Below are 62,962 nucleotides of genomic sequence, written 5' to 3'. Positions count from 1 at the left end.
TGATTGTACTGTTACTTTCTACTGGGATGTGGGGCAGTTCTACCCCCTGCTCTATAGGGAATGTGATTGTACTGTTACTTTCTACTGGGATGTGGGGCAGTTCTACCCCCTGCTCCCTGCTCTATAGGGAATGTGATTGTACTGTTACTTTCTACTGGGATGTGGGGCAGTTCTACCCCCTGCCCCCTGCTCTATAGGGTATGTGATTGTACTGTTACTTTCTACTGGGATGTGGGGCAGTTCTACCCCCTGCTCCCTGCTCTATAGGGTATGTGATTGTATTGTTACTTTCTACTGGGATGTGGGGCAGTTCTACCCCCTGCTCCCTGCTCTATAGGGTATGTGATTGTACTGTTACTTTCTACTGGGATGTGGGGCAGTTCTACCCCCTGCTCCCTGCTCTATAGGGAATGTGATTGTACTGTTACTTTCTACTGGGATGTGGGGCAGTTCTACCCCCTGCTCCCTGCTCTATAGGGTATGTGATTGTATTGTTACTTTCTACTGGGATGTGGGGCAGTTCTACCCCTGCTCCCTGCTCTATAGGGTATGTGATTGTACTGTTACTTTCTACTGGGATGTGGGGCAGTTCTACCCCCTGCTCCCTGCTCTATAGGGTATGTGATTGTACTGTTACTTTCTACTGGGATGTGGGGCAGTTCTACCCCCTGCTCCCTGCTCTATAGGGTATGTGATTGTACTGTTACTTTCTACTGGGATGTGGGGCAGTTCTACCCCCTGCTCCCTGCTCTATAGGGTATGTGATTGTACTGTTACTTTCTACTGGGATGTGGGGCAGTTCTACCCCCTGCTCCCTGCTCTATAGGGTATGTGATTGTACCGTTACTTTCTACTGGGATGTGGGGCAGTTCTACCCCCTGCTCCCTGCTCTATAGGGTATGTGATTGTACTGCTACTTTCTACTGGGATGTGGGGCAGTTCTACCCCCTGCCCCCTGCTCTATAGGGTATGTGATTGTACTGTTACTTTCTACTGGATGTGGGGCAGTTCTACCCCCTGCTCTATAGGGAATGTGATTGTACTGTTACTTTCTACTGGGATGTGGGGCAGTTCTACCCCCTGCTCTATAGGGTATGTGATTGTACTGTTACTTTCTACTGGGATGTGGGGCAGTTCTACCCCCTGCTCCCTGCTCTATAGGGTATGTGATTGTATTGTTACTTTCTACTGGGATGTGGGGCAGTTCTACCCCCTGCTCCCTGCTCTATAGGGTATGTGATTGTACTGTTACTTTCTACTGGGATGTGGGGCAGTTCTACCCCCTGCTCTATAGGGTATGTGATTGTACTGTTACTTTCTACTGGGATGTGGGGCAGTTCTACCCCCTGCTCCCTGCTCTATAGGGTATGTGATTGTACTGTTACTTTCTACTGGGATGTGGGGCAGTTCTACCCCTGCTCCCTGCTCTATAGGGTATGTGATTGTACTGTTACTTTCTACTGGGATGTGGGGCAGTTCTACCCCCTGCTCTATAGGGTATGTGATTGTACTGTTACTTTCTACTGGGATGTGGGGCAGTTCTACCCCCTGCTCTATAGGGTATGTGATTGTACTGTTACTTTCTACTGGGATGTGGGGCAGTTCTACCCCCTGCTCCCTGCTCTATAGGGTATGTGATTGTACCGTTACTTTCTACTGGGATGTGGGGCAGTTCTACCCCCTGCTCCCTGCTCTATAGGGTATGTGATTGTACTGCTACTTTCTACTGGGATGTGGGGCAGTTCTACCCCCTGCCCCCTGCTCTATAGGGTATGTGATTGTACTGTTACTTTCTACTGGGATGTGGGGCAGTTCTACCCCCTGCTCTATAGGGTATGTGATTGTACTGTTACTTTCTACTGGGATGTGGGGCAGTTCTACCCCCTGCCCCCTGCTCTATAGGGTATGTGATTGTACTGTTACTTTCTACTGGGATGTGGGGCAGTTCTACCCCTGCTCTATAGGGTATGTGATTGTACTGTTACTTTCTACTGGGATGTGGGGCAGTTCTACCCCCTGCTCCCTGCTCTATAGGGTATGTGATTGTACTGCTACTTTCTACTGGGATGTGGGGCAGTTCTACCCCCTGCTCTATAGGGTATGTGATTGTACTGTTACTTTCTACTGGGATGTGGGGCAGTTCTACCCCCTGCTCTATAGGGTATGTGATTGTACTGTTACTTTCTACTGGGATGTGGGGCAGTTCTACCCCCTGCCCCCTGCTCTATAGGGTATGTGATTGTACTGTTACTTTCTACTGGGATGTGGGGCAGTTCTACCCCCTGCTCCCTGCTCTATAGGGTATGTGATTGTACTGTTACTTTCTACTGGGATGTGGGGCAGTTCTACCCCCTGCTCTATAGGGTATGTGATTGTACTGTTACTTTCTACTGGGATGTGGGGCAGTTCTACCCCCTGCTCCCTGCTCTATAGGGTATGTGATTGTACTGTTACTTTCTACTGGGATGTGGGGCAGTTCTACCCCCTGCTCTATAGGGTATGTGATTGTACTGTTACTTTCTACTGGGATGTGGGGCAGTTCTACCCCCTGCCCCCTGCTCTATAGGGTATGTGATTGTACTGTTACTTTCTACTGGGATGTGGGGCAGTTCTACCCCCTGCTCCCTGCTCTATAGGGTATGTGATTGTACTGTTACTTTCTACTGGGATGTGGGGCAGTTCTACCCCCTGCTCCCTGCTCTATAGGGTATGTGATTGTACTGTTACTTTCTACTGGGATGTGGGGCAGTTCTACCCCCTGCTCTATAGGGTATGTGATTGTACTGTTACTTTCTACTGGGATGTGGGGCAGTTCTACCCCCTGCTCCCTGCTCTATAGGGTATGTGATTGTACTGTTACTTTCTACTGGGATGTGGGGCAGTTCTACCCCCTGCTCCCTGCTCTATAGGGTATGTGATTGTACTGTTACTTTCTACTGGGATGTGGGGCAGTTCTACCCCCTGCTCTATAGGGAATGTGATTGTACTGTTACTTTCTACTGGGATGTGGGGCAGTTCTACCCCCTGCTCTATAGGGTATGTGACTGTACTGTTACTTTCTACTGGGATGTGGGGCAGTTCTACCCCTGCTCTATAGGGAATGTGATTGTACTGTTACTTTCTACTGGGATGTGGGGCAGTTCTACCCCCCGCTCCCTTCTCTATAGGGTATGTGATTGTACTGTTACTTTCTACTGGGATGTGGGGCAGTTCTACCCCCCGCTCCCTTCTCTATAGGGTATGTGATTGTACTGTTACTTTCTACTGGGATGTGGGGCAGTTCTACCCCCTGCTCCCTGCTCTATAGGGTATGTGATTGTACTGTTACTTTCTACTGGGATGTGGGGGCAGTTCTACCCCCTGCTCTATAGGGTATGTGATTGTACTGTTACTTTCTACTGGGATGTGGGGCAGTTCTACCCCCTGCTCTATAGGGTATGTGATTGTACTGTTACTTTCTACTGGGATGTGGGGCAGTTCTACCCCCTGCTCTATAGGGAATGTGATTGTACTGTTACTTTCTACTGGATGTGGGGCAGTTCTACCCCCTGCTCCCTGCTCTATAGGGTATGTGATTGTACTGTTACTTTCTACTGGGATGTGGGGCAGTTCTACCCCCTGCTCTATAGGGTATGTGACTGTACTGTTACTTTCTACTGGGATGTGGGGCAGTTCTACCCCCTGCTCCCTGCTCTATAGGGTATGTGATTGTACTGTTACTTTCTACTGGGATGTGGGGCAGTTCTACCCCCTGCTCTATAGGGTATGTGATTGTACTGTTACTTTCTACTGGGATGTGGGGCAGTTCTACCCCCTGCTCCCTGCTCTATAGGGTATGTGATTGTACTGTTACTTTCTACTGGGATGTGGGGCAGTTCTACCCCCTGCTCTATAGGGTATGTGATTGTACTGTTACTTTCTACTGGGATGTGGGGCAGTTCTACCCCCTGCTCCCTGCTCTATAGGGTATGTCTGTGGGTCTGTGGGTCATATCTGTGAGAAATCAGTATGGCCCTTCGTCTCTCCAGTCACACAGGGAGGGCCCGCCTGTGTGTGTTTGTTTTGCTACATGTGGTTTCTTCACAGATCAGATTCTAATCCAGAGGTGAGGAGATCACACCCTGGGACGGGCCGAGCCGCCTGAAGTAACATTCAGCTTGGCGTGTTTTGTTCCCTGGGTTGAATCTGCCTCCCACACACGCTATAAATAATCTGCAATCGAGAGGAGAATCTGGAGGCCGCACCCTTGTTGTGATGGACTCTTCCAGCGGTGAGCAAACGAGGCTGCTTCTTATGCAATAAACATGCTGCTGGCTGTGGCTCTGGGTCGTTCCACTGCGTGGGTAGGGGAATTCTGCCCCCTGCGTTCCTACAAGCAGTACTGCGCAAAGGGTCACAGTACGGTCAGTTAATACACAATTCCCTTTATAATGAAGGATAATTGTGTAATTATTTTCCTCTTGCATTGACCCTACAGCTTTTGTGAATGCATTTATAGGGGCAAAGGGTACTAACTGCCCCCCTCAGGACTGCTTTCAGTAATCATGGGACTCCATACTCATAAGTTAACAGAGCCCTCCCCACAGGGGGCCCACTTGTTACCTGTGGCCCCTGCAATGTGGGTCCTGCCAGTAAGTAAAATGGAGCCCTACTGTAAAAAGATGCTCCTTGCATGCCTGGCCACTCCCCTGATCCACCCTGACCACTCCCAAATGTGCCCTGCCTACCCCTGCACAAGTCCTGTCCATTTTGTATCCTTGTCACGGCCCTCCCTCTACACCTAGGCCTGACCGACCCACTGTGCTGTTTTTGCTTCAGCTGTTATTGTTATCAGGAAGTGATCTGATTGGCCAAGGAATGAGAGGACAGACGCATAGGACGCCTGGGAAAAGAGGAGTGCCCAGTAGGAGCCATAATCTGCTACCCAGAAGAACTGAAGCACAACTAAAGGCTATCAAAGCCCCCACTGAATCTAAGAGAGAGAGACACACAGGCTGAGCTCAGCCGAATGCAATTAAACCCATTACCAAGAACTTCAGAGTCACATGACCAGCCAACTTTGAAATGGAAGTGAAATAAACAAGAGAAAGACACACATTCACTTTTATTCCTTTTATTTGGTCACCACGAGTAAGTCTGTTAAATCCAGCTCCCAGGTTGGCATGATGCCTGACATAGGAGGCCGCCACGTTCCTATAGTGATAGCACATCAGGTATAGGAAGCTGTTTGGCTGGTATATAGGATACAGAATAAGAAAAACTTCTACAAACAAGGCTGGCTGTAGGGCAGAGCAGAGAGGGGCACCCGTCCCGGGACCCCAGCCTCAAATGAGGCCCATTGCAGAGAATACACCAGGTATTTTCCACCTGTGGCCTCCATCTACATCGGAAATGTACGAGTTGGAGGTCAAGCTACTTAAATGAGGAATGATGACCAACGTTCTAGCTGGAGGTGTTCGGGGCCTTTCCTAGGCTAAAGCTGGCCATTTACTAATATAATTACATGGTGGGCCACGCTGAGCTCATTCAAAGCTTTGACTTTTTGGCCAACAGCGATGTTGGATCAGCTCATTCTATCCCACCAACTGAAGGTAATAGGAGCCTGTACAGATGAAGAGATGAACACATCGACTGCATCAATCGTTGGCCAGATATTAATCATCATTTGGGCCCCATGCTTGGGCCTGGAGTGGCGGCTAAAGGCAGGTATGGCCAGCTTCACTCCAGTCTATATAGCGGAACACTTAAGGCAAGTAAGTAGTTATAAGGCAAATGGTAGGAATCAAGTCTAGTAGTAAATATTAATGACGGATCCCTGTTGGACAAGCTGAGTACTTGGTTTGGTTTCTCAGGTAGCGGAACCTGATTCCATATAGAGATATATTTGTTATAACTAGTCAATACAGATATTTAGTATACATTATAAATACAATACACAGTACCAATATGAGAGGCTTTTAGTTGTTTTCACTGGGGATTGAGCACCTACTGTAACCCTTTTTATTTCTGAGTCCTCGACTAGAACCAACCTGCAGCCAATCAGTACACTGGAACATTCTCGGGGGCTGGAGGAAGCAGCCAATCAGAGCATGAGAATGTTCAGGATTCATGTTAGCGGCTGAGCAATCAAACAGCAACATCTATAAAAGTGCCCTCTGCAGGGAACTAAGTTCATCCATCAAACTTATTCCTCCCTTCATATACCCATGTCAAAAAGTTACAGTTTTCCCAAATAAATCAAGTAAAATCCTTGTTTCACGTCCCAAGTGATAATAAAATATTGTTAATAAAACAGGACGGGACATTGGTGCTTTTTATGGATCTCTCTTAGAACGTTAAAGAGATACCATAGTTCATAGGTGATGGAACCAGGGGTGCCAGGGACCTCCCCGGAATTTCTCGTTAACGAGCTGGTCTCATTAGACCTAGGAGTTGCCTTCTGAAGGATCCCGGGTACCTCAACCATCTCAAAGCTCAGTAACAAGCTGCACCGTATGTACTAAAAACACACCCCTTCAAGTATAAAAAGAACTTTGGGTGTTCGGCACCCAGTAAGTATTTGTTACAGACATTAAATACAAAAAGTTACAAATCAAGCAGTAGCCTACGGGAGGGGGTGGGGCTAAAAAAAATTCTTCTTTTCTTCAAAATGTGACGTGGTTGTTTTCTTATAGCCCTGGTCTTATAGAGATCCATGTGTAATGATGATGTTCAGTAGCACGGGGGTGATATTTGGTACAAAGATTGCCCCAGGTCTAGATACCCCATAATAACCCATCTGGTGTTTGTAATTCTACCTCCTGATTGCCCCTGTTTGTGATCTGGACATTGCAACAGGGTATCTATTTACAGATAAACAACTGCTGACCCCTAAAGGTTTGGCCAGGTAGGTACCCCTCCCCCTTAAATTGGAACCCCAACTTTCTAGGACCCACTCTAATTCGGTGCCCCAGAATAAGACAATGTATCATACCTAAGTAAGTGCCCTTCCACACTGAGTTCTTTTCAATGGGACAACTCAGTATTGGATCATTCTTTCTACCATGAACACTAACAGCATTGTCCCATGTCTATGTGCACTGCTGATAGTAATAACACTTAGTAACAACACCCCCCCCCCCCCAAACAGTACCAAATATACAGATGGGTATAGTAGGCCTTGAGGAACGTCTCTGTAAATGAGGATTCTATGCTTGGGGTGCCAAAAAACCCTTTATAATGTCAACCACATTTCTTTACAAAATAAAAATTGGACCCTAAATAAAACTCAATGAGCCAAGGGCCAGCCGTTGACCCATGTTTTGTAGAGGTTAAGCCTCTTGGACCTAGAGTTTACAATATATTGGGCTATAAAATGGACTTGGCTGAAACAGGTCACCCTCTTCTAACGCCAACATGTCCTTTAGTTGTACTGATCAGTGCTTCCAATTGATTTGGGCCAAACCATCCTTTATAAAGTCCCACCTTACAGTTCTTTTCTGGCCAACTTGTTCTTGATTCTTCTCCGCGCATACATGGCTGTGCCAGTGCTACATAATATGAGCATGAAGAACGAGAGGCAATTCACCAAGGTGCCGTTGGAACTGTATCTTAGAGAAAATAGCTCATGTCTGGTCTGATAATCTATAAAAAGAGCCTCCAACTGGGAGAGGGTGCAAAGGCCCAAAAACACATGGAAAATCTGGTGGCCGTGCCCTACAAAATCACAGGAACCTGGGAAATATTTTTCGGGGACGGGGCATGAAAAGAAGTAGGAACTGATGAGGAAGAATATTATCTGCAGAGCGTGGACCCAGATAGCCTTGTCTGTGCAGCCTTCCATATGACAGGTAACTATCCGGTGAATAACGGGGCTTATGTCTAACATGTACGCTAGACCAGCTGGAACAACCTGGAATATTTTTCTCATCACTGGATAGGGCCTTTTATAGCAGTATTTAGCATAGCAGCAACCAGCGCAAGACATCCATCCCAAGAAAGCAGCTCCTGGTAAAAAGAAGTACCAGGCCTTGTCATACCAAGCTTGGTTGGAACTGTAGTAGTAGTGGGCCAAAGCACTGCCATATTGGTAAGTGCTTACTCCTACATAGTCCATGAAGTAGAAGGTGTAATGAGCCAGCTCTGACTTGGACTGGAGCAGATGAGCCAGGATGCTGCACGTGAGATAGGTCAGTGAGGACAGCACATATAAATAGAAAGGCAAAGATATAATATCAAGGGAAAGAGAACCGGCCTCCACCAAGGCAACAAAGCGAAGAACCACAGCCAGGGCCACCAACAGATGTGTCCACACGTTGATGGATTCATTGTGCTTCTGGAAGAGACTAAGGAAGTAATATTTCCAGTCTTGGTCCGTCGGTCGATACCCTGTCTGAATGTAGGGTTCCCGGAACAAACGGGGCACATCAGAATCCTTCACGGTCAAGGGCATTTTAGTTGTGCCGCCTTCGAGGAACCTAGGAAGGCGGCGCAGCTGCTGGACACTGATGGATAGCGTGCTGATACATTCAAGGATTGCGGTAGTCATGGTAGTAGGGAGGTCTAAGGAACCCGTGGACACAATCAACTGTTGACCTGGGGGAAAGAAAGAAGATTTATTAGCACATGTAGCACGGTGGATTTTCTATTGATTTTATGATTTACAATATATACATCTGCTTTGACATATGAATCAAATCTTAGGTTTGAGTCAAGTAAAAGCAGCAGATTTTGGGACAGCTATTGTCTAGTGTTCAAGGTACAATGTTTTTGTTCTATGTATATTGCTGGGTAAACAGTAAACACAGGTATTGTTACCCAGCAAATATCCTTGGAATAAACAAACAGACAGCATATAGACAATACACTTTATGTACAACTTATTTGAGCAACAAATAAGGCCTTCTAAGTCTAGTTAATAGGTTTTGTTCATGACAAAAGTTTGTACACAAGTCAGCACTTGTTGTTGGGGGTTTGCTAAGAACTCTACTATAAAAAGGAGCCTCCACCATGTGTCGGGAGCTTCGCCTAGGACTCCTGAATGAGTGCCGGGACATTTGGATCATCGCTTGGTTATCGGGAACCTGAAGGTCTTGCGCCAAAGGTTGTGGGGCTCCCCGATTGTGCTGAATTGTGCAGAACTGGCTTTACTTGTAACTAATCATACTAAGATAAGTAAATCTATTTAATTCTATTATTACTTGTGTGTGTGTAAGTTATTGCTCACTAACAGTCTATCAGAAGGTTTAATCATTGATCCTGCATATTTATTAATATTTGTCATTAATGTCAATTAATACAAATTATTAATATTAATAAAGGTTCACCCCCTTTATTACAGCACATGAGGGAGCTGCATATAATAAAATACAAAGTCAAGGTCCCTCCTGAATAGGACAACAGTAAATAAATGGCTTCTCACAGTAATAACATTTAGGGAGGAATAAGTGGCAATGAGTAATCACCAGGGACCGCAAATAGAGACAAACAGCCGACGATTTCAGCCTTTCCTACTTTTAATCAGTTTAAAGGCTTCAATTGCGGCCCAGCTGCCTCCGTCCCCCGGCTTCTTGCAGAACCAAAAAGGCAATAGCTGTGTATGAGTGACAAATCTAAAATCATGGGATTTATGGTCAGAGGTTCCCACTGCAACAGACTTGTCCTTGTGTCCCCTTATTAATAACTAATACGGTATGCCGGCCAACCCTCCTTCACTTAAACCTCTGCACCCATATGAAGTCTGATATAAAGTGTTAAGGTGGCCACACACGAGCCGATGTAGTCCCCGATCTGACTAAAGGTGGCCATACACGGGACGATTGTAGCTGCCGATATGGGTCCCTTGGACGGATTTGGCAGCTTATTAGCCCGTGTAGGGGCAGGAACGAGGGACATGCCCGACCGATATCTGGCCTAAAATTGTCCAGATATTGATCGGGCAAGTTAAAAGATGTAAGGTGGCCATATACGTGAATTAGCCTACATTTTCCCCGATATTGCCCACCCGTAGGTGGGAATATCGGGAGAAGATCCGCTCGCTTTGCCTACGGGTGGGCGATATCGGGGAAAATGTAGGCTAATTTGATCATATTATATTGGCGGCAATGGGGAAGTCGGTTCGATCCGACTAAATCTTTTAACCTGCCCGATCGATATCTGCCCAATTTCAGGCCAGATATTGTCGGGCATGCGCCTCGTTCCTGCCCCTACACGGGCCGATAAGCTGCCGAATCAGTCCAAGGGACCCATATCAGCAGCTACAATCGGCCTGTGTATGGCCGCCTTTAGTCGCATCGGGGATGTGGTCCCTGAACCGACTGCCTCATTGCTGCCGTTCTAATTCAATCATTTGGCCCCCATAGGTAGGGATATTGGGAGAAGATCCGCTCGCTTGGCGACCTCGCCAAGCGAGCAGATCTTCTCCCGATATCCCCACCTACAGGTGGGCGATATCGGGGAAAATGTAAGCTAATTCACGTGTATGGCCACCTTTACCTATAGTTGGGTTCTGCCTCGGCACATTCACTTTAGATCTGAGAATGTACATAAAATGATGTAACAAGTCTCTTGTATACGGCACTGCTCTGATCTAGGTGTGTTCTAGGTGTGTTCTGCCACTAATTCATTCAGTTGTATTGTGACAATTCAAACATAATTATAGAATTAATTATATGATGAGTTTCTTTAGGTGAGTATGGCTGGCTTTACTAATTGATTAACACTTGTGTAAATCTGCTCACCAAATTGGGACACCCACTCTTAATTAGGCTGATCCGATCTTTAGCCTAGGGGCCAAAACTGAGATCTTACTGCAGACGTATGGGGGCCCGACGGCCTAGGGGCGATGTGATCCCCACCTGATGAGATTTTCACACCTGCCCAGGTATCTAGGCTACTTTCGCACATCTCAAGCAGTACAGTATGGCCAGGTCTGGGCCTAAATATGGCACAGGGGGCCCCAAATGATAAACGTTGGGCACCCCACTAGAGCTTCTGGCTGGCCTCCAGTCCCCCTCAGCCTTACACAGAAGCCACCAAATGGATCTTTAGCAAACGCGGCCGCTCAGTCCAACTCCGTCAGTGGGACAGACGCAAGCTCTGCATATTTATAGAACAAAAGGGTTGCCTGACAGACTGCAAACAAAGGTGTCACTGACTGAGGCAGAAACCGAAAAGATCTGTTATGCAATCGCCACATCTCATTATGGAATGGAATCCCGGGCCATGTTAACTAAATTGTGCTAATCTAGAAATCACTTACATTATCCTTTATAATACATGAGTGATACTCAGAGTTCCCTGTATAACTCAGCCTGCAGCCATGTGCCTTTATATGGGCACAGAACCCCTCAGTGACTGCTAATATCCTTATCATTTACAGTAGGGGGTACATTATCCCTTATAATACATGAGTGATACTCAGAGTTCCCTGTATAACTCAGCCTGCAGCCTTGTGCCTTTATATGGGCACAGAACCCCTCAGTGACTGCTAATATCCTTATCATTTACAGTAGGGGGTACATTATCCCTTATAATACATGAGTGATACTCAGAGTTCCCTGTATAACTCAGCCTGCAGCCTTGTGCCTTTATATGGGCACAGAACCCCTCAGTGACTTCTAATATCCTTATCATTTACAGTAGGGGGTACATTATCCCTTATAATACATGAGTGATACTCAGAGTTCCCTGTATAACTCAGCCTGCAGCCTTGTGCCTTTATATGGGCACAGAACCCCTCAGTGACTGCTAATATCCTTATCATTTACAGTAGGGGGTACATTATCCCTTATAATACATGAGTGATACTCAGAGTTCCCTGTATAACTCAGCCTGCAGCCTTGTGCCTTTATATGGGCACAGAACCCCTCAGTGACTGCTAATATCCTTATCATTTACAGTAGGGGGTACATTATCCCTTATAATACATGAGTGATACTCAGAGTTCCCTGTATAACTCAGCCTGCAGCCTTGTGCCTTTATATGGGCACAGAACCCCTCAGTGACTGCTAATATCCTTATCATTTACAGTAGGGGGTACATTATCCCTTATAATACATGAGTGATACTCAGAGTTCCCTGTATAACTCAGCCTGCAGCCTTGTGCCTTTATATGGGGGGCACAGAACCCCTCAGTGACTGCTAATATCCTTATCATTTACAGTAGGGGGTACATTATCCCTTATAATACATGAGTGATACTCAGAGTTCCCTGTATAACTCAGCCTGCAGCCTTGTGCCATTATATGGGCACAGAACCAGAAGTAGGGACCAGCTCAGGGCTGTTATTAGAATAGTGACTTGTTATTCAGGTTTTACAGCAGCGGAATGATGAGAGACAGTGTTGGTACGTTCCATACAGACCTTGGTGTGTCCCAGGCAGGTAGTTGCACTATATATAAGTTCTATAGATCTCCCTTTTTAAAAACATCAGTTACTTCTCTTCCTCCCCTCACTGAGTAGTTTTACAGCCCTTTGTAGGTACAATAATAAACTCAGCCTTCCCGATCACTATTTACTGTTTTGACCCCATAATATATGGAATGTTTTGGGTTTTGGTTTATTGGTGCTAAAGGGGAACCAAGGCAGTTGCCTATAGCAACCAATAACCAGGCTAATAAGAGAACTAGTTCTTTAGTCCCCGTGTAAATAAATAAGCATGATGGAAAGGACTGATAAAGGCTGTTTTGAGCTTTTTCATTATTATTTGTTATTCTTTAATTCAGGCATTTCCTATTGAAATGTATGTCTGTCATTTAAACTGCCTGGTTCTAAAGGTTAACTCAAAGTGCACCAGGTCTAGTAACCCATAGCAACCATTCAGCAGGTAGCACGGGGGCCTATCAGGGAGCCCATATAGGCGTGCATCATACTTAAAGTTGATGTTACAGGTTTTTTACCTGTTTGGTGCAGTAGAGAATACAAATTCCTGCGTATAGCCTCTGTTTCAGAACCCAATCCTGCCCCCCCCCCCGTAAAGGCAGACTCAGCCTTGCATAAGGAAATAATTTTCCCTGACTGTACTAACAATAAGAAGTCAGATAATGTTACCTGGTGTAGAGATTGTGGCCCCGCTCTGTGGCTCTGTGGCTCTCTGGAGTGAAGTAAGGCAGGTTCCAATCAGTAACTACACCCCTATGAACCGGCTAAACCACTGTCACACACCTCTCCCTATCACTGGGGCTGCGGCAGTCACTAGGCAGGGCCCCGCGCAGCGTCACTAGCAATAATGACACATGATAGTATTTACCTGTCTGCTGAAATATGTCAGGAAAACAACTTCTACAATGATTATTTGTAGCTCCCTTGCTCTGCCATGCCACTCTCTGCCATGCCTCTCCCTGCCATGCCTCTCCCTGCCATGCCTCTCCCTGCCATGCCTCTCCCTGCCATGCCTCTCCCTGCCATGCCTCTCCCTGCCATGCCACTCTCTGCCATGCCACTCTCTGCCATGCCACTCTCTGCCATGCCTCTCCCTGCCATGCCTCTCCCTGCCATGCCACTCCCTGCCATGCCACTCCCTGCCATGCCACTCCCTGCCATGCCACTCTCTGCCATGCCACTCTCTGCCATGCCTCTCCCTGCCATGCCTCTCCCTGCCATGCCTCTCCCTGCCATGCCACTCTCTGCCATGCCACTCTCTGCCATGCCACTCTCTGCCATGCCACTCTCTGCCATGCCTCTCCCTGCCATGCCTCTCCCTGCCATACCACTCCCTGCCATACCACTCCCTGCCATACCACTCTCTGCCATACCACTCTCTGCCATACCACTCTCTGCCATACCTCTCCCTGCCATACTTCTCCCTGCCATACCTCTCCCTGCCATTCTTCTCACTGCCATATCTCTCCCTGCCATGCCTCTCCCTGCCATGCCTCTCACTGCCATACTTCTCCTTGCCATAAATCTCACTGCCATACCTCTCCCTGCCATGCCTCTCCCTGCCATGCCTCTCCCTGCCATGCCTCTCCCTGCCATGCCTCTCCCTGCCATGCCTCTCCCTGCCATGCCTCTCCCTGCCATGCCTCTCCCTGCCATGCCTCTCCCTGCCATACTTCTCCTTGCCATACTTCTCCTTGCCATAAATCTCACTGCCATACTTCTCCTTGCCATACCTCTCACTGTCATACCTCTCACCTGAAAAACTAAAACCCGAATGAACTCTTACCCAGCTAGTCATTAAAGTTCAAGAACAGTGGCTGCAGGTTTCTAGTCCCCGGCCGTGCCTCCCGGGTCTCAGTGGTTTGAGGAGATAGCGTGGGCCCTGCGTGTGTGCCACCCTCTGATAAGAACGCCAGGCGTGTGTTTATTTACTGCAGGGCACAGACATGGGTGTGAGTGTGAGTGTTGTACAGGGAACTGCACAATGCCCATTATACATAAATATTTCTATATTGCTTTCTTTATTACCCCCATAACTTGCTAGGGAAGCCTCATCATCTGTGCCAAATGGGTGGGCCATACCAAAAAGTGGGGAGGGGTGTGCTTTGCCAGGACAGAACAGAAGCATGGTGTGAATCAGGCATTTTCAGTTCTGGAATGTTGGGAGGGATAATCGGGGTGACAAGTAATCCTGTACCCCCACATTGTAAGTAACATCCCCCCAAGGGGCCCTCAATTATTAGCTTGTCAGTGACTTGGGATCCCTGGTCAGTGGGCCAGGCAACAAGTGAAATAGGGCCCCGGCAACAAGTGAAATAGCGTCCCCAATGAAAAAAAATGCCCCATGCACACCCGGCCATGCCTCTGGTCCACCCTGACCTCAGCCCATATAGCCAAAACCCTGACCATGCTATGCCCAAAGCCCTACCCACTTCACAGCCCCCAATTATTATTATTATTATTTATATAGCGCCATCAATTTATGCAGCGCTTTACAGAATAGAGGGGTACAAAAGACAGAACAGTTAACATGTACATATAAACAATTCACAAAAATGGTTTGCAGTTACATTGGATGAGGATCGGAGACACTAGGGGGAGGGCCCTGCTCGCAAGAGCTTACATTCTAAAATGTAGCATGTTTTTGTTTCTTGCGGCTGCCTCTCTTCCACAGGGCCCTGGCCTGTACCCTGTACCCCCTGATGGCAGCCCTGGGGATGATTGCCTTCTAGTATCCTTATAATATGCTGTCAGAGGGTACATTATTACAACTTACATTGGTAAACCTTACCCAATGAGGTGCATTTATACCCCCCTCCCCATTAATCCACCTCATCTTTCCCTGCAGTGTAGCAACATAGGAGCGTGTAGCAACATAAAGCACCATGCCGGGCAGCAGCCCCCCCCCCCCCACCATGTCCCTATATATATATATATATATATATATATATATATATATATAAATAACCTGTAATGTAAGTTACACTAGACTGTTATACAGTTTATGGGTAGGGGTGTGTGTTTTTTCCCTATAGGAGCAGGCAAAGTAAGTGCCATGCTGTATGAGCAGTAATTGCTGGAGTGTGAGCTCTGCGTCTAAAGCCAGAGATATTTCACATCACGTTCTTTTGCTCCCTTATCTTATCTTATCTTTACAACAAATGCTACACCTTACATTGATTAACTCTTGGGTTTCTATAAGCTCAGTCTAAGGGATTTACCATTCCAATATATCAGAGCTCATTCAGTCTAGTGAATTTGCAGACACACGGTGGGTCTAGTAACCCACGGCAACCAATCACATGCTTGTTGAAAGGAAAACTCTCCATGTGTAGAATGGGACGTCAATGGGAAAAATTCCCGGCACATGGATAGTCACGCCCCTAATCCACCCCGGCCACTCACCATTCTCACAGATCCCTCACAAACCCAGCCCCCCAGTGACCCACATATTGCACATTTACACCTCCTGGGCCCCCCTCTCCTAACTGGAGCTATGTTCAATTGGCCTGAAGATAAGACAATTATAGGATACCATATATGTATTTGGAACTGTAGCCCCCAGGATGCCTGACAGGGTCACATATAGAACCACAGGTATCGGTATACAAAACCCATGTATTGTGACCCACATTGTTCACATTAAATTTGCCATATTTGTCTCAGCCACTGACAATCCTATTGGGCTGAGCCTTCTGTGCTACTACAATGTGAGTTTTGTAACATAGGTACCAAGGAATACAATGCATTAAGCACATTTGCTTTTCCTGAGTCTCCTGCAACCAAATATAAGTCAAATAATCTATAAATGATACAAAAATATAAGGTTCAAACCTCTACACTATGCACTAGTCCAGGCCTGAACCCCCCCCCCCCCTTCCATTTGCTAGAGCTCCTAAGGGCAGTATAATGCACTGTACAAAGGTATAGAAATAATAGATTGGCGCACTGTTATTGGTACAGGGGCATCAGAATCTCCCCATATAAAAGGTGAAAGGCAGATAATGAAGGGGTTAAGGCATCACATCCAGCGCCTCCCCAGGGGAAACCCAATATCTTTATTATAGCTGTTGCGCTCCCCAGGGCTCTGTGCATAAACTGTTTACACTGAACTTAAACCTTCTCCTCTGCTTATTTGTCCCAACAACTGCAAGAAGCTTCTTACCTTGTCCATCCTGATGGTCTGGCACTTACCTGAACTCTAAGGGCGAAGACACACGGGGCGATTAGTCGCAGCGACTTTTTAAAAAGTTGCGTTGAATAATCCGTGCAACTAAAATCAGTGCGTAATTTGTCACATCGACACAATGATACTCTACGGGCGAAAAGTCACCATGATTAATTGCTGCAACTGAGTTAATTACAAGTCGTGCTGACTAATCGTGAAGACACACAGAGCTACTAGGAGCAGCTACTTGTTACGGCTACAAAAACAGACAACGCTGATCATTTACTGGTAATTGTCTCTACGTGTGTTTTAGCAGAGGCAATTCTCAGTATTGTCTATGGCAGGGTATTTTCTGGTGTTTAGTAGCCGTGACAAGTAGCTGCTACTAAGTAGCTCAGTGTGTCTTCACCCTTAGGAACTGATCTACTTTGTTCATCCAGCTGCTGGAGGGATATAACAGAGCATTAGAACAGGGCTAGACCAACCTGCAGCCAATCAAAGCATTAGTACAGGGCTAGACCAACCTGCAGCCAATCAGAGCATGAGTACAGGGCTAGACCAACCTGCAGCCAATCAGAGCATGAGTACAGGGCTAGACCAACCTGCAGCCAATCAGAGCATGAGTACAGGGCTAGACCAACCTGCTAGCAATCAGAGCCTTAAAATATACACAGGGCTAAACCAACCTATAGCTGATTACGGCATTAGAAGGCTAGACCAACCTATAGCCAATCAGAGCAATACGATGATTATTAATCAGCCGTTGAACATAAGGAATATCATGTACATGTATTAACGCAATTATATAAGAATCTGTTCCCGCTGAACAATATTATCAGCAGTGGTTTGTGGGCTTTTCTGGATCAAGCCCCATTCTGAGACCCAACATTTGGCTGGGACTCCCATTAACTCACAGCAAGGCTACAGACATATGTTACCATCACTAATTCAGCCATAGCTACAACAATATATATATAGCAGCAAATAAGTGTTCACCCCCAAATCTCAATCTTAAGGAGGCCAGACAGGGGGCAGACTTAAGCTGCTGATTCGGGCCTTCAGCCTGCTTATCTGCCCAAGTATGGGGACCCCTGATGGGCCTATCTGACCAATATCGGGCCTAGAATTGGCCATATTTTGACCATTGATGATCGTTATAGTAGAATAAATAATCAGTGCAAACCCAGGACACAGAACCCCTTCCATCATATAACTGCCCTTAATAAATAGATGAACGCCGTCCATTTCTCCTATGCAGAGTGCGCCCGCTAACGCGCGGAAACATCATGTTCGCTGCCTTTTCTTATCCACTGTTTATATTTATCATATACTCAGAAGCTAAAATACCAAATTTAATAAGTGGTTATGCGGGTGAAATTGCTGAAGTGGAACCTGTAATCACAGGGAGTCAATGGAAAAGTTTGCGAGCGCACCGGGGAACCGGAAAAAAAATAATTATAGGGCTCACTGCAGGGGAATGTAAAAGGGCCTGGCAGTAAGTCTAATGGCAACTTCATTAGCTGAGATCTCTAAACCAGGGAATTGCCAGCCTTTAATTCTCTTAGGCAGATGCTGAATTACAAATACCAGCATTCCTAGCCAACCAATGAGCTGCTTCTCAGGGCACAAATAAGCACTCACCCCAAATCCCCCCCTAACTGGCCTTCAGGCTGGGCCCCCTTAGCCCATAACAAGGTTACAGATATATAGAAACATTGGGGTAACAGTCACCCCGGCTATAGTTCCAGGGGTATCCAGGGCACAAATAAGCACTCACCCCAAATCCCCCCCTAACTGGCCTTCAGGCTGGGCCCCCTTAGCCCATAACAAGGTTACAGATATATAGAAACATTGGGGTAACAGTCACCCCGGCTATAGTTCCAGGGGTACCCAGGGCACAAATAAGCACTCACCCCAAATCCCCCCCTAACTGGCCTTCAGGCTGGGCCCCCTTAGCCCATAACAAGGTTACAGATATATAGAAACATTGGGGTAACAGTCACCCTGCTATAGTTCCAGGGGTACCCAGGGCACAAATAAGCACTCACCCCAAATCCCCCCTAACTGGCCTTCAGGCTGGGCCCCCTTAGCCCATAACAAGGTTACAGATATATAGAAACATTGGGGTATCAGTCACCCTGCTATAGTTCCAGGGGTACCCAGGGCACAAATAAGCACTCACCCCAAATCCCCCCCTAACTGGCCTTCAGGCTGGGCCCCCTTAGCCCATAACAAGGTTACAGATAGATAGATACATTGGGGTAACAGTCACCCCGCTATAGTTCCAGGGGTACCCAGGGCACAAATAAGCACTCACCCCAAATCCCCCCCTAACTGGCCTTCAGGCTGGGCCCCCTTAGCCCATAACAAGGTTACAGATATATAGAAACATTGGGGTAACAGTCACCCTGCTATAGTTCCAGGGGTACCCAGGGCACAAATAAGCACTCACCCCAAATCCCCCCCTAACTGGCCTTCAGGCTGGGCCCCCTTAGCCCATAACAAGGTTACAGATAGATAGATACATTGGGGTAACAGTCACCCCGCTATAGTTCCAGGGGTACCCAGGGCACAAATAAGCACTCACCCCAAATCCCCCCTAACTGGCCTTCAGGCTGGGCCCCTTTAGCCCATAACAAGGTTACAGATATATAGAAACATTGGGGTAACAGTCACCCTGCTATAGTTCCAGGGGTACCCAGGGCACAAATAAGCACTCACCCCAAATCCCCCCCCTAACTGGCCTTCAGGCTGGGCCCCCTTAGCCCATAACAAGGTTACAGATATATAGAAACATTGGGGTAACAGTCACCCCGCTATAGTTCCAGGGGTACCCAGGGCACAAATAAGCACTCACCCCAAATCCCCCCCTAACTGGCCTTCAGGCTGGGCCCCCTTAGCCCATAACAAGGTTACAGATATATAGAAACATTGGGGTAACAGTCACCCTGCTATAGTTCCAGGGGTACCCAGGGCACAAATAAGCACTCACCCCAAATCCCCCCCCTAACTGGCCTTCAGGCTGGGCCCCCTTAGCCCATAACAAGGTTACAGATATATAGAAACATTGGGGTAACAGTCACCCTGCTATAGTTCCAGGGGTACCCAGGGCACAAATAAGCACTCACCCCAAATCCCCCCCTAACTGGCCTTCAGGCTGGGCCCCCTTAGCCCATAACAAGGTTACAGATATATAGAAACATTGGGGTAACAGTCACCCTGCTATAGTTCCAGGGGTACCCAGGGCACAAATAAGCACTCACCCCAAATCCCCCCCTAACTGGCCTTCAGGCTGGGCCCCCTTAGCCCATAACAAGGTTACAGCTGGGTTGGAAATGTGAATATGCACAAGCCCCCCCCCCCCCCCCGCTGATATGGTTTAGGCCCTTTCATCCCATGAAGCCCAGAGAAATAGTGTTTCTTTGTGCGCGGAACAAGCAGTTCTTGTGCTGGTCGGAAACAGAACCGGTGCCGGGGCAACGAGATGATGTCATTTTTACATTTCACAGGGAAACAAAGGGTTTTGTGCAACAACAATAACCGCGGAAACAACGGCGCAAAAGGGTACTGATCCGGGAGCATTGGCGCTGCCCCTGCTCTTTGATATTGTGCTGTGCAATCTCTTTTGCACCTTGCAGAGAATCCCGACAGACAGGCCTCAGGGTTAAAGGGGAACTCCACCCAAAACTGGTTTTTGCCTAATGAAAGAAGAAAATGACATTCTTATCAGCTTTGCAGTAAACATTCATTACACGTTCTTACCTACTCTGGGCTCTGGCTTTTTAATCAATAAAAAAACTGTTCAACAAAAAGCTAAATAACTAAATAAAATTACATAAAAAATAAAAATTAAGACCAACTGCGAAAGACCTGCCACTCCTGTTGTAAGGTTAATGTAAGGCTACAGCATCCCCTTAATCACTTGGGATTCCTTCTCCTCCTCTAACCCCCTCCCTAATGAACTGACTTTGGCTCTTGGCTAACTGGGCATGCTCAGTTCTTCTCAACTCAGGTTACCACAGCCTCCAGTCTAGCAGCCAATAAAGAGATGGCACTGCTGATTTCCATTGAAACTCTGCTCCAGCTGTGCACTCTGCTGGAGAAACATGTTTTTTTCTCCTAACCTTGTGTCCTTATCTCAATGTAACCATTACAGTGCTCAATCCAAGCAGGACCAAAGTAAGTTCTGCCTGTGTAAGCCTGCAAGTTCTGCCTGTGTAAGCCTGCAAGTTCTGCCTGTGTAAGCCTGCAAGTTCTGCCTGTGTAAGCCTGCAAGTTCTGCCTGTGTAAGCCTGCATTCTTCATTTTTCTTTCTTTCTGTAGCTCTCTAGGTTTAAACCTAGGCTGCTATTTGTGGGTCACTGAATAAAGTTTTGCACATTTAAAACCTATTAAACATGGGTCAACTACAGTTAGACCTGCTGAGAGGGTCGGACTGGGGGGTGCAGGGCCCACCTGGGCTCCCGCCCCAGGGGCCCTGCAGGTGCCCCAGCCAGCCGTGTCCCCTACCCCCCCCCCCCAGGGGCCCCGTACCCGACGTCCTCCCCGAGCGCATATAAATTGAACGCGTCAGGGGAGGAACAGTCAGTAGGGGGAGCGCCGGCAAAGGTTGGACTGGGATTTTTCCCAGTGTCCCGGCGGCCCAGTCCGACCCTGCCTGCTGAGTACTCATAGCATTGGTATCCAGTGATTTCTATTGCAGTCCAATTACTAATATGAGATCTAAGATGTCGGAACGCTACAGCTCTGTGCCAAATCACATGATGTTAAATTGCACACTGAGGACTTCCAGTAGAAGACTTTCTATACAAATACCGCTGTTCTGATTTGAGGACAGACTACTGATGATTTAAGCAAAGTCTGCGGTCTGACCAAGCCCATAGAGTATATAAGGAGTTTGGTGGAAACATGAGGCTGATGGTTCAAATTATGTCCTGGACTCATCCTCACTTTTTAAAAAATATATTCCTACCGGCTCTGGAAGGTGCTGCTATGGGCAACAGCATGTTCTACTATGGAAAAAAAAATGTTGCCCACCCCTACCACACATTGGGCTCTGGGGTTGACACGGGCACGATACACTGGAAAGAGCCAGAGCCACAATAAACAAATGGAATAAGATTCTTCTAAGTGACTCAGATCTGAGAGTAAATGTTTAATGGGCAACACCCTTATTTACAATGGTGGCCAAGTCACATGAATGCGAGGCAGAAGGTGACGTTCCAGCTCACATTCTCTATAAAGTGCAGCAAAATGTGGAAGCATTTAATCTTATTGTAGATTGTGCCTGGCTCTTATTTAAAGTTCTGGTTGGAAAGCCGATTTCATGCGATTTCCTTTGTCCGAGGGATAATGAACTATTTCATTCTGCGGGATAATGTTCTCCAACAGAATTGGGATTTGTCTCAACTTTATGATACATTTACATCCTCTGCCCTTCGATAAAGCTGTTTCCTTGCTCACTGGTTAATAGAGTTGCCCCCTGACTAGTACCATGAGATGGCATGGAGGGAGTTTTGGGTCAACCATAGCTGCAGTTTGGATTGAAAGCACCTTATTGGGTGTGCATGGAGCAGCAATGGGTGAACAGATACAATAAATGAAAGCACCTTATAGGGTGAGCATAGAGCTGCGATGGGTGGATCTGATACAGTTAAATGAAAGAACCTTTTTGGGTGTGCATGGAGCAGGAATGGGTGGGTAATTAAATGAAAGCCCCTTATTGGGTGTGCATGGAGCAGCACTAGGTAGGTAATTAAATGAAACCTCTGTATTGGGTGTACATGGAGCAGTGATGGGTGGACCTGATACAATAAATGAAAGCACCTTATTGGGTGAGGACAGAGCAGTGATGGACGGACCTGATTTGATTAAATTAAAGCACCTTATTGGGTGTGCATAGAGCAGTGATGGGTGGGTAATTAGATTATTACATAGTTACATAGTTACATAGGGTTGAAAAAAGACCAGTGTCCATCAAGTTCAACCCATCCAAGTAAACCCAGCACCCACACCTACCAATCTATACACTCACATACATAAACTATAAATACAACCACTAATACTAACTGTAGATATTAGTATCACAATAGCCTTGGATATTCTGCTTGTTCAAGAACTCATCCAGGCCCCTCTTATAGGCATTAACAGAATCTGCCATTACCCCATCACTAGGAAGGGCATTCCCCAACATCACTGCCCTCACCGTGAAAAACCACCTACGCTGCTTCAAATGGAAGCTCCTTTCCTCTAATCTAAAGGGGTGACCTCTGGTGCGTTGATTGTTTTTATGGGAAAAAAGAACATCCCCCAACTGCCTATAATCCCCTCTAATGTACTTGTACAGAGTAATCATGTCCCCTCGCAAGCGCCTCTTTTCCAGAGAAAACAACCCCAACCTCGACAGTCTAACCTCATAGCTTAAATCTTCCATCCCCTTAACCAGTTTAGTTGCACGTCTTTGCACTCTCTCCAGCTCATTAATATCCTTCTTAAGGACTGGAGCCCAAAACTGCACCGCATACTCAAGGTGAGGCCTTACCAGGGACCTATAAAGGGGCAAAATTATGTTCTCATCCCTTGAGTCAATGCCCTTTTTTATACAAGACAGCACTTTATTTGCTTTAGTAGCCACAGAATGACACTGCCTGGCATTAGACAACTTGTTATCAACAAAAACCCCTAGATTATTATTAACATTTATTTATAAAGCGCCAACATATTCCGGCGCTGTACAATAAGTTTGGTGTGCATGGAGCAGCGATGAGTGGGTAATTAAATGAAAAGTCCTTACTGGGTGTGCATGGAGCAGCGATGAGTGGGTAATTGAATGAAAAGACCTTATTGGGTGTGCATAGAGCAGCGATGGGTGGGTAATTAAATGAAAAGACCTTATTGGGTGTGCATGGAGCAGCGATGGGTGGGTAATTAAATGAAAAGACCTTATTGGGTGTGCATGGAGCAGCGATGGGTGGGTAATTAAATGAAAAGACCTTACTGGGTGTGCATGGAGCAGCGATGGGTGGGTAATTAAATGAAAAGACCTTACTGGGTGTGCATGGACCAGCGATGGGTGGGTAATTAAATGAAAAGACCTTACTGGGTGTGCATGGAGCAGCGATGGGTGGGTAATTAAATGAAAAGACCTTATTGGGTGTGCATGGAGCAGAGATGGGTGGGTAATTAAATGAAAAGACCTTATTGGGTGTGCATGGAGCAGAGATGGGTGGGTAATTAAATGAAAAGACCTTATTGGGTGTGCATGGAGCAGCGATGGGTGGGTAATTAAATGAAAAGACCTTACTGGGTGTGCATGGAGCAGCGATGGGTGGGTAATTAAATGAAAAGACCTTATTGGGTGTGCATGGAGCAGCGATGGGTGGGTAATTAAATGAAAAGACCTTATTGGGTGTGCATGGAGCAGCGATGGGTGGGTAATTAAATGAAAAGACCTTACTGGGTGTGCATGGAGCAGCGATGGGTGGGTAATTAAATGAAAAGACCTTATTGGGTGTGCATGGAGCAGCGATGGGTGGGTAATTAAATGAAAAGACCTTATTGGGTGTGCATGGAGCAGCGATGAGTGGGTAATTAAATGAAAAGACCTTATTGGGTGTGCATGGAGCAGCGATGAGTGGGTAATTAAATGAAAAGACCTTATTGGGTGTGCATGGAGCAGCGATGAGTGGGTAATTAAATGAAAAGACCTTATTGGGTGTGCATGGAGCAGCGATGGGTGGGTAATTAAATGAAAAGACCTTATTGGGTGTGCATGGAGCAGCGATGGGTGGGTAATTAAATGAAAAGACCTTATTGGGTGTGCATGGAGCAGCGATGGGTGGGTAATTAAATGAAAAGACCTTATTGGGTGTGCATGGAGCAGCGATGAGTGGGTAATTAAATGAAAAGACCTTACTGGGTGTGCATGGAGCAGCGATGGGTGGGTAATTAAATGAAAAGACCTTATTGGGTGTGCATGGAGCAGCAATGGGTGGGTAATTAAATGAAAAGACCTTATTGGGTGTGCATGGAGCAGCGATGGGTGGGTAATTAAATGAAAAGACCTTATTGGGTGTGCATGGAGCAGCGATGGGTGGGTAATTAAATGAAAAGACCTTATTGGGTGTGCATGGAGCAGTGACAGGAAGAGTGTTTCGGTGCAGAGGTCCCTGTCTCCACTTCTTTTAAAATTCAGTTGTATTAGGAGGGGTGACCAGAGAAAAAGGACCTTTTGTCCACCAACTTGGGCCTCTGAATGCCCATTTCCCCCGCTCCCTGGTAACCCTTTGCAGCGCCTGATTCTTCCAGGTCAACATTTCTCTACAAGACTCATAACAATAAAATGAATTATTTACTCAAAAGCAAGAGCAAGGAGAGGTTTTTAGGCTGGTTGAGCCGCTGATGTAATTGATTGAAAAAGGCACTTGGATGTCTCGGCCCTGCTATCATCCGGCATTACTGCACAAAACAAACAGCTATTACGCTCATTTAATCAGCGCTTGTTGACTCGCTTCAGGGAAAAGGCGAGAAGGGGAGGTGACAAAGCAAGTTGATCTTTCTGAAAACCTGACTGGGTCTTCTAGGGCCACCAGACACCCCGTGCCCACTCAGCAATTAGCTTAAGGTAGTGTCATATATGTCACATGTATGTTTCAAAATAGGCCTAGGCTGGATGGGCTGATGGAAGTTTTCCTAGGAAAGGTCCAACTAGGACCAGGGCCTACCAATCCTCTGATAGGTCAGCCCAACCCTGCAGTTTTGGTCTGCAGTACACAATAAGAACATTAATGGAAAAGAGAAATTCCAGAGAATAGCAACTAAGCTATCCCCAACCAGTGGCTCGGGGGGAACATGTTGCTCCCCAACCCCTTGGATGTTGCTCTCAGTGCCCCCAAACCAGGGAGTTATTTTTGAATTCCTGACTTGGGGGCAAGTTTTGGTTGAATAAAAACAAGATTTCCTACCAAATAAAGCCCCTGTAAGCTGATAGGGTGCATAGAGGCTGCCTAATAGCCAATCACAGCCCTTATTTGGCTCCTCCATGAACTTTTATGCTTGTGTTGCTCCCCAAGTCTTTTTACATTTGACTGTGGCTCATGATTGGGGACCCCTGGTAACCAATTTGGCTCTAGCCTGTGTCACTTTCCATGGCCAGAAGACATACAGCCTATGTACAGCTTTTGGGTTTTACTGGTACAGCTCTCTTTTTGTTCCTTTAGGGCACAGCCCCATTAAGCAGGGTACATATAGGTGCACCTGGGTATCAAGAGGCCTATTCTCATGGTTGGCAGTTCTGGAGTTGAAAAATTATGCTGGTGAAACCCCCAAAAAATTTATTGTATTGCATATTTCTAATGGCCATGGCCAGTTGTACAGCGGGCAGAAGAATAATAATGTTCTCAGAACCATTCTGGATCATTCTTGCTTGTGCTTAGCTTGCCTACAGTACTGGGAGCAGATAGCACAGCTGGTAACCTACATACGCAGGGTTATTTGTATAACTAGCTGTTCAATATGTTTTGCGGTGCTAGGCATAGCTTGGCTCTGTACATAGGGGTTGCTAGGATTTAGTATAAATAAAGCATAATATTCTGTGCAGAAAAGAGCTGAGATGCAAAGCACGGGGTGCTTAGTAGTCAGTCAATATTGGCACCCGGGCCGATTCAGTGGTTCCGGGTGCAAGAAGAAGGCTGATGCCAGCATAGGGGCTGATTCATTGTAAGCAGCAGTCCTGCCCTGCTTTATGGCTGAGATTCTAGCTATCTGTATAACAGAGCATTCTGTCACAGTGGCACAGATCCTATCTGATCCCCCCATTGTAAGCAGCAGTCCTGCCCTGCTTTATGGCTGAGATTCTAGCTATCTGTATAACAGAGCATTCTGTCACAGTGGCACAGATCCTATCTGATCCCCCCATTGTAAGCAGCAGTCCTGCCCTGCTTTATGGCTGAGATTCTAGCTATCTGTATAACAGAGCATTCTGTCACAGTGGCACAGATCCTATCTGATCCCCCCCCCCATTGTAAGCAGCAGTCCTGCCCTGCTTTATGGCTGAGATTCTAGCTATCTGTATAATAGAACATTCTGTCACAGTGGCACAGATCCTATCTGATCCCCCCATTGTAAGCAGCAGTCCTGCCCTGCTTTATGGCTGAGATTCTAGCTATGTGTATAACAGAGCATTCTGTCACAGTGGCACAGATCCTATCTGATCCCCCCATTGTAAGCAGCAGTCCTGCCCTGCTTTATGGCTGAGATTCTAGCTATCTGTATAACAGAGCATTCTGTCACAGTGGCACAGATCCTATCTGATCCCCCCATTGTAAGCAGCAGTCCTGCCCTGCTTTATGGCTGAGATTCTAGCTATCTGTATAACAGAGCATTCTGTCACAGTGGCACAGATCCTATCTGATCCCCCCATTGTAAGCAGCAGTCCTGCCCTGCTTTATGGCTGAGATTCTAGCTATCTGTATAACAGAGCATTCTGTCACAGTGGCACAGATCCTATCTGATCCCCCCCCCCCATTGTAAGCAGCAGTCCTGCCCTGCTTTATGGCTGAGATTCTAGCTATCTGTATAATAGAACATTCTGTCACAGTGGCACAGATCCTATCTGATCCCCCCATTGTAAGCAGCAGTCCTGCCCTGCTTTATGGCTGAGATTCTAGCCATCTGTATAATAGAACATTCTGTCACAGTGGCCTAATACTGGACACTAGAATACAGCAATTTACCCTGCACTAAAATAACACTTGAATTGTTACATGCAGTGTGGGTAGGGGTAAGAGGTAATTACAAAGAACTTGTGTCTATTGTGAGATTCTCAGATCCTCTGGCAGGGAATTTCCACAAGTCTAAGTTCCTAGAAATGTTTACAAAACAACTGCTGAAAAGCAGAAAAGTGAACTGTTGATGCGTTGCCATGGATGCGTGACTGTTGGTACTTTAACTTATAGCGTGAAACCGGCCTGACAAACACACAAAGCTAAGAATTAGCATTTGCAAATGTGCTTTCTTTCCCACATGAGCCTCGAGTACAATCTCCCACAACCCCTTGCAGTTTCCTGTCAGTCTAGTTTTTGAGCAGTTACTATGGCGACAGAATAACACAGAGATGTGTGTACACCGTCTGACAGACATCTCTCTGACAACTATACAATATACTGATAATATAAATATATAACCTGTTGCCATAAAGTGAGCCATAGTGCTGTAAACCAATCACCATACACAAAGAACATAAACAAATGTATCCAGGAAAAGATCTGTGCATTTTCTATGGGGAACCAAATTCACACTATGTGCTCATAGCTGCTGCTGCTATTTCTGTTTGTGTGGAGGTGATTGTACACATCGCTTTACAGGGGGAAGTCTTGCGCATTGCCTGTTGAGCAAACGGAATAACGGCGGTTTAGGGGGATATTGCTCAATCAGGAAAGCCACCATCAAATGATTTTGTATTTATATCTGTAAGATCCACGGGACACTTTAGGGAACTTTAACGGGGCAGCTTACCTTTCAATTAACTTTTAGCATGTAGTAGATGGCCCATTTGCTTGGGCTTCATTTTTTATTGTTTTATATTTAGGTTATACTGAATCATTCCAACTAGAAATTAAAATTGTATCTGGTGGTCAAGGGAAAACTGACCCTGACAACCAAAAACCACAGACTGACTTTGATTTCCATTCTAATATCGTTAAGCCTAATAGCATTTTGCTAATGCTAATAACATTTTGCAAATCTCCCTTGTCGCAGGCGAATAATCTCCCTGAACACAACGTCTGACAGACATCTCTCTGACAATTATACAATATGCTGATAATATAAATATATAACCTGTTGCCATAAAGTGAGCCATAGTGTTGTAAACCAATCACCGCGGGCGACTTATCTCCCCGTGTGCCAGAGCCCTTAAGGCAAAATGCTATTAGGCTTAACGATATCAGAATGGAAATCAAAGTCAGTCTGTGATTTTTGGTTGTCAGGGTCAGTGACTAATCTCCCTGTGTGCCAGAGCCCTAAGTGGATCTTCTCCCGATATTCCCACCTACGGGTGGGTGATATCGGGCCTATTTGGTCGTTTGGCCCTGGGCCCAAACAATCAAATTAGAACAATAGGTGTCCGTCGGTTTGGGGACTGCATCAACGAGCCGACGCGGTCCCCGAACCGACTGATTTTCAAACCTGCCCGATTGATATCTGGGCGATTTCAGGCCAGATATCGGTCGGGCAGGCCCATCGTTAGTGCCCATACACGGGCCGATAAGATGCCGAATTGGTGTAAGGGGCCAGTATTGGCAGCTACAATCGGCCCGTGTATGGCAGCCTTTAGAATACTACACCCATAGTAAAAGTTAATGGTAAGTTTGTAAAATCCTTTACAAAATGGATTATTGTTGGCTATTTAGCACATGCAGAGCTGGCACAGGACAGCTGTTAGAGATGGAATGGGGCTATAGGCACACGAGTGCCAGTAGTGTTTCTCCCATGGTAACTGAGTTGGGCCCCAGCGATATTGGTGGCCCTCAGGACAGACATACGGAGGAAGATAAAAGGATAAAAGGTATAGTGGGGAAAGATAGAAGAGACAGCAGGGGCAAGACTATAAGGCAAGATAGAGATAGTAGGGCAAGATGGAGATCGGAGAAAAAATGGCTACAATAAATCAAGACAGAGGGGTAAAATGGAAACAGTTGGGCAAAACTGAGATAGGAGGGGAAGATGGAGTCATTAGGGCAGGGGTCCCCCAACCTTCCTTACTCGTGAGCCACAGCCAAATGTAAAAAGGAGAGCAACACCATGTGTTCATGGAGGAGCCAAATAAGGGCTGTGATTGGCTATTAGGCAGCTTCTATGCACCCTATCAGCTTACAGGGGTTTTATTTGGTAGGAAATCTTGTTTTTATTCAACCAAAACATGCCCCCAAGTCAGGAATTCAAAAATAACTACCAGGATTAGGGGCACTGAGAGCAACACCCAAGGGGTTGGGGAGCAACACGTCCTGAGACACTGGTTGGGGATCACTGCATTAGGGGATAATGGAGACAGTAGGGCAAGACAGTGACAGTAAGGCAAGATGGCGATAGACCCCTTATGCTTGTGTAAATGTGAGTCTTTGTTACAATCTCACTGCATTCTACAGTGCTGCTTCCCTCACAGTTATCTCCTTTCCATAACTGTATAAGAAACCTTACTGCCTACTAATTGTACAGAATACCCTTGGGCCCTCTGTAAAGTCTATATGGGGAATACACTCACAGACAATCTATTGTAGGGCCATGTACTTATCTATATAAATAGATCATACAGACCCTCAGGCATCTTCTCTGTTATGTAAACAAACCTGAGAGGAACCCATCAGGTCTTTATAAAGATCAGGGGGGATGATCGTAGCGTCTAAACAATATTTTGCTGGCAGGTTGACATGAGGCACTACATTTGTTATCTGAAGTACGCCATGGTCCTTATCCATTACTGCGTAGTTCTCTCCTTGTCGTATACCATTAAGCAGGAATAGCCCCCTTTTGCCCATAGCCTGGACAGAGAGGTACCACAGAACATCTTTATCAATATAAAATGGACAGGTAGGCACATTAGTACTACTAGTGCTCATATATTTCTTTTATATGGTGCCACATAATAAATTCAGGTGCATTTGGCTTCTCATCATCCCAAAACCGATGTATTTTTTGATTGAATTTCAATGCTTTTTTTCCTTAAGCTTCACCTGATTGCTGAATTATAGGACTGGCTGCAATCATTATGGCTTCTTATGCTTTTCCTTAACTATGACTCAAAAGCCTTAATGGGCGTTTTCAGTTCACATCTTTTATTTAAAGTGAATCTGAAAATGCCTAATATTGCACGAAGGCTGTACTTCATGCATTGTGAGTAGAAAAATGAGATTTGTTTGAATCTTGGGCTGGTGGCCCAGTGAAAATGCCCGCTCTGTACTATAATAAAACCAGTTCGGATAAAAACCCAAATAAAGGCTTTTTACATGGGGAATAAGATATAAAAAAAATGCTGCCATATTTTTAAATAGTGGCTAAAATGCTCAATTAGCACAAGTTGCATTGAATTCTCAACTGTGATTCTCTTATAGGGCTGCTGTGCCAATTCTGAGAAACAGCAGTTCAGTAACAGAACCAGTTAGTTCCTTGTTACCCAGAACAGAAGGGGAAGGGTTACTGTAAAGCAGAATATAATAGGGCAGAATATAATGGACTGAAGTACACAGAAGAAGGGCAGATCAGAAGAAAATGGAGCAACCGGGGACGGGAGAGAAATATGAAAGTAGGAGAGAAGGGCAGAAATGCTGGATCTGTCATGGCCCCACTTTCCCAAGTGCAGGAGAAGGGCCTTCTCCGACTTCCTCCCTGACAGATATCCAGCTGAAAACTGGCAGGTATCTTTTGGTCAGTTTTGGCAAGGACCGCATTGGCACATTGATGGTCCTCACCTTAAGGGCCTGCATAAGGGCAGTGACACACGGGGAGATTAGTCGCCGCGCGACAAAAATTCATTATCACGGGCGACTAATCTCTCCGCAATGCCATCCCACCGGCTAGAATGTATGGCATACGCAGCGCCACGATTTACCTAAGTTGCCCAAAGTTTCCTCTCAAGGCAACTTTGGTGACTTCGGGAAATCACGGCGCCGCGTATGCCATCCCACCGGCGATTTACATTCTAGCCGGTGGGATGGCATTGAGGGGAGATTAGTCGCCCGCGACAACAGAGATTTGTCGCGGCATGACTAATGTCCCCATGTACCCCTGCCCTAAGCCTACATTATGATCTGCTTATGGGCCTGGGGACCAAACGACTGGATCAGTCCAATGTGGCCCAGCATGTAGGTGGCCATACAGTATCCAAGAGCCACTCATTTGGTGGCCATGCCAAACAAGCTGATCTTTATGTGTATGGCAAGCATTATGAAAAGCTTGCATCTGAGTGGGCTGCTATGGAGTCGATGGGTTAGGGCAGGCTTCATCCTTGTTTAGTGCATAACCCCCTGTCCCCTTTGTGTGTGACAGTTATTGGATAAATGGGGTTATAGATATTATGCACTATCCTGAAAGTCTCCATTCTTTTTATTGTCTTTACCTTTGGATCAGAGTGCTGATCCTGCCGCAGGGTTTTGCTCCCATTTTCATTGCTATTTTTCCAGGAATACTACATGTTTTATATAAAAGTGATCCTGCTAATAGTGTGAAGAGCGATAACCAGTACAAAAGCCTTTTTACATAGGCTTATATGTCATTTCTCCATTGTTGGAAAGAGGAAATTTCATATATTTATATGTTGCATCCCACACACCCAGTCACAGCTTGGTTTCCATTGTACATACCGGGATGCTAAAGGCAGGATTAGATAATGGCTGTATGAGGGAAGTGCCAATGATTTATATGCTATTTGGGTGCTAATAATAGAATAAGCTGGGGGGCATTCATGGGTTCCCATATTTGCAGTCAGCAAGTTTGCATGTATGGTGTTTCTAGTTAAGTTTATCCCAGGCTCCTTCAGTTATTGACTCCTTCTAGCCTGTGTTGTTGCGACTGTGTGGTAGAGACATCGGCACTAAGGCACAAAGTGTGGAAACAGCTGGAAGGTTTGCACTTGGCTCATACAATTCTTAGTGCTTGCAAAATGAGTTGGACACAATTATGGGTGCAGCACCTTTCACCATGTTGGTGGGAAACGGCCGGCCCCTACCTTGTGGGTGCTTTAGGACATTAAAGACACAGACACAAGAGGCAGAAGGTAAATACAGGTGTCTCTTGTGTCTGTGTTAGCTCCACATAGAATTTTAATCCATCAGGGGCCCCAAGGGGTGCAACATTCTGCAGCCATACCTGGAGCAACAGCTGTAAAGCAAAAAAGAAAGTAGAGACGGCATATATGCACCATGAAACACATGGCCCTAGGCAAGCATTACAAAATGTTAAGATGAATTAAAGGGCACATCCTTTAAAAATAAAAGCAAACATAAAACAAGAACTTGGGAGTGTGCTGTCACATGTCTGTTTGAGGGTTTTTGAATGTTCTAGTTAGCAGAAAACTAGTTAATGGGAAACTTTCTTTTTGTGGTTTTTATATTTATTTGCTATGGTAAAGACAATTCTGCTTGCTGGCATTCAAACAGCATCTGGTTTCTAAGGCCACTTTTGTGGCTTTTAGTGAACTTCTACTTGTCTCCCCCTTCCACCTCCCAAGTCAGGCATTCAAGCCACATTCTGGTTTCTAGAACCACAACACTCTGGTCTCTATACAAAAACTGCATGGGACTCATTCCCCATAGTGCTCTTCACTTCCCACCCAGTGTTTCACAATTAGCTCTTATATCTCTCCTTGACCAAGTCCGACACCCCAGACAAAAACAGTAATTTAGTCCCCTAAATCTCTTCTGCACAAGTTACATCTGAAACCCAGACTTTTTACTGAGCAATAAGTGACCCCCAGTCCCCAATCATTCAAGTCATGAGCTGACACCCAACAGCAATTCAACCTCTGTACTGAGCAATAACTGATACTCACTCCCCTATATATCTCCTACACAAGTCATACACCCAACTGCAACCCAACCTCTGTACTGAGCAATAACTGACCCCCAGCCCCTATATATCTCCACACAACTGCATGCAACCCAACCTCTGTACTGTGTACAGTACCTATTTCTCTCTTTCACAAGTCAATACGCAAAGAGCTATCCAGCATCTGTACTGAGTATCCCAAGCCCCTAACCATGTGCATTGCCACTGCTCAACTCTACAGGTGCCTGAGATAATAAAGTAGATTCTGAATTAAGTTGAGGACTGGTGACAGGCAGCTGACCAGGCAGCTAAACCACACACCCACTATACAATTTTTGTGATACTGGTAAGCCACTTGAACAGGGGAAGTGAGTTATTGGGAGGCGGCTGATGTACAGACCGAGGCTGATATAAAGCTTTATAGATACATCAGAAAGCTGACTGAGAAGATTAATTCCCATAACTATAACTCTACACCACCGTGTTGCCAGTGCCTCTTCTATAAGTTCTTCCTCTGAAGCCGACGAGGGCAATGAGAGCTCAGGCAGAAGAATTCTAAATAACAAGCCGAAGAGCTAGAGGGGGTTCACGTTGCTGCCTCCTCTCTCCGTAACATGCACATTCCAGGCTCACAAAGTGATATAAAAGTACTATACCTTCCTGAGTGTCCCCCTTTGGCCACTGGGCGAGATGCTCCTGGGGCTGCTTCTCCTAAAAGTGCGGCTCACATTGCACAAGCAGGGTCTGAGCGTTCGGCCACAGAGGGAGCACAAACAGGGTGTGTTTATGGGAAGCGAGAGGAGGTGGGAGGAGAGAACAAGCAGAGAGAATCAGCATCAGTAGCAGGGATACAGTCACACAATACAGCTCTACTAGTTAGTTACTCGCCTGATACCCACATAGCCCATCAGCTGCAACTCACTCTGTGTATCCCTATACACACAGGCTGCAACTTACTCTGTGTATCATATCAGTATCAGGGATACACACAGGCTGCAACTCACTCTGTGTATCATATCAGTATCAGGGATACACACAGGCTGCAACTTACTCTGTGTATCATATCAGTATCAGGGATACACACAGGCTGCAACTCACTCTGTGTATCATATCAGTATCAGGGATACACACAGGCTGCAACTTACTCTGTGTATCATATCAGTATCAGGGATACACACAGGCTGCAACTCACTCTGTGTATCATATCAGTATCAGGGATACACACAGGCTGCAACTCACTCTGTGTATCATATCAGTATCAGGGATACACACAGGCTGCAACTTACTCTGTGTATCATATCAGTATCAGGGATACACACAGGCTGCAACTTACTCTGTGTATCATATCAGTATCAGGGATACACACAGGCTGCAACTTACTCTGTGTATCATATCAGTATCAGGGATACACACAGGCTGCAACTTACTCTGTGTATCATATCAGTATCAGGGATACACACAGGCTGCAACTTACTCTGTGTATCATATCAGTATCAGGGATACACACAGGCTGCAACTTACTCTGTGTATCATATCAGTATCAGGGATACACACAGGCTGCAACTCACTCTGCATATCATATCAGTATCAGGGGGGCGTCCGGTGGAGGGCCATGTGGGGGGGTTAAGGGTGCACGGTGGGGGGCCCTGCAACCCCCAGTCTGACCCTGCTCTCCTCCCTTTTAAATCTGACAGGTTTTGGGAAGCAATGTGCTATATTTATCATACAGAGCATGTGAATGCCGGCTTTACACTTCTCCTGTGTATTACTGAACTCAGTCATGGGCAGAGTCGAGCCAAGTCGGCCAGGCACCCTAGGTGACCCGGCCGGCCACCTCGCCCCCACCCCTTCTTTCTCTTCCTCCACGCCGTCCAGGGGGGAGCGCCGGGAAATCAGGCGTGGGGGTAAGAAATCCCAGATTAGGGGTTGGCAATAGCGCCCCCTCACTGTTGCCTCTTCTACCTACCCCTAGTTCCAGCCCTGGGCGGAGGTTGTACAGATACAGATAAAAGCTAAGTATTAATATGCATGTGCCCTTAGCCAGTGGGGCTGCTGTGTCATTACTTCTCATTAGCGATGCACCAAGTTCACAATTTTTGGATTCGGCCCAAACCCGAATCGTTTGTAAAAGATATGGTTGAATACCAAACAGAATATGGAAGGGTTAAAGACTTCCATGTTAATGTGACAAAAATTTGATTCGGTTCGGCCAGGAGCGTGGATTCGGCCGCATCGGAATCCTGCTAAAAATGGCGGAATCTGAACCAAATCCTGGATTCAGTGCATCCCTACTTCTTATAGTTCATTTAAGCGTGCCATATATAGCCAATTTTAGCCAGGGAGTTTGGGTCGGCAGGTACATGGTGCCCCCATTAGTATTTAGGAGTAGATATACTAAGCCATTCAATAGCTATTAGGGAGTGCAGTTTCTGCATGGCATTGCCTGATTTAGAGAGACAGTTTCAAATAGTGAACTCCAATTAGAAGCAGATTGGGCACCAGGGCCAGGACTAGGCAGAAGAGGCAGCTGCCAAGGGTGCACCGATTGGGGGGCCTCTCCTGCCTACCCCTAGTCCGCTCTCTTTAGTCATTGCCGCCAGCGCTTGTTATTATGCATTGCGACACGGGGTGGGGGGGGGTCGGGGGGCGAGGTGGCCGGCTGGTTTGCCTAGGGTGCCCGGTTGGCTTGGCCCACCCCTGTTGGGCACATATATTTGTGAGATTTTAGCACTACATTGTTACCAACAGATAACTGGGACCACTTACTCCCGCAAAGGAGTTCATATTGGGCACTTCAGAGCCGAGCCCCAGTATAAATGGCCTGCATGGCCTTCTAGCAGAGCCAAAACATTTCTGCTTTTAATCTTCCATGTCCTTTTTTAATAACCACTACATAAAATAAGGGAGGCAATAAATAAGCGCTGCAGCCATATGCTTATGGCCAGTATTGGTTAAGCATGGCATCTGCGAAAGGGTTAATAAACCACATTCTGCAGAGCTCTGAGCAGAGCAGGAAGGGAGCAACGTTCTGCATCCTGAAGCACCATCCTCGTGTGGGCCCCACAGCAAAACGTATGGGCCTTCCCTCATAGGTTTGTAACCATATTAAAGGAACAGTAGCACTAAAAAATGTTATAAACTATAGTGTATATAAATAAGCTGCTGTGTAGCCATGGGGGCAGCCATTCAAGCTGGAAAAGGCACAGGTTACATAGCAGATAACAGATAAGCTGAGTAGATTCCCATTGTATGCTACAGAGCTTATCTGTTATCTGCTATGTAACCTGTGCCTTTTTTCCAGCTTGAATGGCTGCCCCCGGGGCTACACAGCAGCTTTGATTATACAAACTATAGTAGGGTTTCTGACACAAACACACAACTTTTACCAGCACAGGGCAACAGTACATTATATTTTTACTACTTTAAAACATTATAATGTTTTGGTGTTACTGTTCCTTTAAATAAAACTGTGCGGAAATAGGGACATAACTGGGCTCTCTGAAGATCTGGGTCTTCAGCAGAAACTGGGCTTTCTTGACAAACTGGGTTCTCAAATGCAAAGTATGTGCTGCAATGTATATAAATATGTACAAGATACAAAACATGGTTAATATAGTTAACATATAAAACAAACAGTCACAACAAATACAACAAATAAATAAGACAAAAATCATAGGAATTGTCCCTCTAGGTTTGGCATGCCAGTAGGTTCCCTGGTACCATTACTAGTTAGTCCAATCCTCCTTTGCCTGTAGGCTAGCCTGCTAACTATAATACTTAATACCAAAGCGAAGACAGAAAACAGAGATAGGAAGAATGGGAGGAAATGTTCTTAATCAGGATGCCATAATTAGCTTCCTTTCTGGAGGCAAGGGTCATACACAAACTGCACTGTATAGGATTGTTTTGCCCATTCCCTTTATTTTTCTGTAAATGAAAATACAGCTACGGGATCCATTATCCAGAAACATTATTTAGAAGTCATCTCCCATAGAGTAAAAATTATTTCCTTTTTCTCTGTAATAATAAAACAGTACCTGTACTTGATCCCAACTAAGATATAATTACCCCTTATTGGGGGCAGAACAGCCCTATTGGGTTTATTTCATGGTTAAATGATTCCCTTTTCTCTGTAATAATAAAACAGTACCTGTACTTGATCCCAACTAAGATATAATTACCCCTTATTGGGGGCAGAACAGCCCTATTGGGTTTATTTCATGGTTAAATGATTCCCTTTTCTCTGTAAAAATAAAACAGTACCTGTACTTGATCCCAACTAAGATATAATTACCCCTTATTGGGGGCAGAACAGTCCTATTGGGTTTATTTCATGGTTAAATGATTCCCTTTTCTCTGTAATAATAAAACAGTACCTGTACTTGATCCCAACTAAGATATAATTACCCTTATTGGGGCAGAACAGCCCTATTGGGTTTATTTAATGGTTAAATGATTCCCTTTTCTCTGTAATAATAAAACAGTACCTGTACTTGATCCCAACTAAGATATAATTACCCCTTATTGGGGGCAGAACAGCCCTATTGGGTTTATTTCATGGTTAAATGATTCCCTTTTCTCTGTAATAATAAAACAGTACCTGTACTTGATCCCAACTAAGATATAATTACCCCTTATTGGGGGCAGAACAGCCCTATTGGGTTTATTTCATGGTTAAATGATTCCCTTTTCTCTGTAATAATAAAACAGTACCTGTACTTGATCCCAACTAAGATATAATTACCCCTTATTGGGGGCAGAACAGCCCTATTGGGTTTATTTCATGGTTAAATGATTCCCTTTTCTCTGTAATAATAAAACAGTACCTGTACTTGATCCCAACTAAGATATAATTACCCCTTATTGGGGGCAGAACAGCCCTATTGGGTTTATTTAATGGTTAAATGATTCCCTTTTCTCTGTAATAATAAAACAGTACCTGTACTTGATCCCAACTAAGATATAATTACCCCTTATTGGGGCAGAACAGCCCTATTGGGTTTATTTAATGGTTAAATGATTCCCTTTTCTCTGTAATAATAAAACAGTACCTGTACTTGATCCCAACTAAGATATAATTACCCCTTATTGGGGGCAGAACAGCCCTATTGGGTTTATTTAATGGTTAAATGATTCCCTTTTCTCTGTAATAATAAAACAGTAACTGTACTTGATCCCAACTATGTAACAAACAGAGAAGAACTTACTAAACTTACTGCACCAGCCTAAAGGTTCAACATCTTATAGCAGTAATGATCCAGGCCTTCAAAGTTGTCACTGTAACTCCCCATCTTGGATTCTATTAGAAGTGTCAGTGACACTGCACATGCTCAGTGGGCTCTGGGCAGCTGTTGGGAAGCTGAGCTTAGGGGTCGTCACAAATAATCAAGCAGAAAATGAGGCTGGCCTGTCATATAAGCTGATGCTACAGGGCTGATTATTAAATTATAAAGCTAATGGCACTGGTTTTCCACTGGCTAGAATGTAAATCGCTGGTGGGATGGCATACGTGTCGCTGCGATGACCCGAAACTTCGGGTGACTGTGGGACATCGCTGCAACATGTATGCCATCCCACTGGCGATTTACATTCTAGCCGGTGGGATGGCATTGCGGGGAGATTAGTCGCCCGTGACAACGAAGATTTGTTGCAGGGCGACTAATCTCCCCATGTACCACTGCCCTTAGGGTGAAGACACACAGAGCTACTAGTAGCAGCTACTTGTTACGTGTGTTTTAGCAGAGGCAATTCCCAGTATGGCAGGGGATTTTCTGGTATTTAGTAGCTGTGACAATTAGCTGCTACTAAGTAGCTCAGTGTGTCTTCACCCTCAAAAACAGTTCTTGCCTATGACAAAATGTGTCAAGATTTCGCCCCCAAAACGCTATTTGCATTTCGGCACAGAAATGAGGTATAATTTCTTTACAGGAATTATACCTTATTCACAAGTGCCCCAGTGGAGCTTACAATCCAGGTGCCATATAAAGGTCCCCATACACGGGCCGATAGTAGCTGCCGATAATTCGGCAGCTAATCGGCCCGTGTATGGGCACTTCCGACGGGCCTGCCAGTGTATGGGGACCTTTACATTCTCTGTGAAACTGCCCAAGCACTGCTTATCTGTTGGAAAGACAGACTGTAAGCTCTTAGGGTCACATTACACTCAGGACCATGCAGACCTCTGTCTGTTTGGGCATCGGCTGGCTTTGCACATGCAGTGAGATCCATGATGGGGGTTTCTCCTGCCTTCTGTTTACTATGTACATATAATTTCCCCGCATTGTGCCGACGCATCCAATAGGTTTCTATGGAAATCGCTTGATTCTGGTGAGACTTTGAACTTCTCTTTTTTTCTTTGACATGATGATACGATATGGATTTCCCTACAGAATAAAGAGCCGGAGACAAGGCATATGAAATAGAGGAATATTAAATATATTTCTGTTTTGTGCTATAAATAAAATGCATTCTGCAACTTATAAAACTGTTATTTTATTATCTGGATTCAATCGTACGGACAGGCCTGCTACGGCTTGCCAGCACTACAGCATAATCCATCACAGGCAACAAGCCCAAAGCAGAACTAGCCTTCACATTAAGATATTGCTTCCTGGGAATTATACTGTGCCTTTGGGCTGATAGGAAAGACAAGCAGGACCTTGTTCCCTTCCCTACCAAATATCTGGAACCTATATAGCACTTCCGTGTAGATAAACCGTTTTATAGGTATTGCACCCCTTATCTGGCAACCTGATATCCAGAATGCTGTGGATGTTGGGATGCTAGGAGGCCCACTGGTTTTCCATACCTCCCAACATTTGAAAGATGCAAAGAGTGATAAAAAGAAATCCTGCATGTAGCATTGGGAATATTGTTTGGCCATGCCCATTTATGTGACCCCCAAATTACCACAGAATTTGGCAGGTTATGTAAAGTTTGAACACATTTCTGACAAAAGCTACTTGTCTAATTAAGTTTGAGAAACATTGTATCATTTTTGGTGTTCCATAGAGGAGAAATGAAGGACTTTTCAATAAGAACCTGGGACTGCGGGCTGAGCAGAGGTATGGTTTTCTACTGTCCCTGATTTTATAGGACTGCCATAAATCAGTGTGTAGGCTACAACTGGGTCTGGGCATGGCCACAGCATGGGACCTTACCCAGTAAAATGTCCCATTATGCACCAAACGCGAGGGGCAATGACCAATACACTCTACAGTAATGGACTATGTTGCAGCCATATTGGACTCGATAAGTGAATGAGATCTTTGCATTTGTCTTGTTTCATTAGAGCTTTCTGCTTGCAGATTCAGCCTTGCCTACAAGTGTTCTGCTTTCCCCTGCTTGTTCCTTACAGGAACCATCCAGCCAATCGCAAGTTGGCCTTGAGGTGGGCAATATCGAATTGAGTATAATGACAGTAATAGTAACTCAGGGCCCGGAACTAGGAGTAGGCAGAAGAGGCAGCTGCCTAGGGTGCAACGATTGGGGGGTGCCAGGCAGAAGCCTCTCCTGCCTACTCCTAGTCCTCCTCCTCTGTCATTGCCCCCGCTGCTTGTCATTAGCGGTGGAGGCAATGACCATTTGGATCACACCCACCCCCCCTGCACCTCTCCCCCCCTCACTTGTGCTTTGGCGCGCATTTGCCGCTCTGGGGGGGTGGGAGAGTGGCCTAGGGCGCCCGGTCGGCTTGGCCCACCCCTGTAGTAACTGTACACCAACACAACATGGAGAATGTGACTTGAAAGCATAAAAAGAAATTGGCCACAAATCCTGACATTTTGGTCAAAAATGGCTCCCCAGTGTATTCCATTAGCAGATGGACACTGCTTCAAAAGACTGTGGAAATAACAAGGGCTGCAGTCCCAAATGTTCCCAAATGTTCTCTTCTGATTTCCCATATTGTCCATATCCAACTATTTGGCTACCGGATCACAGTTGAGCAAGAACCCTAGAAAGCAGGATACATCGGGCAGCTGTTCTGGACTTTCTAGTGCTCTTAACTCATGGTTTCCCGGGTTGGATCGGGCCACCCACCCCATAATTCCATGTAGGCCTCTGCCAGCTGTGTAGGGCCGTGCAGACATGTTTGTAAATATGAAGTGAATCATGTACAAATCTATCCTGTGTTTGTTTTCATTTACAATTTTGATTGCTATAAAACTATAGCTTGAGGGACTACGCCCTAACCTGGATACAAGCTTCCCTGGCATATTTTAGTTATTTACATACAGTAAGATCAGTGTAGGAGAATTAATTCCAGAGGATAAAACAGGTTGGGGTTGATTAAATACCCCACAAAAGGTCCATTGACAGAGCATTATTAAGGCGCTTATTCCCACAGTGCCTTTGTTGGGGCCGGCAGAGAAAGCCGAGGGGTATTATGTTTTAGCGGGGCCTCTGCTCCGCTTCCCACACTCCATTCATTCTCCTAGAGCTTGGCGCTGCTCCAGGGGCCCGGCGTGTCCCTACCGGCAAGGATGGGGGAAGTGTTTGATTTGTCGCTGAACTACAATTCACTGCATTGCAACGCTGCTTCACCTTTAGCCCCTTGCGATCCCCTTCCTGCATTTATTATATTTTTCCTTGTTCTCTGGGGGAGTTAGAAGGAGCTTTTCTTAGCAGTGGGATCCAGTTTGGCTCAGTACCAAAGAATTTCCTAAGGCCTGTACAGGGATTGCATTGTCAGCCTGCAACTCACACAGCCCGGCTCCTAACTAAGCTCATACAGCACAGAAAATATAAAAATCCAGAAGAGGCTTAATTAAAGGGGAAGTTGCTTTTCCATTTGTATCAATATTCCCAGTATATTCCCATATAACCAGTAAGTATGTCCTTAGCTCTCCAACTATATTTACCACAAATAAAATATCTTTCTTCTCTCACCTAACATAGGGGCTGCCATTTTACCAAGATCTAAAAGTAACACTGTCATGGGAAAACATGTTTTTTTTTCAGTTAATGCTTATCTAGCAGAATCCTGCATTGTAATCTGTTTTTCCCATGGGGCTAGCCATATTCTTCATTTCCCAGGGTGCCACAGCCATGTGACCTGTGCTCTGATAAACTTCACTCACACTTTACTGCTGCGCTGCAAGTTGGAGTGATATCCCCTCACCCCCAGCAGCCGATCAGCAGAACAATGGGAAGGGAGCAAGATAGCAGCTCCCAGTAGGTATCAGAATAGCACTCAATAGTAAGAAATCCAAGTCCGGCTTGGGACTCCTCCAGTTACATGGGAGTAGGAGAAACCATAGGTTATCTGAAAGCAGTTCTAATGTGTAGTGCTGGCTGAAAGCTCAGACTCAGGCACAATGCACTGAGATGGCGCCTACACACCAATATTACAGCTACAAATACATTTGTTGGTTCAAGAATAAAATGTTAAATGGCAGAGGGAATTATTTGCTATGTAAAAAGTGTAGAAATAAAAAGTACCCCATAACAATCATGACGTTATCCCTTCAAGCAACGCCATAAGACTGTAGGGGGTAGTGTTTAGGTTTGCCCATGCATATACATTGATACTGTACCTCCAGAGGGTGCTGGGAGTTGTAGTTCACTGAAACTCTAAGGCCACAGCTTTATGAACTTGCATTGTGTGCCTGACCTTGGGGGATGCACAGCTAAAGTCTGATCTCATTGATCCCCAAAGGGTTCGTTTTGTTTGTGTCTGTTTGGCTTTATGTGCAGTTGTGATGAGAGTAGAATAAACACGGCAGCCTCCCACAGGCTTTCTCTTTCCATAAGATGTTTGTATTGAGGCGTCACCGCGTTCCTTCAAATGCCTCAGCAGGAAATCAAATTAGGGCCCCTGTGTCTGCTCCTTATTCTAAGGCTCTGCTTGTTTCCTCTGCATGGCTCCTGTGCATGGGAGTAACTGCTACGGGAAGGTCATGTGACATCATCATGGCAGTTCATTCTTATGGGTCTTTGTGAAACCACCATGATCACATTTTTATTTCTAAATGACACTGTTACACAGAAAATAATTCCCTCTGCCATTTAAACTTTTATTCTTGAACCAACAAATGTATTTGTAGCTGTAATATTGGTGTGTAAGCGCCATCTCAGTGCCTTGTGCCTGAGTCTGAGCTTTCAGCCAGCGCTACACATTAGAACTGCTTTCAGCTAACCTATTGTTTCTCCTACTCCCATGTAACTGGAGGAGTCCCAAGCCGGACTTGGATTTCTTACTATTGAGTGCTATTCTGATACCTACTGGGAGCTGCTATCTTGCTCCCTTCCCATTGTTCTGCTGATCGGCTGCTGGGGGTGAGGGGGGGGGTATCACTCCAACTTGCAGCGCAGCAGTAAATTGTGCCTGAGTCTGAGCTTTCAGCCAGTGCTACACATTAGAACTGTTTCAGCTAACCTATTGTTTCTCCTACTCCCATGTAACTGGAGGAGTCCCAAGCCGGACTTGGATTTCTTACTATTGAGTGCTATTCTGATACCTACTGGGAGCTGCTATCTTGCTCCCTTCCCATTGTTCTGCTGATCGGCTGCTGGGGGGGGGATATCACTCCAACTTGCAGCGCAGCAGTAAAGTGTGCCTGAGTCTGAGCTTTCAGAAGGAGCCAGCGCTACACATTAGAACTGCTTTCAGCTAACCTATTGTTTCTCCTACTCCCATGTAACTGGAGGAGTCCCAAGCCGGACTTGGATTTGTTACTATTGAGTGCTATTCTGATACCTACTGGGAGCTGCTATCTTGCTCCCTTCCCATTGTTCTGCTGGGTACGGGCACAAGTGATGTGGGCCCTAAGGAGGGCAATATACCCATTGTAAATAAGCCTTTAGTTTTACAACCTTATGACCATGATGTGCTGTAACTGGATCTTAAAGGAGAAGGAAAGGTATAATCACTGGGTGGGGGGGGGGGGGGGGTGAGTGCTTACATAGAGTTACTAATTGCTTACCTGAGACTTTTGCTCAAAACTGCACAGGCCTGGGGTACTACTGTAGCAGCGCTACATTTTTTGCTTGTGTCCTGGGGCTAAACTGATAAATGGAGAAGCAAAAACACATAGAAATTTTTAAAAGTCCAGATACAAGGCTGATTAGTAATAAATTTAGATTCACTTTACACATCAGCATAGAAATCAGTGCAGTCTGCATCAAAATTGATTAATAATTTCTAATGATTTCACACAACCCATAAGCTTAGCTTCTCCCCAGCAGCCCAGAGCCCACTGAGCATGTGTGTGCCACCGACACACAAAACAAGATCCAAGATGGGGGGAGCTGCTGTGGACAAATGTAAAGGCCTGGACCATTATATCAGGGTTTATTTCTCCTTTGAATTGCATATAAGACATGCCAATTATTGAGTTTCATCAGAACAAGCAAGTTAAATAAAAATAAGTAGGGTGCAGTACTTACCAACATCACTATCCCTGCTTATGGACTGAGCCCTACCCCCTGCTAAGGAAATTTCAGGGTCGGACAAACACTGTTCAGACAGCCGATCCTGTATGTTCTTTATTACTTGGATGGGTTTAGACCCTGTGGGTTGTAACTGCAGAATTAGCTGGTGATAAAATATCACTGCATTTACAGAAACCATATTTCCAACTAATCAGTGAGCAGTAAATTCTGTGAATTAGAAGAATAAAGTTATTATATTTATTAAATCTGCACACAAATAAAAGCAGTAACTGAAACCAAGCACACAAGGTACTGCAGGCAGAGGGTTCAGAGCCTGGCACAGATGCGCCGCGGGTCACGTTTCATTTCATAGTAAGAGGAGTCGGCTAAATAACTTGGCACAGGGGCAGCAAGAAGCCTGAATGAAAAGCTTAATTAGCTCCTGATAAGAAACACTGAGACCTTCCCAACTGGGTCACTTTGCTCTGATCCAGCTGGGGACTAGTCTGAGCCAAGCGCCACATCATTTCTCCGGTTACACGGGCAGCCATTAATTATACATGGAGCAGCCCAACTGTTACCAAGTATTTATGCACAGGCCTACCCCCTGTTACACACAGCACTACTAGCAATGCATTTATATGGAACTGGTATTATCCCTTATAATACATGAGTGATACTCAGAGTTCCCTGTATAACTCAGCCTGCAGCCTTGTGCCTTTATATGGGCACAGAACCCCTCAGTGACTGCTAATATCCTTATCATTTACAGTAGGGGGTACATTATCCCTTATAATACATGAGTGATACTCAGAGTTCCCTGTATAACTCATCCTGCAGCCTTGTGCCTTTATATGGGCACAGAACCCCTCAGTGACTGCTAATATCCTTATCATTTACAGTAGGGTGTACACTATCCCTTATAATACATGAGTGATACTCAGAGTTCCCTGTATAACTCAGCCTGCAGCCTTGTGCCTTTATATGGGCACAGAACCCCTCAGTGACTGCTAATATCCTTATCATTTACAGTAGGGGGTACATTATCCCTTATAATACATGAGTGATACTCAGAGTTCCCTGTATAACTCATCCTGCAGCCTTGTGCCTTTATATGGGCACAGAACCCCTCAGTGACTGCTAATATACTTATCATTTAAAGCTTTTTAAAATACTCCATACTCCAAATACTTTTGTTTATTGTAACTTTTTGGGATCTTTTTATTAATCTTGCAGGACCTCTGCTGGTTATATATCAGTACTACACACTATGGTTGCTGTGAGTTTTGCTTGCAGTGATCTAGTAACTCCAACAGGATCATCAGGAGAGAGGTACAAAAAGTTCATACAAATGAGAGGAATTAGAGAAATTAAAGGGGCTGTAAACTAAAAAATAAACTAATAACATATGCCAATAGCTGTACTGCCTAATCTGTTCTATCTCCAAGTGAACCAATTATGTACTTGTTAATAAAAAGGTTAATGTTAAGGACCACTGGTGCTCATTGTTACTGACTTACCTGAGAGATATAGTTCCACAACACCTACCTCCAACATACACATGGGCCCACTCTCGATGTTTTAGAATCACATTCACAAATTACTGGAAAAGACACCAATTTGGCCTCCATTCTGGCACATCTTGCCCAGGCCTGTTATGGTTGCCACCTGGTCTGTATTTTACAGGCCTAACTGTTGAAAATGGTGCTTCATGCCAACGTTACTAACATGGCAAATATATAGGAAGGCCAAGCAACCCTAAGCCTGGATCACACCCACAGCACCGCTCAGTGTACCTCAATCTAAATCCCAGTCCCCAACCTTATGTGGCTCCCAACCCAAAAGTAAGTTCTTTGGGGATGCCAAATAAGGGCTGTAATTGGCTATTTGGTTGCTCCATGTGGACTGCCGGCCTGCAGAAGGCTCTGCTTGGGGTAAAACTGTCCATACGTTCCTGGGTGACTCCTCCGCCCCTCAAAGCAACCACCTGGTTGCCCCTCCCACTACTACCGCCATTTCTTGGCCTTGCTGCTTCCTACATTGGGAATACCCTCCTTGATTGCCTCCATAGAAATTGGGCCCACACCATTGTATACTAGCAATGGAAGGGAATTAAATCTGCCGGAATCCTCCCTCCCCCACAAAAATCTTCGGAGAGGCCCAGTGCATAGAGGTTCCTAGCCGTCACCCCGTACCTGCCTGTTACTGTGTACAGTATGCAGTGGGGACTACAACAGCTATAGAGGGAGTGAACCCCAGCATTCCGGACCCCCTGAGATAGCAGGGTCTGCTTCCCCTATAGTTATACCATTGTACAAATATTGTACTTTGCATTAGATACTGTGCCAATTGGCAGCACAATGGTTGGCAGCTTTGTAACTCTTTGGGTGGGGTGGGGCTAGGGTTGCCAGATTTATTTTTCCAAACCAGCCAAAGTCAGTTCTAAAATAGCCCAAAACTAGCCAAAAGCCACTTTGAAAGTAGCCCAAAAATAGCCCAATATGTGCAATGAACGAAAATGTCTAAAAAAATAAAAGTATAGATGGGAAAATATAGCTTTTGTTTACAGTGTATAATCACTACCCATGCCCTGCGCCCCCTCTCCAGTTACTGAGATGGATGATGCTTCCCTGCCCTCTGTGCCCAGTCCCTGCAGGTTACTGTAGATCTGCTGCTTCAGGTTCAGCAAAGAGGAATAGAAAGGGAGCTTCTGTCTAAAATTACATTCTGGGTATTGTAGTTTTATCTTAAGCTTAGCTGTAGGCTAAATGTAAGAGACAAACTACATTACCCAGCATGCACTGGGATAGACATGTCAGAGGAATAAAACTTTGGCTAGTTTCTAAACTACAAACCCGCCAAGGCTCCAAAAACGAACCCAAATTTGTACCTTGGCGGGTTTGTACTTTGGAAACCCCCCTGGGCTTTAAATTAGTAGTCCAATTTGGCAGAAAGCCCGCCAACCTGGCAACCCTGGTGGAGTAAATCACTTGAGGAGGACAGCATTCAAAACACAGGAATCACCACTAAACTCCTCTCATACCGTTGCCCTCTTACATAATGGCGAAAGCACACGCTCTGGGCCGGACAAGTGACTATAATCCCTCAGACACTCCCATTCCCGCCCTTCTCACTCGCCCCTCCCCTTTGTGTTCTTTTTCCACGCCCTCTCCACTACCAGATCCGCTTTCTACACTTTTATATCCCGCCCACCCGGGACAATGACTCAATCCCATTGGCCAGTAGTCTTTTGCCGCCAAACTACTCACCGAATCAAAACGCTCTGAAGTCGGCGTCTTAGTTAGAGTTTGGCGGGAAAGTAGGAGGAGCTTGAAGAATTTTCGCGCCAGTCAGCCCGGTGCGGATAGGGAGTCTGTGGCAGCCATACATTGTCCGTGTCCCGTCTCTGTCACGTTTTTCTTTCTCCCCGCTTAGAGCTTCGTGTCAGCGCTATGGCCGCTCCTGCCGTTACCGAGCTGGAAGATCAGGAGATGCGGGAGGCGCAGAGGGAATACCTTGATTTCCTTGATGATGAGGTGAGCCCGATTTTGTTATAGCTGTAGCCCCTTGAACCGGCTGGCTGTTGAGGAACTACAATTCCCAGAATCCCTTGTACAACCTGTTCAGGTTTCTTTTAGTCACAGGCCTAGAAGAATGGAGAGTCAATTACGGGATTATACGGCCCTGTTTCTTCTCTTCCACTTCCCAGATGTTGTTTAACTGCAATTCCCTGCATTGAGTGCTGTATTGTCAAGGCTCAAAGTATGCTGGGAGTTGTAGTCATACTAGCAGTAGTAGTATTGTACATGAAGTATTTTATTTGAGGCACAAACAGCCATTAATTTTGTCCTATAAAAAATATATAGGGGGGGGGGGGGGCTGTCTGCTTGCAACAAGGCAAACCTGCCAGTGCCTCCCTGGCCTCTGGGCTGTTGATGTCCAAGTGGGTTAGTGGGGGATGCTGGGAGTTGTAGTTCAAGGTTTCAGTTTGAATATGCAGCTAGCTCAGCCAGTGACTACAGGATGAGGCTTTGATTGTTTGATAGATACAGGGGAAGATTCACTTGTTTGGAAGCCTAAAGGTCCCCATACATGGGCCGATATCTTCTCCCGATACCCCCCACCTACTGGGGGGCGATATCAGGAGAATCCAGGATAATTTGGCCCTGGGGCCAAACGATCAAATTATAACGACGAGCATAGCAAAAGTCGGTCTGGGGACCACATCAACGAGCCGATGTGGTCCCCGATCCGACTAGATTTTCTAACCTGCCCGATCAAGATCTGGCCGATTTCAGGCCAGATATCGGCCGGGCAGGCCTGTCGGTAGTGCCCATACACAGGCTGATTAGCTGGCGAATCTGTCTAAGGGATCAATGATCCAGGGACTGGTCTGATTGCCATCTTGGAGTCAGGAAGGATTTTTTTCCCCTCTGCGGCAAATTAGAGAGGCTTCAGATGGGGTTTTTTGCCTTCCTCTGGATCAACTGGCAGCTAGGCAGGTTATATATAGGCATTATGGTTGAACTTGATGGACGTATGTCTTTTTTCAACCCAACTTACTATGTAATATCGGCAGCTAGAATCGGCCCGTGTATGGGGACCTTAAGGCACATATGAAATTAAGCCTGTGTTGCTGAACTGTAATGTCTCTGCCTAACTGTAACCCTGTGTGTTCTGTTTCTTATTAGGAAGACCAAGGTATTTACCAAAGCAAAGTGCGGGACATGATCAGTGAGAACCAGTACCGCTTGATTGTCAACGTTAATGATCTCCGGAAGAAAAATGAGAAGAGAGCAAACATGTAAGTATCATCAGTAGCTATCCCTAAACTTTGTCCCACTAGAGCAGGGATCCCCAGCCTTTCTCACTCGGGAGCCACAGATAAATGTAAAAAGATTTGGGGAGCAACACAAGCACCATAAAAGTTAATGGAGGAGCCAAATAAGGGCTGTGATTGGCTATTAGGTGCCTCTATGCACCCTATCAGCTTACAGGGGCTTTATTTGGTAGGAAATCTTGTTTTTATTCAACCAAAACTTGCCCCCAAGTCAGGAATTCAAAAATAACTCCCTGGTTTGGGGGCACTGAGAGCAACACCCAAGGGGTTGGGGAGCAACATGTTGCCCCTGAGCCACTGGTTGGGATCCCTGCGCTAGATAGTAAGCTCTTGTCTATTCATTATCTTTTATGTTGACATTATTTTACATTCAACAAAATTTTCAAACCTTTTTAACAACCCAGGCTCATGAACAACGCCTTCGAGGGTCTCATTGCATTCCAGCGAGCTCTAAAGGACTTTGTTGCCTCTATTGATGGCACTTACGCCAAGCAGTACGAAGAGTTCTACATTGGCCTGGAGGGGAGCTTTGGCAACAAACACGTGACTCCTCGCACCCTGACTTCCCGCTGTTTGAGTTGCATTGTCTGTGTAGAAGGCATAGTAACAAAGTGTGAGTATGGGATATTATTTCCGCTAAGCTGGCCAAGTCTGTGGCATTCTGGTTGCGTACTTTGCGTTTCTCTCAGGTGAATGGAGCAGGGCACACTGACTATGGCACAGTTTAGGGCACTTCAGAGGTGTATAAAGCGGGTTAAAGGGCAACAAAACCCAAATTCACTTTGGTCCCAATTTGTTAGGCACCCAGAGCCTTCAATCGCTAACCTGGGACGCTGGGTTCCATTCCACTCCATCTCAGGATTTGATTCCATTGAAATTTGTAGTTTTATTCACACAGTCCGAATAGTAGTATACTTTGCAAGCAATGGACCGGCAAAAGGAATTCCTGGCAAAATCAAAGATGGTAAAAACTATCCAATACCTTGTTCTGATGGCTAGAGGGGCAACTGCTAATTCAGGGTTTTAAAGCAGAAGGAAAGTCATTTTACTGCCAATAAATTTGCCACATTAGTGCCATCAAGAACACTATATGTATTCTGCAGAAGCCATTACCATACCTGAGTAAACGGCTTTAGAAGCTTTCTCTGTTTGCTCAAGGTAGCAGCTGCCATTTTATGTAGCTTCCTGCCTGCAGTCTCGCTGTTATAGGTGAGATCACACATTCCTAAGGGAGGGAGTTTTTAGCATTCTCGTGGGAGGGGAGAGCTGTGCAGACTCTGGCCACGGGAATTAAGGATGTTTCTGAGAGAGACACTGGAACATCATGTTTACAAACAAGGAGACAAATCCTGTTTCTTTTGATAGAGGACTCAGTGCAGCATTACTGTAAGTGCTTATGGCTGTATTTACATAGACCTTTCTGATAAAGCTTACTGAGTTTTTACCTTTCCTTTAATACTACTCATCGTGTAATAGCATCATTTTCCTGATTTTATAGGTTCTTTGGTCCGGCCGAAAGTAGTTCGAAGTGTCCATTATTGCCCAGCCACGAAGAAGACCATAGAGAGGAAATATACAGACCTGACCAGCTTAGAGGCATTTCCCTCCAGTGCTGTTTATCCTACAAAGGTAATAATTACTGGGCCTTAGTGGTTTGTTTAGTATCTTTGGTCGAAGTATCTGAAAGCTGAATTTGGTTTAATATGTAATTTGGTGCTGGCTTTGTGCCTTGCAGGACGAAGAGAATAACCCCCTCGAGACAGAGTATGGCCTTTCTATTTACAAAGACCACCAAACAATTACCATCCAGGAGATGCCAGAAAAAGCACCGGCCGGTCAGTTGCCCCGGTCTGTAGACATCATTTTAGATGATGATCTGGTTGACAAAGTTAAACCGGGAGACCGTGTCCAGGTTATCGGCACATACCGCTGTTTGCCGTCCAAACAAAATGGCTACACGTCTGCCTCGTTCAGGTAAGCATTTTGTTTTAATTGCCTTATATGTGTATGTAGAAGTATAGTGCTTTATGTAGTAGTATATTAGGGCCATACAAGCAGTAGCAGGGGCCTGATTTTTTTCTGTAGCTCTCCAGTTTGGAATCTCAGCAGCTATCTGGTTGATAGGGCCCAATTTAACCTAGCAACCTGGTAGTTTGAAATAGAGACAGGGATATGAATAGAGGAGGACATAAATAGAAACATAAGTAATAAAAAGTAAGTGATAAAGTTGTAGCCTCAAAAAGCAATATTTTTATTGGCTGTCGGGGTCAGTGACTCCCATTAGAAAGCTAGAAAAGGTTGCTAAGAATAAGCCATCTTGTAACATGTTAAAAGTTAACCTGAAGGACCTATTGGAGATTTTTTTTTTAATATATTGGTAACTTTCTGTACTTTTTCAGGACCATACTGATTGCCTGCAATGTAATCCAAATGAGTAAAGAGGTGACTCCAGTCTTTTCAGCTGACGATTTGGCCAAGATTAAGAAATTCAGCAAAAGCCATAGCAAGGTAAGGGCAAAGGGATGACCTATGTGTACTGTTCCAAACATCTGCCATTATTGAATTGTAAAGCTCACCCATTGCATACTGCTGAACTGGGTGGCCAGCTTGCTGCTTGCTTTTGAAATGTTATGTCCGGTTGGAGATGAAGCTATTTGTTCCATTTCAGGATATATTTGAGCAGCTGTCTCGATCGCTGGCTCCCAGTATACATGGGCACTTATACATCAAGAAGGCAATACTCTGTATGCTCCTTGGAGGTGTGGAGAAAGTGCTGGACAATGGAACCCGCATCAGAGGAGATATTAACGTCCTGTTAATAGGTAATAAATGCTTTACACTAGTGATGTGCGGGTCGAGAAAAACTCAACCCTGCCCGACCCGGCTTCTCCCCTCTATTTAGAGATCTGTGCCCAACCCTTGACGTGCCTATAAATCCGGAAGTGCAAGCCGGCAGTGTAAAGTCGCGGGTTGAACCCAAACCCACCTGCTAATGGTTTGCCAAGGTCCTGACCGTATTGTGCCGGCCCACACATTACACGTATATCTTTAAGTGGGCCATATAATTACTTAGGGGGTTGGGGGTCCAGCTAATAATCAAAATGACTCTATAATGGTGTAGAATAACAGCCAGAATTTCAAGATTGGCACTTTTTGATTTCATGTTCATTCTGACCATGTTTTATTTAACATTAAGCTATTGGCATATCCCAATCAGAATTTCCTTTTTTCCTTAAAGGGGATCCCTCCGTTGCAAAGTCCCAGCTTCTAAGATATGTTCTCTGCACTGCCCCCCGTGCTATCCCCACCACTGGTAGAGGTTCATCAGGAGTGGGTTTAACTGCTGCAGTCACCACTGACCAGGAGACTGGTGAGTACCGAGTTATGTTGCCATGGATTTTGACTTGTTAAACACTTCTAGCTGTGTGTGTGTGTCAGTGTTGGCTCTGTATGGAGCATAGAGTCTTAACTCAACCTGCATGATACCATAGCTAGGAATGGGACCATGGGGCCATTGGTGTAATTGGAACATTCATTTGATTCCTACTGCAATCTCTACTTACCTGAAACATATACTAAATTTGCCATTGGGTAATCCTAAATAGAAAACTGCTGCCCCCCGTGATAGGATTCACAGTGCACACAAACAAGCCAAGGCACACATACATGCTAGGCCCCATAAGCCAATGAATGGGCAGAGTTCTGCCATTTGCTCCCACACTACTTCCTGTTACAGTTAGCGCTGCATCACTTCCTGTCAGCTGATCTCTGAGGGAGCACACAGCCCATTACTAAATGGCGGCTCGGGGAAAGGGCAATATTTACTGATATATATTCCAGTTTGGGGAGATTCTTTAATAGGCCACTTAGTTTATATTATCTGTTGGGGGTATAGGTTTCCCTTAAGACATTGTTTGTTTTTCTCTGTAACAGGTGAAAGAAGACTGGAGGCTGGAGCCATGGTGTTGGCAGACAGGGGAGTTGTGTGCATTGATGAGTTTGATAAAATGTCTGACATGGACCGTACAGCAATCCATGAAGTCATGGAACAGGGTCGCGTGACCATTGCCAAAGCTGGCATTCATGCCCGGCTAAATGCCCGCTGCAGTGTGCTGGCTGCCGCTAACCCTGTCTATGGAAGGGTGAGTCTTCTAGTCCTTCAACTTCACTATTGTACTGCTCTCTTAGCTTAATATATTGCTACTGTGCTTGCACAAAATATGGCCGTAAGCGTAGGGGTAATTGTACCTTTCTTGAGTTCACCTTCAACACACACATTATAATATGTATTGTTACTATGTTATTGTTTGAACTTGACTGACTTTATTTACTGACTGTATTTTCATCACCTGAACAGTATGACCAGTATAAAACTCCAATGGACAACATTGGCCTGCAGGACTCTCTCTTGTCTCGTTTTGATCTGCTCTTCATTATGCTGGATCAGATGGACCCGGAACAGGACAGGGAGATATCCGACCATGTTCTGCGAATGCACCGATATAGAGCTGCCGGAGAGCAGGACGGTGATGGTAAGTTTGGCTTTGCTTTATCTGTGCCTTAATGGGGATAACAAGAATATGGCAATACTTTAAATATAGAAGGAATGTGCTGATTTGTCTAATATATCTGAAACCTTACTAGTCTTGCCCATCTGTTTCAATTCCACCTCCCAGGGTGTGCATGGGGGGGCGGCAGCACTTGGGACACTACTCTGTAGCATTGGAACCAATCAGAAGCTAGGCCTAAAGGGGAACTGATGCCTGTCTTTGCTTGTGTGACTGCAGGGCTGTGATTGGCTGCCCCCCTTATTGTGCTTTTGGCAGGGACTGTTAGAACATGCCCACTAGTGATGTGTGGGTCCCGGCTAGTCCCCCCCCTTTTTTTTTTTTTATAAACTCATAAATAAGAGCCGGAACAGAGAAGCCAGCAGTTGTAAGGCCACGGGCTGGGAGAGCAAGCAGAAGCGCGTGACCCGAAAATGTTATGCAAAGGTTGGCCCCAACCCATGGCTATCCGGCCGGCCCACCCTCATTTGCCACATGGACAGGACTGTAGCAGATCTATGGGGAACTCCAATAAAGGGGCCATTTTTAACAATAGTGATGGTTTTTTAGTAGGGATGCACTGAATCCAGGATTCGGTTAGGTATTCAGCCAGGATTCAACCTTTTTGGGCAAGCTTTGGTTTCGGCCGATTCTGAATCCTAATTAGCATTGGGGATGGTTAAATGTTAGGGGGGAAAAATCTTGCTGCGTACGACAATTTTTACCCCGTATCTGTATTTGGCTGAATACATTGGGAGGGGTTCAGGGGTTCGGCTAAACCCAAAAAACTGGGTTCGGTGCATCACTAGTTTTTAGCCCAGCGTGAAACCAGCACCCATCCACTATTACTGCCTACAAGATTAGGGGGATTTCCAGTTATGCCATTTGTCCCCTTTAAACTATTGTGCAGCATCAGTTCTGTCCTTCAAGCTTCTCTGGCATTTTGGGTCCAATGGAGGACTCTTAATTGAGCAGCAATGTGATTTATTATGTTTTCATTCTTGGAGTGAGGTTAATGTTACATTTGCAATGTGTTTCAGCTATGCCCCTGGGCAGCGCAGTGGATATTCTTGCCACCAACGATCCCAATGTTACCAGCGAGGAACAGCAGGAACTGCAAGTGTATGAGAAGCACGATAGTCTTCTCCATGGGGTTAAGAAGAGAAAGTAAGTGTTTTCTTATTGTGACCAAGGTCACTTATTGACCAAGTTGTATTCCTGGGCATAATACCCATGGCCAGCACTTTGCAGCATTGCTGTTTGCAATATGCAATTGGTCTTTATTTTTGTTTGTGTAGGAGATCTCCATTCTGTAGTTTCAGCAGTTTTTTTTGGTTGCTAGGGTCCAAGTTACCTTAGCAACCAGGGAGTAGTTTGGATAAGAAACTGATGAATGAATAGGAGAGGCCTGAAAAGAAAGTTACAAAGAGTAACAATAAAACTGGAGCATCACAGAACAATTGTGTTTTTTTTGTTTTTTTTTTATGCTGGGGGTCAGTGACCCCCATTGAAAACTGCTGAGTTGCAAGATGGCCTATAACTCATAAACCAAAACAAATAAACAATGAAGACCAATTAAAAAGATGCTTAGAATTGGCCATTCTATTACATACTAAAAGTTTTAAAATGATTTGTCTTTTACGTTCGAAGGGAGAAGATCCTTAGCGTCGAATTCATGCGAAAATACGTCCACGTCGCCAAAATATTCAAACCGGTGCTGACGCAAGAGGCTGCCAGCTTTATTGCGGAGGAGTATTCACGCCTGCGGAACCAAGATCAGCTGAGCACAGACGTCGCAAGGGTAAGTATTCCAGCAAAACACCACATGTAAGCCCATAGATTAACTTATTGCATAATGAAACCTAAATAAAATTCTCTAATGTACATTTTAATTATTTGTGCATGTTATCGGTCAGTCCCTTGCTCAACTGTGCACTGCTGGTTCTGACTACATACACCATTGAAACTATACAGCAGTTTTTATGGTTCTCTACATAGCAAAATTAAGGCATTTTAGTTTTTTATCTATATCTATCTATATCTATATATCTATATATCTATATCTATATATCTATATCTATATATATATCTATATCTATATATATATATATCTATATCTATCTATATATATATATATATATATATATATCTATATCTCAATAAACCTTTTTTGTTTTTTCATAAAGTCCCTACGTGTGCGGTACTCTTTTTGCCTATATATAATATATATATATTTTTTTTACTCTTCTCCCAGACCTCCCCTGTTACTGCACGTACATTGGAGACCCTCATCCGTCTGTCCACAGCACATGCGAAAGTGCGAATGAGTAAGACTGTGCAACTACAGGACGCTGAGGCTGCCATAGAGCTTGTACAGTATGCGTACTTCAAGAAGGTAATCACACATAAACGCTAAAATCCTGTCTGGCGTATCCACCTGCTTTTGTTTTATTCTGCACTTGGGGGGCAGCACGGTGGCTCAGTGGGTAGTATGTCTGCCATGTAGCCCTGACTTTGGCTCTGGCAGGTAAATGATCTTAGATTGTAAGCTCCACTAATGGAGACTAGATTCTCTGTAAAACCTTGCAGAAATCTTGGTGTTATATAAATATAAGTACCAGGAAATAATATATTCTTAGCTGTCATCTAATGCAGGGTTTCTTATACTTAAATCATGATGCAGAGTATAAATGGTTTATTGGTGACACCTAGTGGTCAGGGCAGGGAATTACAGTTCAAAGTAAAATCAATACAAGGGGAAATGTAATGAAAACAATAAAGGTTTATCTTGTGGAAATAAAATCTTTGTAAATATACTCCATTAGCTTTCTCTTCACTATCTGACTACATGCAGGCTTTCATCAGCCAAGGGAGCAGAGATCAGCTACGTGTTAGAGCTGACTGTCCATTGTAACGGACCCTGACAGCCGACATGTAGAAAGATTGAAGAAAGGGGGGAAAGATTAATTTAGAAACAGCTGTAATGCTTTTGTAACCAACACTTTTGGGGGTCTGATTTGTAGGTACTGGAAAAAGAGAAAAAGCGGAGGAGACGGGATGAGGACTCTGACACAGAGGGGGAGCAGCAGACGCAGCCTGATGGGGAAGCCAAGAAGAGAAGGTCGGTTTATATGGCTATATTTTTATAACTGGATGCACTAGATGCAGTTTATACTTAATCTGTAACTCTCTTTATGGGACTTGGTTCACTAATCTGTATTAACTTCATTTGTAGGAAGAAGCGTCGTGCACAAGAAGGGGAGTCACATGATCCCTATGAGTTTAGTGATACAGAAGATGAAACCCCTGTTGGTAAGCCTACCCTGCCTTCATCTCTAAGTGCTGTACCCCCAGTATTGTCCTGCATACTGTATTCCCATCACTGCTTGGTATGTCTTCTTTCTGGAGCTTTTCTGCCATACACTTCTGTTACTCCATGTTTGGTTATACCAGCCACTCCCCCGAGCAATGTTTGAGCTGCATATTAACTTGCCCGCCTTTCTAAAGTTAAATTTAACAGTGACCTACACCTGTGGGAAGGTTGTTGATGATGGGGGTTCTAGTTCAACATTCGGAGGATGTTCCCCTGGCAGCTCCTGTAGGAAATGAGAGTAGGTAGCTGCCAGATTAGGCAGTCAGTAGCCCTAGTCTGTGTGGCTTATGGCACCTCAGGGCATTTCCTCCTTTAGCCTGTGAACTGGTACTATGTCCCCTTTACTTTATTCAGTAACTTGAAAATCAGGCTTCCTATACAAGGAAATGGGAGGTTTCAGCATTTTGCAGCGGGCTCAAATGTGTCTTTAGAATGGCAGTCTAATGCAGTTCTGTTCAGATAACTGGTCCAAATTTTATTATGGGGGCACAGCTATGGAAAAACACACAATACTAATGCAGTACCAACATTTTGGCCACACTCCTTTTGTGTGCAATATAAACAGTTGATGTTACCCTATAAAAGTGTTTTGTTCAATTAGTACACCCATGGTCCGTTCATTGGGGGTCAGTTGAGTTTGCCCTAATTTAAATCCTACACTCCTTCCTGCCCCTGCTCTGCCCGTCATTGCTTGGTATAAAAGTTACATAAGTATTTGCATAAGTTACGTAAACCTGCCCCCATTCCAAAGAAAATTTCACCAGGCCCCTTCCACCCCCCCCTCACCTTGAAAGCGGCCTGGTGTATGTATTTATATAGTGAATAAAGTCCCCCCCCTATTGTAACATATAGGGATATTATAAGTCCCAGAGGAGTTCCTTATAATATATAGTGAATAAAGTGCCCCCTATTGTAACATATAGGGATATTATAAGCCCCCGAGGGGTTCCTTATAATAAATAGTGAATAAAGTGCCCCCTATTGTAACATATAGGGATATTATAAGCCCCCGAGGAGTTCCTTATAATATATAGTGAATAAAGTGCCCCCTATTGTAACATAGGGATATTATAAGTCCCCGAGGAGTTCCTTATAATATATAGTGAATAAAGTACCCCCTATTGTAACATATAGGGATATTATAAGCCCCCGAGGAGTTCCTTATAATATATAGTGAATAAAGTACCCCCTATTGTAACATATAGGGATATTATAAGCCCCCGAGGAGTTCCTTATAATATATAGTGAATAAAGTGCCCCCTATTGTAACATATAGGGATATTATAAGCCCCCGAGGGGTTCCTTATAATATATAGGGAATAAAGTACCCCCTATTGTAACATATAGGGATATTATAAGCCCCCGAGGAGTTCCTTATAATATATAGTGAATAAAGTGCCCCCTATTGTAACATATAGGGATATTATAAGCCCCCGAGGGGTTCCTTATAATATATAGGGAATAAAGTACCCCCTATTGTAACATATAGGGATATTATAAGTCCCCAAGGAGTTCCTTATAATATATAGTGAATAAAGTGCCCCCTATTGTAACATATAGGGATATTATAAGCCCCTGAGGAGTTCCTTATAATATATAGTGAATAAAGTACCCCCTATTGTAACATATAGGGATATTATAAGTCACAGAGGAGTTCCTTATAATATATAGTGAATAAAGTACCCCCTATTGTAACATATAGGGATATTATAAGCCCCCGAGGAGTTCCTTATAATATATAGTGAATAAAGTACCCCCTATTGTAACATATAGGGATATTATAAGTCACAGAGGAGTTCCTTATAATATATAGTGAATAAAGTGCCCCCTATTGTAACATATAGGGATATTATAAGCCCCTGAGGAGTTCCTTATAATATATAGTGAATAAAGTACCCCCTATTGTAACATATAGGGATATTATAAGTCACAGAGGAGTTCCTTATAATATATAGGGAATAAAGTACCCCCTATTGTAACATATAGGGATATTATAAGCCCCCGAGGAGTTCCTTATAATATATAGTGAATAAAGTACCCCCTATTGTAACATATAGGGATATTATAAGTCACTGAGGAGTTCCTTATAATATATAGTGAATAAAGTACCCCCTATTGTAACATATAGGGATATTATAAGTCACAGAGGAGTTCCTTATAATATATAGTGAATAAAGTACCCCCTATTGTAACATATAGGGATATTATAAGCCCCCGAGGAGTTCCTTATAATATATAGTGAATAAAGTACCCCCTATTGTAACATATAGGGATATTATAAGTCACAGAGGAGTTCCTTATAATATATAGTGAATAAAGTACCCCCTATTGTAACATATAGGGATATTATAAGCCCCCGAGGAGTTCCTTATAATATATAGTGAATAAAGTACCCCCTATTGTAACATATAGGGATATTATAAGCCCCCGAGGAGTTCCTTATAATATATAGTGAATAAAGTACCCCCTATTGTAACATATAGGGATATTATAAGTCACTGAGGAGTTCCTTATAATATATAGTGAATAAAGTACCCCCTATTGTAACATATAGGGATATTATAAGTCACAGAGGAGTTCCTTATAATATATAGTGAATAAAGTACCCCCTATTGTAACATATAGGGATATTATAAGCCCCCGAGGAGTTCCTTATAATATATAGTGAATAAAGTACCCCCTATTGTAACATATAGGGATATTATAAGTCACAGAGGAGTTCCTTATAATATATAGTGAATAAAGTACCCCCTATTGTAACATATAGGGATATTATAAGCCCCCGAGGAGTTCCTTATAATATATAGTGAATAAAGTACCCCCTATTGTAACATATAGGGATATTATAAGCCCCCGAGGAGTTCCTTATAATATATAGTGAATAAAGTACCCCCTATTGTAACATATAGGGATATTATAAGTCACTGAGGAGTTCCTTATAATATATAGTGAATAAAGTACCCCCTATTGTAACATATAGGGATATTATAAGTCACAGAGGAGTTCCTTATAATATATAGTGAATAAAGTGCCCCCTATTGTAACATATAGGGATATTATAAGTCACTGAGGAGTTCCTTATAATATATAGTGAATAAAGTGCCCCCTATTGTAACATATAGGGATATTATAAGTCACTGAGGAGTTCCATGACCATATAAAAGCACAAGGCTGAAAGTGACTTCTAATTTTTTTTAATACATTTTTTTTTTTTTTTTACCAGTTATTGCTGACTGCATTTCCTCTTCCCGACATCTGATACTTATTTTGTTTAAAGCAATGATTTTTAACTAAAAATTAAATCTGTGGGGTTTGTGGTTATGTTGCTCTAGCAGAGCTGCGCAGTGTGCATTACTGTATCGGCTGTTGGTGCAAATGCAAGCAATGCCAGCTGGTATATACCAAACCCTGTGTAGCTTTCCTAATTAGAAATGCTTTCTATTATACAGCCACATGTGATTATTAAATTCATATTTCTAAGGTTGAGAGCCTACTTTTGAAAGTTGTGAAATCCTTTATTTTACTTTTCACCTTAGTGCATACGCCAAAAACACCCGTGAATGGGCAAGAGGAGATGGAAACGGATTCCTCTGCAAAACCTGGGTTGTCCGGTGAGAGGTAAGTCTGTCCGTTCTCATTTAGGCGATCTTGTAGGTAACCGTTCAGCTTTAAGGGGCTTTGTTCAATTGGTCTTTTTCTTCCCTATTGTATGGGCATCAGGTTTCTTTTTTTTTTTTTTATAATGCATTTGCCCTTCTGTAATCAGGACATTTTGGAGAGACCCAATGAGCTCTGTATAAACATCTGTTCCCTGCTGCCTCCCTTCTATCGATAAGTTAGAAGTTCATATTACTGGATGTTCAGCTGGGAATGCAAAATTTGATTATTGCTGCTTTTGTTGCTGCACAGTTCCTCTGAACTAAAAAGCAGGGAAATAAATACTTCAGTTTATGCATGGGTTAATGCATTATGGGTATTTCATTTGTACAGGTGGAAGGTACGGTGACCAAGCCCTGATCTGTTGTATTAGGGAGGGTGTATTGCCCCTTGGTATAGGGGGAGGTTGTGTTGCCCCCTTGGGGGAGGGTGTGTTGCCCCCTTGGGGGAGGGTGTGTTGCCCCCTTGGGGGAGGGTGTGTTGCCCCCTTGGGGGAGGGTGTGTTGCCCCTTGATCATGAGTGGGAAGTTTCAGTTGAATAGTGGAAGATGCTGTTTTTAATGGAAGTTTTTGTTTCTATCCAGGTTGAAAGCATTTAAGTCTGCTCTGCTGGGGGCCTTCAAATCTGCCCACGCTCAGTCCATTGCCATGGAGGCCCTGATGGAGGCCATCAACAAGAGGAATGACTCTCCCTTCTCCCAGGCCGAGGTGAAGGCGGCTTTGGAGCTTATGGAAGAAGCCAACCACATCATGGTGTCCGATAACATCGTCTTCCTAATCTAGTGAACAAGCCCCACCCACCTCTCCCTCCGAAATGGAGGCAAAAGACTATTGGCTGGCGTGACTTGGCCTGGAAATCCATTATCGCTGAAGATTTTACAAAGTTGACTTTTCAGATTTGCCTTAAGGCACCAAGGTGTCCCCTTATTGGTTTTAATGTTCTGCCTTTTAGGAACAAGTATTTCTACATACATTGTGTGTATGGCCCTATCGCTTGTATATATTTCCTTTTTTATATAGTTCTTAAATGTTGCAGTTATGTGTGGCAGTTACACCCCAGGGAATTGGCTCTGTGTGTAGGTTTTAATGGGTATTTTACACTGCTGAGAGCCACAGGGGATATCTGGGCTTTACTACACTAGTAGTATCGCTGCTTTTGTCTTTTTATGCATTTTACTTCTGCCCAAAGAAGGATAAATATTGTCTTTTATCAAAGTGTTTTAGTAGCGGGATGATTGATTTTTCATTTGGACATTGTGGGTGTATTGTCTTTGCAGCTCGTGCCGTCACAAAGGTTTGTGCAATATTGTCATTTTTACAGTTTTAACTTGGCATTTCAGACATTTTCAGAATGCAGCAGTTTGTACCTTTTTAAAGATCTCAAATAAAACCTGTTACTAAGTATCTGTTACATGGGAACTATTATATCTTGTTTCTGCCATGCCCGGAGCGCCAGTCCAGAAATCTGTAACCTTTTCTTGGCACATACTCGCTTATTTAGGGCTGTATACTTAACAGGAAATTTGGGTCCCCTTTGCGAATAGTGAAAGATACTGGGAACTGGGATTTTAGCGCCGTGCCTCCCCCTAGTGGACAGTGAAGAGCACACCTCAAGGGGATTTCCACTAGGAAAAACACAGCACACAGTTTGCAGCAAGAATAACTTTATACAGGTCCTTTTCAAAAAATTAGCATATTGTGATAAAGTTCATTATTTTCTGTAATGTACTGATAAACATTAGACTTTCATATATTTTAGATTCATTACACACAACTGAAGTAGTTCAAGCCTTTTCTTGTTTTAATATTGATGATTGTGGCATACAGCTCATGAAAACCCAAAATTCCTATCTCAAAAAATTAGCATATTTCATCCGACCAATAAAAGAAAAGTGTTTTTAATACAAAAAAAGTCAACCTTCAAATAATTATGTTCAGTTATGCACTCAATACTTGGTCGGGAATCCTTTTGCAGAAATGACTGCTTCAATGTGGCGTGGCATGGAGGCAATCAGCCTGTGGCACTGCTCAGGTGTTATGGAGGCCCAGGATGCTTCAATAGCGGCCTTAAGCTCATCCAGAGTGTTGGCTCTTGTGTCTCTCAACTT

The 62,962-nt window shown here is 44.7% G+C and overlaps 2 protein-coding genes across 5 annotated transcripts; one reads left to right on the top strand and one right to left on the bottom strand.

Moving 5' to 3' along the window:
- Nucleotides 1-5,097: 5,097 nt before the first annotated feature.
- On the bottom strand, nt 5,098-47,541 carry paqr8 (progestin and adipoQ receptor family member VIII). Of its 4 annotated transcripts, XM_031901793.1 has the most exons (4): nt 47,481-47,541; nt 44,453-44,575; nt 43,990-44,071; nt 5,098-8,574 (listed from the first exon to the last, which is right to left on the bottom strand). In XM_031901793.1, exon 4 carries the CDS (start codon nt 8,525-8,527, stop codon nt 7,466-7,468), a length of 1,062 nt encoding a protein of 353 aa, XP_031757653.1. In that variant the 5' UTR covers nt 8,528-8,574; nt 43,990-44,071; nt 44,453-44,575; nt 47,481-47,541; the 3' UTR covers nt 5,098-7,465.
- Nucleotides 47,542-47,829: 288 nt separating this feature from the next.
- LOC734092 (minichromosome maintenance complex component 3) lies at nt 47,830-62,258 on the top strand. Its single transcript, NM_001045766.1, is given in 17 exon segments — nt 47,830-47,973; nt 49,129-49,241; nt 49,682-49,890; nt 50,776-50,906; nt 51,013-51,251; nt 51,677-51,785; nt 51,946-52,099; nt 52,516-52,647; nt 53,211-53,419; nt 53,635-53,809; nt 54,865-54,991; nt 55,475-55,625; nt 56,079-56,219; nt 56,848-56,945; nt 57,060-57,136; nt 60,734-60,815; nt 61,439-62,258. Coding segments are annotated over 17 exon segments (2,430 nt in total). The 5' UTR covers nt 47,830-47,889; the 3' UTR covers nt 61,638-62,258.
- Nucleotides 62,259-62,962: the final 704 nt, after the last annotated feature.

Source organism: Xenopus tropicalis, chromosome 5, assembly GCF_000004195.4.
Source record: "Xenopus tropicalis strain Nigerian chromosome 5, UCB_Xtro_10.0, whole genome shotgun sequence".
Lineage (NCBI taxonomy): Eukaryota > Metazoa > Chordata > Amphibia > Anura > Pipidae > Xenopus > Xenopus tropicalis.
This window is presented reverse-complemented; position numbering and strand designations above follow the sequence as displayed.

What these genes read in the sequence shown, in the direction of transcription:
- paqr8 (XM_031901793.1), bottom strand. Translation starts at nt 8,527, where the DNA reads ATGACTACCGCAATCCTTGAATGTATCAGCACGCTATCCATCAGTGTC.